Source organism: Pararge aegeria, chromosome 18, assembly GCF_905163445.1.
Source record: "Pararge aegeria chromosome 18, ilParAegt1.1, whole genome shotgun sequence".
NCBI classification, from domain to species: domain Eukaryota; kingdom Metazoa; phylum Arthropoda; class Insecta; order Lepidoptera; family Nymphalidae; genus Pararge; species Pararge aegeria.
Genome location: NC_053197.1, coordinates 14,638,712 through 14,700,688, shown reverse-complemented (window position 1 = coordinate 14,700,688; position 61,977 = coordinate 14,638,712). Strand labels below are relative to the sequence as shown.

Here is a 61,977-nt window from a genome sequence, read left to right as displayed (position 1 = left end):
AGAGATCATAATGTAGACTATAAGAAAATCTCTTTTCCGTATTATGTACTTTTTCTTGTGTACTGTACTGTAGTATATATATACTGTACAATAAGAAAATAATCCTACCGATTGTTTTTCATTAACAGTTCTAAAAAAAACACTTTTTAATCTCAAGGGAAATCAGGAGTTCTGCGAAGACCGAGCATCCTTAATGTTTTAATAACATTTTTTTTCCTAATTTTACCAAAAACTGTTGCAGCTACAGTGCTAAAACGTTATTTCACAATATGGCATAAGTTCATCAATAAAGTACACCTACGGGTGTTAATGAGTATTTCAACGAGTTATCTGGGGCAATGGTAGGTACACCAGTGCAATGGTACTAAGGTCACGGATTCAATTATTAGCACTTCAGAAGCCAAATGAACAATGTAAGACGTCCATGTGTTAAGATTACTATTTATTTTTGAAGTTACACTTCTTTTGGCGCGTTAGGGAAAAATGATGAGTCATTTTTTACGATGCGCGCGCACACCGTCACAAAAAACCGACACCCTGAAGTTAGCTATAAGGTTTGACAGTGTACACTTTCAATTGTCAAAGTCTGCGGTGATTTAATTGATTCATTGGTACAAAAATCTCAAATTGTAATGTTAAGTGAAATTTGGATGTCCTATAATAAGTCTATTAGTATTCCAATTTTAATTATGTTTATTATGTCATTTTTTTTCATTATGTAGAGATATTTTCTCGTGATATTTAAATAAACTGTTTTTAACGCATTGTGCGTTATAATTAAACTTTCAATGCATTAAATACCATTTTTCTATTGTTATTGTTGTCTTTTCTACAAACGTAGGACAAGGCGAAAGATAAAATTTTTGAAAAGATTTTTATCTTGTTGCGCTAAGGAATTATTACTTCTAAAGCGTGTACATAAGTACACACACTTTTTTTTTTATTCCATTACAAGTAAGGCCATGACTACAATCGCACCGGGTGGTACATGATGATAGTCTAAGATGCTAAAGGGTATAGCAGTTATATTAAACCCATATTTGGTTTATATGCCTTAGTACCGGAACGCTTATTCGATTGGCGGTGATTCTTTGTCGGTAAATTCAAATTCAAATTCAAAATTTCTTTATTCATGTAGCCCTATCACAGGCACTTATGAAGCGTTCATACATATTTTTTTACATAATTGTAAATAGATGGTGATAGCTTCGTTCGCCAACTTAAATCTAAAGCTACAAGGGTTCCAAACGCGCCCTGGTCTAAGAAGAGCCTAAAACAAACTTAGCCGGGTAACTAGCCTTCCCTCCCACCTCAACAGACCAGAGACGATAAATGGTGGGAATTGACAAATTACCCTGATGAACTGCTCTTATAATGAGTAGTATGTAGTCCAATAGATTTAAAATAAACGAGTAAAAAAAGCCAAAATAGTACCGACCTAACAGTCTCCGATCACTATGTCGGAGGAACAAAGGAAGGAAAAAAAAACTGACTAGAGAAAATTTAGAAATTAAAATCCAAAATCACCCCTGTAGGTTTCGAACCCGGTAGCTCCGACTTATAAGACCACAGCGCTCGCCACTGCGCCACAGAGGTCGTCTATAGTTTCTTAAAATTATAATTATTTTGCTACATCGATAACACAAAAAAGTATTTGTTAAAAGTGGTATACTTTTTTATTTGTTTTATTTTACTATTTTTTTTATTTTTTTGTGTGTGGAGAGTATCTAGTTTTATTTTATTGGTTGTTGTTCTAATGTTTCTGTTATGGCCTGTTTTGTGTCTGTAACACAATCATAAAAAAAAGGTGTTGACCTATTTTCTTCTTTTAATAATGCCATGTATATTAAAAGTGCCTTTTATAGGTATATTATATTGGTATATAGTTTTTAAATTTAATTTTTTAAATGATAGATTTAGAGCTAGTTAAAAATACTGTAATTCTAAAAAAGGTCCGATAGTTAAAAATCTATGCAACACAAGTGTTTTCGTATTGCTAATAATTACGCTCGCGAAGACCTCCGAGTGGGGTGTTGTTTTGGCTGCTTGTATATAACCTTAGCGGGCCCTCCTTGCAGCAGCAGTGCTATTGAAGGTGCAGTGTACAGTGCTGTGTTCCACATTACGATATGAAGGCTTTTGTAAGTGCTTTACATTACATCACGTTAGGTTAATTTAGACAATAAGTTATATAGGCATTTAATGTATAACACACAAGAACAATTTTATTACTGTTTTTAAAATTAGCAATCCGCCCTAACTTCGCACGGGTATAAATCAGAAATAAAAAGTAAAGTCTACAAAGGTTGCCTGTAAGAGATTGCTTGCAGCAATAAGGCCGCCTTTTCATTTCTATATTGTTGACTGTATGTTATACGTATAAGTTAAATATTTTTTTCTACTTACAAAATAACTTAATTAGACTTAATTATCCATTCAACATTCTGAGAATTATTTAAACGATGCAATGATGAAAAAAACCGTTGTAATCTGCGTGCTTTTGGATAGCAGATAGACAGACTGACGAAAAAAGCGAAAATGATTTCTTAAAATCGGACTGATAGTGTCTGAGATTAGCGCGTTAAGAAAAACAAACTGTGAGTTTTAAATATTGAAATATAGATGTATGCACGGAAAATAAAAAAAATAAAATAATATTCGGTGGATATAGAAATACATTAAAATATTAATATTTATTGTCACCTTAATATTGGAATATAGATATAGGCACGGAAAGTCGAAAATGGTTTTCTTTTCATAGGATATAGTATATACATAGTCAGCGTTAAATAAATAGCATTACAATATTAATATTCATAGTCCACGTGGGGTGTTTTACGTAGGCATTTAAATAGCAAACCTACAAGAACTAACAAAAGGATTTTCATGCAGATAATATAATTTTGTTCCGAGATACTTATTTTAGTATTAAAAAATATATAAAAGAAAATCGAAGCAAGGCACGGAGCAAATATAATACCAAATAATTTAAATTAAAATTAATTGAATTCTTAGAAACTGAGCCTCGCTGCGATGGTTTCGAAGACGTTTTAGATTTTTAGTTTTACATTACATATTACATACAGTTTATTTTAGGTTATATTTACAAAACACATGTGAAAGTGATATTAGTATTAGTACGAACACAATATATTTGCATCCAGCCAATAAGGCTGGTAAAATAAATAGTTCATTTTGGGCTTAGTTACGTATAAAATATTAAAGTAAAAATAAGTGTAGTAAACTTAATACTTCGGTCAATTTCCAATTTTTTTTATATAATTGTAGTTTTATTTTTTTATATCTAGGAAATGAGAAAAGCACTCAAAATACACACATACTTATATTATAAATGCGAAAGTCTATTCCTTCCTTTGTTATTTATGTCCGGCTTAACAATTGCAGATTAAAAAGTACGCCAGTAATCCTAGAGATGGAAAATCATGGATTTAAATCCAAAATTCAAATTCAAAATTACTTTCTTCATGTAGGCCTATTGCAGGCACTTATGATGCGTTCATACATATTTTTACATAATTGTAAGGGGATGGGGATAGTATGAATCCTGGAGACATAGTAAAATATCTAAACAAAAGGATTGCATTTTTTAAAAAGCCCCAAAAAAAACGCGAGCGAACTCTTGATTTATGTCTCATCAATTGAATCCATGGGTGCTAACTTTATAAATGCGAAAGTATTCCTGTTTGTTTCTTCGTATGCATATTAAAGTTCTCGATGGATTAAATCTTGATGAAATTAAGACCATTTAAGCTGCCATCTTCAAGATGCAAATGTTATAGGGGCCTTTGTAACCTGAACCGATCTTTTAGGATTGTTCTAGCTAATTTCGCGTAAACTAACAATTACTGCAGATTTAATAAAAAAATAAAACAAAGGAAGGATATTTACACAGAAAATAGCAGGCACAGACGTAACACTGTATCAATGAATGAATGAATGAATGAATGAATGAATATACTTTTATTGTACACAACACAGAAAACCAAAAAAATGCAAATACAAAAAAGAATAAAATAGAAGATGCAAACTTTACCTTTTTAATTAAAAATAAGATTTTTTTAATAGTATGACAAAAACTAATATTACGGTTTCTTACTTTAATATCAATATCCATTGTTTTTAGATTTATATAAATACATTGTTATTAATCAACAGCACAGATAAAATATATATTCAGTAACATGACGTCCTGAAAATAAGGATTATAATTCTGAAACAAAACTTATACGAATACAATACTATAATAATACTTCTTTAAGTATTGGTAGATAGAACGGAATCTTATTTCCATTGAAATCAAACGAAAGCAAAAAATAAATATGATACCGAACATACGCACATTAATCATTCATGAACCATAATATAATGTTCATAATCTATTTGAAATTCTGAACATGGCTGAAATTTCGTTTTCGTTCGCGCCCTTAGCGCATGTCAATCGAGCGGCGCGTAGTGATGAAGTCATCACACGTAACTAGTAAAAGTGATGTCGATTGTTCAATTCGTGATGAATTCGTACATGCCTGATCATATCGATACGGTTTTGGCAATGTTGATTAACACGGACGTTAACCTGACGGTTGCGTAAAAAGCGAGTCATGGATAACGGGGTTCTTTTTGTTCGTCTAGTAAATCTTAACCCTTGACTGCGATTACACCTTTTTAACCCCGGCGCAAAAATGATTCGAACTCGGCCTCCCGAAAGTGGAACCGAAGCCCTAAGCAATAGGCTATCACCGCTTGCACTACTGCTACTACTGTACTACCTGATGGTAAATAATAATGCAGTTTAACAGTAGCGTGCATAGGGGCTTTAAGCAGGGTAGGCTATACAAATTGTATGAAATGTTTAGGGTAGGCAGTGCATTTGTGCATCTATGAAGTGCACGCCACTGCTGTCTAAGATGGTAGCGGAATAATCTGTTAGAAGTATGGCAGTTATATTAAACCAAATCTCCTTATCAGTTTTACACGGCATAGTACCGGACTTTTCGACTCGAATTAAATTCCTTAATTTTTGGTCGAACTCCGAAGCTCCCAGTAATAAGACACTTTTAAGACTTTTGCTACTGCGTCAGGGAGGTCTGCGAAATACAAATATTATTTGAAGACTCCACGAAATTTGCATTTATTTGTCAAACTTACCGTTAATTTTATAAATATTAATTTCATGCATTCATCAATTTCAGATCACATTCCTGTTCTTGACTGCCTCGGTTCTGGCGGAGCCTGAGCCGAGTAAAGTCGTGCAGAAGCGCAGCGGTCTCGTCGGCCATTACGGAGGAGCTGTCCTGGGCCACGGCGTCGGCTTGGGTCACATAGGTGGTGGCTACAGCAGCGGAGGCTACATCGGCGGCGGATATGGATATGGCGGTCTAGGTAAACATTTAAATACATTAAGTGACATAGCTCGTCCGGGGGAGTACTGCCAGTATGCTTATTCTGCCGCTAAGCAATATTGATGAAATACTGTGTTCCGGTCTGGATGGCGTGGTTGCCGGTGTATTTTATTTAATCTTAAAACGTACCTTGCTGGTTGATGCACAGAGGTCGGTAAGTTACAGGGCGTGCTCCTTGAATGCCCTGCAAAGGGTTGTCTGTTTATAGGGGATGGGATACCTGCTGGATCCGTCAACAACTATAAAAAAAAAAAAAAAGTGTTTAAGCAAGCAGCAATATTATCTAGTACCATAATTTTCGCCGTTGAATTAACCATATAATTGCATATAAATCTGTTACCTCATTTAACCTCAAATGTAAACACAGCTGATGTGTTGGTTGTCACTGCGTATTTTTATTACAATTTTGTACTGTTATTTCTCTAAGAGTAAGAAAGTAGGTTCCAGGAAATTGGCGGCCTTATTGCTTAAAAGCTATGAAGACCAAGATTTGGCTGCGCTTTATTTACATTGTCACAATAACATGATCAAACCAGTTCACAAAAGGTAGAGTCGAATTAATGCTTAAGAGCACCACGGTTAAACAATATTAAATAAATCAGCATTACATTTTATTGCAGGGGGACTTGGCGGTGGCTTAGCTCTGTCTTCAGGCGCAGTAGGGATCGGCTCCGGAATTGGCGGAGTTGGCACAATCGTTGGCGCAGACGTCCACACCACTGTGACCAAGCATATCGGAGTGCCCGTACCAGCACCGTACCCTGTAGCTGTCGACAGACCTTTTCCAGTTCCAGTGAAGGCTAGTATTTTGAGTAAACTAAACATTTAAACATCTTGAACTCCTCTCAAACATGAATTCCTGGTACCTATTTAATTGAAATGAATAAAAGACATGTATACTTTAATCTCATTGGAGAAATGTGGTCTGTCAAAGTTCATAATCTCACACTCCTTAAAAAGAAGAGTATTGTGTTTTTTATATGTAGCAACGGGTTCACTTACACCTGGCAAAATAAGTTTGTGCGACTATGTGGATACAAACATCAAACTCTCACAAATGAACTGCGTCAAATTTTATACAAAAACTGGCAGAAATGTAATCAGAAATTTAAATTCCAGTAAATATGAAATAAGAAGTAATTAAAGTAGAGAGATGATGGATATGGAATCCGCAAAGTTCTTATATTATGAGAATTTAGAAATATAAGTATTCCAATAACAGATATATTTTGTCTTGAATTGCGGCAATTCCGAATGATGTAGGAGAGATCCAACAGCCGAAATGACAATTACCAAGATATCACACGACAGACCGATTCTGTATCTTAGTTGAGACCAAATTTAAGTAGCCACTGTGAAAACTTGCCACCAAATAACTCGAATATATATATTTATCGAAATTATATATTAAATCCATAGTTTGCATTCTTTTTCCTAAGTTTCCAACTGAGTTAATTTCAACTCGGTTGTTACATACAATCATCATAAACAATTCAACCAATTGACGTCCACTGCTGGAGTCTGTACATACGTCTTTTGTAGGGAGTTCCACAATCCACGGTCCTGGGCCGCTTGTCTCCATTATTATATTGACAGATTCAATTTAATAATGATTTGGGCGTTATTTGATGTCTAGTGACTAGCTAAATTTGTGCCAACTAAGATACATAACCCTGTTGAAAGCACAGTGTAGGTTCCACCGGAAAGTTCTTAATTATTTTTGATGGCCGATTGGCACAGTGTGCAGCGACCGTGCTTTCCAAGGCTGTGGGTTCGGTTCCCACAATTGGATGAATGTTTTTCAGTGTCTAGGTGCTTATCTTTATATTATAAGTAAATATGTATATTATTCATAAAGATATTCATCTTAGTTCCAAAAGCACAAGCTACGCTTACTTTGGGGCTAGATGGCGATGTGTATATTGTCGTAGGTTTTTTTTTTCATAAACCGAAGAGCACAGTCCCGTTTATTGTTATCAAAATAGCTAAACATGCATGGAGGATCTAAGTTTTGCCGACATTAAATGGCAAAAGATTATGGACACGACGGTCTTCAAAATTATTGTTTTCTTAGTTGCTGCGATTAATGATTGTTTGTTTAGTCGCGAGGAATTGACAAAAGACGAAAATAAGACGGATTACTTAAAACCAGTGTTGCGCCTTTCAGTGTGCAGCTAAACTGGGCCAGCTCCTTTGTCACACATTTTTATTTTATTTAAAACAAATTAATCATACAAATGAAACATTTTAATCAAATATGTGACAATAAAAACGATTTCTGTTTCTTTCTTTTCTTTCCTTCTAGTTTTATTTAATTGTCAGTGTCATCATATTTTTCCAGGTGGCTGTCCCGTACCCAGTAGACCGCCCCTACGCTGTTCCTGTCCCAAGACCGTACCCAGTGGCAGTCGAGAAACACGTCGCCGTACCAGTTGACAGACCAGTTCCGGTGCCAGTACCCCACGCCGTACCGTACCCAGTTGTCAAGCAGGTCAGTTCTATAACAATTTCGATAAAGTATCACGTTCGTATTTCGACTATTTATTATCCAAGTTCAATCATTCTTTATTCATGATAGCGTATCTCATGCACCTAGAAAGCGTTCATGGATTTATGTTTCCATTATTGTGAGGTGATGATGTCCACCAATACACACTGGGCTAGCGTGGCGGACTACGTCCTCAACCCTTCTCATTGTGGGAGGAGACCCGTGATCTGTATTGGTAATGAGTTAATGATAATAACCATATTCGTAAACTCAAAAGTAAAGCTAAGAGTGTTCCAAACGAGTCTGAGAAGGGTCGATCTCACAGTCAATAAGTCTATATACTCGTAGTTAGCCATAACTGAATAAAAACACTGCCAAGTTATAGGTGTTCTCTTACACGTAAATAACGTGCTTTTTATAGCGCTTGAGACGTTCTTATCGTTATCAAACTATAAAAAACCATTGAAAATTTATATTCAAGCAAAAACAGACTTTAATATATGACAATCAGGGCTCTCCGATCCTATGCAACGCTTGCGCCTAAACCTAGGAAATGCCTAAACGGGAATCCTAACGATTTAAGTGCCGCCTAGAGAAGTCTACCTTCACCAATTCTTAGATAATGAATAACGACGTTAGACGCCATCTAAAGGTAAGAAATCGATTTGGCGATGCGTAATATTTAGAGAACTTGTAAACTGACACTTCACAGATGAAAATAAAAAACAGTATTTAAGATTTCTGAACGTTGATAATTATCCCAAGTTATAATATATAATTGAGCCTACAAAAGGAATTTGCAAGAGATATAGATTTCTACTAGATGCTCAACGCATTAGGGAATTACTGCTGTTTTAACAAATGAAATCACTATTAAACTATTAGCCCGAAACTCATTACAAGAAAAAACAAGAAAATAGTAAGGAAATCACATAATTCGCTACAAAATACCCAGGTATAAACGTCCGTCGATTAAAATGAGGAACTTCCAACTATCTCCAACTTAAAATTGTATACGTTGTTTTGTTATACTTTTCTTATTTTTATGTACTTGTTGTGGTGTGCAATAAAAGTATTTTCATTCATTCATTCAATCTCCAACACTAATTTTCACTTTCAGGTCGGCGTACCCGTACCAGCACCATACCCAGTACCAGTAGCAAGACCAGTAGCCGTACCAGTGGCGCAACCAGTCCCAGTGGGCATCGTCAAATCTGTCTACAGCTCTGGATTATCATCAGGTCTCCTCGGCTCAGGTTACTACGGCTCCGGATACCTCGGCGGCGGTGGCATCCACGGTGGACATTTTGGTGGACACCTTGGAGGGCACTTGGGGGGACATCTGCACTCCAAAATCTGGTAAACGACTGAATAGGACAAGGTGTTTGAGGATACGAAAATATTTGATTCCGTATTAAGCCTCCACGCAAATCGTTTTTGTCCAGAAAACATTTGGTTGCATTTTCGATATTCTCGCTAAAACATATATTAGCAAAATGTAAATCTATAGATAAAATTTCTTACGATTTCACGTGCTATATCAGTTGAGGTAAATATTGTAAAAGTACCTGAATATGCTAGAATGTTTTGAAATTTAACTGTTTCAATTTAAACGTACTCTAGCAAATCTTTGACATTATTAATCGGCATATTTTTACTAAGTATTTCTTTGAGTTAAAAAAAGTCTTTAGGAATTGTTGAATTTTTTAGATTTGTTAATGAAATAGCTTTTTGCGTTTGGCTTGTTATGGTCACGTCATGATTGGTGTTTTGTGATTTAGTGTAAATTAGTTTTAGTGTGCGTGTGTTGATGTGTTTGAAGCCGATGTGTAAAGGGGTGATGTGCAATGAAGTAGAGGCCTATATTTTTATATATCACTCTTCCGAAAGATCATTTGAATGAAGGTAAGATGCAAAAACCGCCATTACGTAAAGAAAAAGAATACATTATTTAGCTGAGAAAACAAAAACTTCAGCGTACGTTTCGGAAAATATTTTGAAAACGCTAAAATCTAAGGAACTATTTAGTAGTAAATTACTAAATATTTGCCTAATTTTAAGGATTTACACTGTGTTGTATATTACGAAGGCAAAGTAATATTCAGTCCTTCCAAATTAGTTTTGTAAAACAAAACATTTTGTAAGAATATTTATTTGTATGTATTCTTATATCTATTAATTATATAAATAATTTTAATTTGAGTTATTACGATAACTTGCCATACTTTTCGTTTTTGATTGAGATTTTTTATATATTCATTTGATCTCCTCAAAGTTTAATACCAGTAAAGGATGGGCTTCAAATGTATGTACCTGTTTTTTTACTTTTGTATATAGGATTTCCTTTATTAGTTATAAGTTTTTATAAATCAAGTTTATTTCGTCAGCAGTCGACTAAAAACTATTTGATAGAGGGACTTTTATTTCTAATAAAATGTACTTTTGAAATATCTTCTATCTTTTTTTATACCTTATATTCTAATACATTTAAAGTTAATAAATCATCGTACGTATGTCTCTTAATAAACTAAAATAAAGGTACCTAGTGAAATTAAAAACATTGAGCTTCTAAAACACGTCTCTGATAGCGGAATTCACTTTATTATTTACTTTTCTAATAAACTGAAGCGGTGATAGGCTAGTGAGTAGGACTTCACTTTCGGGGGGCCGAGTTCGAATCCCAGCACGCACCTCTGACTATTCTAAGTTATGTACGTTTCAAGCAATCAAAATATCACTTGCTTCAACGGTAAAGGAAATCATCGTGAGGATACCTGCATGCCTGAGAGTTGTCCATACTATTCTCAAGGTGTGTGGAGTCCAACAACCCGCACTGGGCCAGCTTGGTGGACTACGGCCTCAACCACTATTCTGAACGTTTTTAACAATATATATACAGAATATATATATATATATATAAATTCTAAACATAGAATTTATGTATAATTCTATATATGTATAGAATTTATGTATGTAAGCAAATATATATGTATTTTTATATGCTCAACATTCAACCCTTGTTGAGCTGTGTTTTACGCCATTGGTTGCCTAGAAGAGATCGCTATCTAGCGATACGGCCGTCAAATTGTATACTTTGTGTTCATCTTTTAATTACAATTTTTTCGCTTTTTTTCGTTATGTACAGTAAAAGTGTTTTCATTCATTCATTCGTTCATTAATTCAACATAAATTACATTAGGTACTTATAAGCTTTATATAAACTGTAATTAAAACTATATCACTAGTTCACTGGTTATATAAACACATAAGAACGTGTTCCTTGATGGCGGAATATAGTGTTACAGTCACAAACTGGATAAATTGTTTCATACATACCTACATACATCCTCGTTCTGGAAAGTTGCTCTTATATGGCGCGGGAGTGGCTTGTCTTGCGATCTAGTATGTTATGTAGCATACCCATTAACGATAAACCTATTGACCTATATATTTATACGCATATAACAATTCAAGTATTGCTATATATAACGTGTAAAAGAACCGAAATAATACTTCACAGGCTTTAGAGTTATATTATGTACTGTCTGTGAGACTTATCCGTGAAACCGAAAACCTAATAGTCTTTTAGTAAACCACTGCCATAGGTTTTACTGAAAGAAATCGGATACAGCGTCTCCTATCACATTCAATAGGGTTGTCATAAGTAGACACTTAGAATGCTCTGAATTAATCACTTTTATACCCTTTATAACTGCAAGAGTATAAAAGTATAATTACTGTCAACTGACAGTAATTATTTTAAGTTCTAAACTTTTACCATAATATGAGAAAATTAGGAAAAGTTTGTGATCTAGCATTCCGCGGATGTGAAGTGAGACGTGCGCGGGGCGTTTTCCCTGTTTTAGACACAATATAATGCATGCAATAATGGCTGAATGAGGATTCTGTATGTTCTTAGTTCGGTGCCCGAGCTCTGATTTGACCTGCATTAAACATTGTACTTTTTTAACACGGTTTCCTAAACACATAACAGTATCACCGAACCCTTGATTCACAATTACGTAATAAGTACCTACTGGTATGCCGTTACCAGTAGTTAGGACCTACTTACCGTCTGCGTTCCGTGTTCGACGCCCCGGTCACGTTTGATAGGTTACACAATGTGTCTTTATTGTGAACAACTGTGATTAAGCGGACTAGGATATATAGGTAATCGGTTGCAAAGTATTATATGTCAATAGAATGACGTTTTGTCTTGCTATATTTGTTCTGATTATTAATTATATGACAGCCGATTGGCGCAGTTTGCGGCGACCCTGCTTTCTGAGTCCAAAGCCGTGGGTTCGAATCGCACTACTGGAAAATGTTAGTGTGATGAACATGAATGTTTTTCAGTGTCTGGATGATTATCTGTTTATTATAAGTATTTTTGTAATTTATTCATAAAAACATTCAGGAGTCATCTTAGTACCATAACACAATCACATGTTTTTCAGTGTCTGGATGATGATCTGTTTATTATAAGTATTTTTGTAATTTATTCATAAAAACATTCAGCAGTCATCTTAGTACCCATAACACAAGCTACGGGGCTAGATGGCGATGTATGGTCGTAGTATTGTATAGACGTGTTTACGTAAGTGGTGATAGCCATGTAGGATAGGTTAGACCTTCGGTCTAATATTTCAGATTTACGTGCGTTTTTAAAAATAAATCAAAACGCACATAACTCGAAAGAAAAATGTTGAGGAAACCTACATGCCTGAGAGTTCTCCAAAATGTTCTCAAAGGCTTGTAAACTCTGATGGACTAGGGTCTGAAACCTTCTCATTCTAAGAGGCCCTGTGTGAGACCCGTGCCTTGTTGTCGGCCGATAATAGATTGATATAGGTTTTTTTTATTAATAAATGACGGAACAATTGAATAAATCGAACCTGTGAAATGTGCTTAGACCATTCTGTCAGGAAGAAGTTAGCTGATCATCAAACGTCTTCATAAACAAAAGGTAAGAATCATCTACATCGTATCAGTTTTCAAACAGCAAACTGCATCAAAATCTATCCATTCGTTTGAGAGCTACAATTTCAGACAGACAGGGTCCCTCACCGGGAGACGGAGAGAGCTATGCTCGAAGCATCTCTCTCAAATCAGGAATGAGGTGATCCGAGAAGAGCCAGAATTACCGACATAGCTCAACGACCTCAATTGGCGGCGCAAATAGCTCCGCGAACCGATGGACGTTAGATTCCAAAGTACTGGTATTTCCACCTCGCACTTCAAAGTTAGAAGTCTCCCTACTTAGTAGGACTTATTGCAGCTTTTAGCATGACTTGAGAATTGTTGTAATCCGGTCTGAACGGCGAATTAATAGGCGTATGATAAACACCTACATTTCAGGATTATGCCATCCGCTTGGTATATTATACCTTATAATAATATTGAATGACTGAATACACTTTTATTATACACCACATAAACATATAGAAAAATTATATATAAAAATTTAACAAAAAGTATACAATTTGGTGGTCTTATCGCTACATAGCGATCTCTTCCAGGCAACCAAAGGCGTTTAACACCGCTCAAGAAGAGAGGTGCATATAAATAAACATATATATTTGCATACATACATATAATAAGCTTACATAACTTTCACAACTGAATTAATGCTAGTTTTTCGAACAGAAAAGTCCCGGGTTCTAAAAGCAATTTAAAAAAATGCTAACTATTCAATACTTTGATTACCATTGATTGTCTGAACTTTGGACAGAGCCTTTGTTATTACAGCTACTTAGAAAATCGAGTATGTCGACAGTCATTCTTACATTAAAGGTTTAAAGGTACGCTGATATAATGTGTGTACTAACATCATCGTAACTAACTACGTAGGCAAAAGACGCGCTCTTATCTTTTATCTAACATGATATCATTTCGGTATCACTGTTTAAAAGCTGACACAAACACAATTATACATGTTGTAATAGGAGCAGGGATTCCCGTGAGGCAATGCATTTTTTTCACTGAAATAAAAGAAAACGGTACTATATACTATTTTTTTTTTTTTTTTTACGTAGTTAAATTTAATAAATAAATAAAAACCGAAATAATAGTTCACAGGCTTTACAGGTACTTTAGGTTTTACGTACTGTCTCTGAGACTTATCTGTGAAACCGAGAAACTAATAGTTTTTTGGTTTTAACTGAAAAAATTAGATAAAGCACATGCAAAATTAAGATCTTGTGAATCCTGTAATTTTATTAGTTTCGCGTCCCGTAGCGTAAGTACTATGCGCGTGTCGGTCTTTGGACTTCAATAGGGCTGTCATAAGTAAACACTTAAAATATTTTTAATTTGACGGCCGATTGGCGCAGTGGGCAGCGACCCTGCTTTCTGAGTCCAAGGCCGTGGGTTCGATTCCCACAACTGGACATTATTTGTGTGATGAACATGAATGTTTTTCAGTGTCTGGGTGTTTATCTATATACTATAAGTAAATATGTATATTATTCATATAAATTATTCATCAGTTATCTTAGTACCCATAACACAAGCTAAGCTTACTTTGGGACTAGATGGCAATGTGTGTATTGTAAAAAAAAAAAAAAAAATTCGTTTGTATGGAAAAATAAGCTTCTTTTGATTTTATACTGGGTGATTCCTTATGAAATTTACGAATGCATCCTTCAATATTATTGCGTAATTCTGTCACACGTTGTTTAACGACTATACGCGCATTGTCATCGAGCCCCAAAGTAAGCGTAGCTTGTGTTATGGGTACTAAATATGAATGACGAATATTTTTATGAATAATATACATAAATACAATATACAGATAAACACCCAGATACTGACAAGCATTCATGTTCATCACACAAATATTTTGACAGCCTTGGACTCAAAAAGCAGAGTCGCTGCCCACGTCGCCAATCTGCTGCCTTAGAAGAAAAAAGTAGTAGATGGATGTAGCGTTATAGTATGTAGTTTACTATAATTATATGTATGAACAATATATATTATATATAATAATTATATGTGTAGTATTAGAATTTATACCATGTATGTAGTTTAGTTTGCAATATTTTTATGTAGCTTGAAATTTTTATTGCCGCACCAATCTGTTCCTTACAAAAACTACTATTTTGTTTGGGAGAGATCGCTGTATCGATAAGACCGCCTTTGCATACCTAAACTAGTTTTTTATTATTTTTTATTTGTAAATGTGTTTCTTTGTATTTCGTTTTTGTGTGTGCAATAAAGAATTTAATAAAAAATCAGAAGCAAAAGGCGACCTTATCACTAATAACTAATATAATAAATTATTAAAAGAGAAAAATAAAATAAGATATATATAAATAAAAAACATATAATAAAGTCATATATATGTTTTTTATCTTATTTTATTTTTCTCTTTTAATAATTTATTATATTAGTTATTAGTGATAAGGTCGCCTTTTGCTTCTGATTTTTTATAAGTTTATTTTTAATTTCTCCTTTACTACGCAATAAAGATGTTTAAATTAATAAATAAAATAAATAAAAAAGGTTATAGGTCTAAATATTATGTACAATGAAAGGTAGTCAAAGTATTATAAAAATTAAGTTTAATTTACTATACTCCGCGAAAAGCAGGAGAATCTGTGTGGTGTAATTTATAATTTCTTCAATCCTTATACTCCACACCAAACAGATCTTCGGCAATATACCCTCTACGCACGTTTCGCTCCGAAACCGCAGCATCATCAGGAGATATCCTCAGGAGGAGTGTAGCAAATTAAGCTTAATTTTGATAATATATCATGGATTTCCGCAAAGTAACGCCTGCTTCTATCCAATGGTAGACAAAGTGTAAATTATAGGTTACATTAAATATTTCATGTCAGTAACCCATTTAAGTAACCCGACGAAATTGATTTGGCTATTATCATAAATATCGGGGTCAATTGAAAACATGAGTGGAACTTGGGTCTTTAAGTTGAACCAATAAACTATTTTAATAGAACCCATAATGCATGGTGACTTATAATTTAATAACCCATAGCAGTTAGGTACAGCAGTTAATGCCCTGAATTCTAAAGTAAGGAATTTTAGAAATTTAAGATTGTTTACAAAATGTAATGAAAAATCAATACTCCATCAATTTTTTTGTTTGTTTGTCCGCCCTTTACACCCTAAGCAACCAAACGACTTGATGTTGGGCATAGAGATTTTTTTATTCCACTATACGATAACACATGCCTTCAATCTCACCTGGTGGTAAATGATGATGCAGTCTAAGATATGACTACCATACAACCTGTTAGGTAGTATGGTAGTCATACCCTAATAGGTTTCTAAGCGACATCGCACCGGAATACTAAATAGATTAGCGGCACGTCTTTGTCGGTAGAGTGGTAACAAGCCACGGCCAAAGCCTCCCACCAGACCGGACCAGACAAAATTCAGAAATTATAAATTCCCAAATTGCCCTGCCGAGAATCGAAACCGGGACCTCCTACTTAAATTAACAGCGCTCACCGCTTCGCCTGGGAGGTCGTCAAAAGGGCGGAAATTAACATGAGCTGCTTTTAATCTTGCGAGAGATGAAATCTGAGTTTATTGTGATGCTGGCGTGCTTCGAAAACTTCTAAAACATGGGGGGGTCTTGAATTCCACTACTAACTCCGCCCACGTCTAGATATCTAGATCTAGATTACAATCTAGTGTCTAAATTACCATTCCGTCACACGTTATCAGGCCACCAGTCGATAACTATGCATCTTTAATGTGTATCGATTGTCCTATAAAACGGTTTTAGTTTGAAGCTTGGTCGAGGAAAAATTTTATTATCTAAAGCTAACTACGTGGAATAAGTTATTGAATGTTGTGAAGTTTGAAACGTGGTCGAGGAAAAATTTTGTTATCTAACTACGTGGAATAAGTTATTGAATGTTGTGTTAGAAGTTTTGAAAATGCAATAAAATCCATGGCTTTTTGGAAATAGTAGAGCTTTTTGGAAAGAAGCGGTGATAGAGCATTGGGTAGCAGCTCGACTTCACTCCCGGGAGGCCAAGTTCGAATTCCACCTCTAACTTTTCTAAGTTGTGTGCGTTTTAAGTAACTAAAATAAATAAACAATAATAATTAATATACTACGACAATACACACATCGCCATCTATCCCCAAAGTAAACGTAGCTTGTGTTATGGGTACTAAGATGACTGATGAATATTTTTATAAATAATATACATAAATACAGATAAAAACACCCGGACACCGAAAAACATTCATGTTCATTCATTTATTCATTTTGTCATCAAGTGGTCATATTTATGTATCTAATAATTGACGGACAGTGGCTTGTATAGTTTATGACCAGGGTAGGCATAAAGCAGGAAGATGGGATAAAATGGAAAAATCCTCCTACTGTAAAAGTTATATTAAAAAAATTGGAGTAGGCAGTGCTTTTACGAATGTATGAAGTGCACGTCACTGTTGACGGACCAAGCAGATGCTGCAGCTCCACCACTCTTTCCACCAATCCACCAGTGCGGATTGGTTTTTAGAGAACATTAAATAAATATAAATAAATATACTACGACAATACAAACATCGCCATCTAGCCCCAAAGTAAGCGTAGCTTGTGTTATTGGTACTAAGATAGCTGATGAATATTTTTATGAATATAATACACATAAATACTTATAATATACAGATAAACACCCAGACACTGAAAAACATTCATGGTCATCACACAAACATTTTGCAGTTGTGGGAATCGAACCCACGACCTTAGTCTCAAAAAGCAGGGTCGCTGCCTACTGCGCCACTCGGCCGTCATATGCCGTCACATTATGGAGAACTCTCAGGTATGTAGGTTTAAAACGCACCTAACTTAGAATAATTAGTGGTGCGTGCTGGGATTCGAACTCGGCCCCCCGAAAGTGAAGTCGAAGTCCTACTGGGCTATCACGCTTCTTCAGCGTTTTTATAATTACCTATACGTACCGACGAACCTATAATATACGTACATCTGTCTAAAATCACTGTACTCCGCTCGTATTTAAGCGATCACAAACGCACAAAAACTCATCTAGATTATGCTCGTTTTGCTTAGTAGGTGAACCTCTCGCTTTTTGCACGCCTTACATGCACTGCCACCAGATTTGTATATCGCAAAAAGTAACTAGTCTAGTCCCTGGGAGAGAAGCCATACGCAACTCCCCCTGTCAAACTATAGGACCACTGCTGCAGCAGGACTGCTTTATTATTTTTATTATTATAACTCTTTATTTGTACACCACATTAAGAATTATACTAGATAAAAAGAACACCACATTAAGAATTATACTAGATAGATAGTGACTTTGACTGCCGTATGTTCATAGGAAGCGCATTCCACAATTCGATGGCTTGTACGGCAAACGAATGCTTTAATTAAAAGAATAATAAAAAATAAGATAAACTGCGGTGTTAAAAGGATGCTAACAGAAGGATACTAAGAATCAAGGTGTGTCTGAAAATTAATCTATATGAAAGAATATTCCCAATGAAATTTATACTATACTTAAAATATAATATACTTGTAAACATACAATTTGACGGCCGATTGTTGAGTGACGGCTGAGTCCAAGGCCGTGGGTTCAATTTCCACAACTGGAAAATGTTTGGGTGATGAACATTAATGTTTTTCAGTGTCTGGGTGTTTATCTGTATATTATAAGTATTTTATGCATTTTATTCATAAAAATATTCATCAGTCATCTTAGTATCCTTGACACAAGATACGGTTACTTTGGGGCCAAATGGCGATGCATGTATTGTCGTAGTATTATAAACTTCTTCCCGCCTGACGTTTATAATAATAACTAGCTGACCCCAGCGCCATCTGTCGGGCTGATTTGTAAATCTAAACCATCCAGGGTGCCACCCAAACGCATACCGAAAAAATCATTCAAATCGGTCCAGCCGTCTAGGAGGAGTTCAGTGACATACACACGCACACAAGAAATATATATATAAAGATAATAATAATAAAAAGTTATTATTTGCTTAAAAGTACAATGTTTTTTCTAAAATTACCCTGGACCCCCAAACTAGGATATCCCGTGTCTTGGGGGTCAGTATATCTTATATAACAGAGAGCTAAATATCTCCTCTTGAGCGCGTCGCTTGGCGGTATGCAGGTGTATCCGGCGAGGCCCTGATCGATCGAGATTAGATAGATGATATTAAGAACCCAACTTATTAGAAATTCAAATAATCTTACATCTATATCGCTGTATATTGCATCGAATGTGCATAGTATACACCTCGATAGCTCGAATACACTAAAATCTGAAAGGTCGTACGTTAAACTACCGGATCCAAAGCGTGACCGGATCCGGTCTTGAAGACGTCTACCGCCTTCGTACGTCCCCGGACGAGCCCTGTCACGAATACCTCTGCTTCGACGCAGAAGGTCTAGCTCCCCTCAAAATTTTAATAATAAAGTACCTTTTTACCGTACAAAAAAAAGGAAAAAAATAATCATCAGGGTCTTCTGATTTCCTACTCCTACTCTTGTAGAACGATACAAAATTTACCTTCGGATTCTAATGATATGGCAGCAGTTTTTCCTTGCCTAAAAACACATTTTCTAAATATGAAACCAAGGTACATTAGGTACATTATATAATATTATATACAATACAACAACGTTTAAAGGTATTAGATAGATATATTAGGATTTTGCACAAGATTTGCGAAACACACTTCAGCGTATAAGTAGCGAGCGGACGACATAAATTGAGTTAACGAGAGCGAACTGCAGTTGCCAAACTGCATTTATATGAAAATATATCCACATTTCTACGGATTTTACTTAATTAGGTGCAATTATAATTCTATCTATAACTATTTGAGATCAGGCCCCTTACTACGATCGTTTAAAGCAGTATAATTTAAATATTGTTGACGTTTTTTCACACAATGAAAATTGACCTTAATTTTCATTATTTCAATATTCATTTATTTCAAGTAGGCCTAATATAAGCACTTTTGAAACGTCAAGAATGTCTGTTTGTAGTGACTCTACCACCGGTTCGAAAGGCAGATTCTACCAAGAAGAAGCCGGCAAGAAACTCTGCAGTTGCTCTTTTCCAACGTTTTACAATTTAACATTTTTTTTCTATCTTGTGTGAGACGAAAGCGAAGCGGTTTCTTTCCAGGCAACCTTGTCATTAAGAAATTCATCAATAGTAACCTCCATGCATTAAATGTGTTTTTATACATTCTTTAAACTTATGTTTATGGTAAATCTAACATTTCTTTCGGTATCATGTTATAAAAGCATAAACTCAGCCCCACAAAGGTTTTCTGTGCTTTCCTAAGACGATATGCTGATATCACTAATTGATGACCGTTTCTAGTAAGTCGATTGATTATATGTATCCACTTTTTTTCATATATAGATTAATGTTTTGTTTTACAAAGATTAAATTGTTATAAATATCTTGCGAGACTACTTTAAGTATACCCATTTCTTTCATTTTTTCACGGATTCGTTTTGTTTAACATGTTTAACATCCAATATTTTTTTACAGTTATTTTTGGAAATCTCAGTCTGATATACTGTCAGTTGTACAGTTGTCAGTGACCCTGCTTTCTGAGTCCAAGGCCGTGGGTTCGATTCCCACAACTGGAAAATGTTTGTGTGATGAACATTAATGTTTTTCAGTGTCTAGGTGTTTATCTTTATATTATAAGTACATATGTATATTACTTATAGAAAATATTCATCAGTCATCTAAGTATCCATAACACAAGCTACGCTTACTTTGGGGCTAGATGGCGGTGTGTGTATTGTCGTACTATATGTATATATATTTTTTTCATTATTAAATACGAAATACAAAGCTTTAATCATATAGCCTGGCGAAGCATCGCCACGGCTTGTATCGCCTCGCCAACAATCAGGTTAAACTTCCGCCTATAGGTGTTTCAAATAAAAAAAACTATGTAAACGATTCCTTTCCTGTAATTTAACATGTGTAAAACCGCAGTACTCAGTTAAGTTAAAGTAATAATTGAGACATTAACTTTATGATAAAAACATGATTTTATTAATTGCAAATATGTTGTATATGATTTATACTTCGATCCTAAATGGCGTGAATATTCCGACTACATTTTATATTCGCTTCTTATATTACAGAATCTGTATACCTTTAATTATTGGCGGGTTTTTGTATCATAATCTATCTATCTATACATATAAAAGAGAAAGTGTGTGGGTATGTTCAGTATAGGCTCCGAAACGGCTGGACCGATTTCAATGAAACTTTCAGGGAATCTCTGGATTGACCTGGCGAGTAATCCTATAAAGTTTGGTGACGATCGGAGCACTCCTATTTTTTAACTGTCAAACTCTCAAATACAGCTTTTATCTACTATGATGATATTCTATTGTTGGGTGTACATGGGTGTAGATAATGATCTTCACCCGCTCGAGAAGAGAATAGAAGAGAATGAATACGGAGAGAAATAAATGATTTAATATATTATGAGACTTAAATTAAAAATTTAATGATGTAAGTTTATTGTTTAAATAAAATAAAGGAAAATCTAGCCCGGCGAAGCGGTCTGGGTACTCTAGTATTTTATAATAATTTATTGCGTTAAGTCACAGTCTCAGTTTACATTGATATTTTTGAGTAGATACTGTTTAGTCGTGGGTCAAATAAATGTTTTTTGTTTCTATCTTTCTAAGCATTGGGCTATCACGGCTTTCAAACCATTGACGGCCGATTGGCGCAGTGGGCAGCGACCTTGCTTTCTGAGTCCAAGGCCGTGGGTTCGATTCCCACAACTAGAAAATGTTTCTGTGATGAACATGAATGTTTTTCAGTGTCTGGGTATTTATAAAATTAAAAAAAAATCATTTATTTCAAGTAGGCCCAATATAAGCACTTTGAAACGTCAAAACTGTCCGTTTGTAGTGACTCTACCACCGGTTCGGAAGTCAGATTCTACCGAGAAGATGCAGGCAAGAAACACAGCAGTTGCTCTTTTCCAACATCAACAATTTACATATAACATTTTAACATTAATTTTTCTATCTTGTGAGAGCTAAAAGCGGAGCCGGATGCTTCCAAGCAACCTTGTCATTAAGAAATTCATCAATTTTATAGTAACCTCGCTTTAATAAATGTGTTTTAACAAATTCCTTAAACTTATGCATTGGTAGGTCCAAAATCTCCTTAGGAATCATATTATAAAAGCGTATACTCAATCCCACAAATAACTTCTTTACCTTTCGCAGACGATTTGCAGATGACACTAATTTATGACCATTTCTTGTAAGTCGACTGTTTATGTCCACATTTTGTTTATAAAAACTAATATGTTGTCTTACAAAAACTATATTATATATATGTATACTAGCAGTTGCCCGCGACTTCGTCTGCGTTTAATTTTGTTTTTTGATGTGGCATAAAATTTTAGTTATAGTTCTAAAAAAAATTTAAGTGTTCAATATCGCTAAGCCTTAAATGAGGGGTTAGCTGCTGTCCGCTGAGGAGTTCTGTCCTCTATCTCCAACCACATTCATCAGATCTACACAAAGCCGCCTTTGCAACCTAGCAGTAAGTACAAATACTGTTTTCCTTGTGTTTTTCCCATTGTGTTGTGTTGCAATAAAGTTTTTCTATTCTATTCTATTCCCAGGACGAGCTCTGTCATAAAAAGCTATACTGCTACTAAAAATCATGATAATAACTGGGATCAACTGATAACGTTAAGAAGACGCTTTAGCGATAAGACCGCCTTTGCACGCTCTATTTTTTTTTTTAAGTTTCTTCTGTATTTGTGTTTAATTTATATAAAATGTGTGTGTGCAATAAAGACTTAAAACAAACAAACAAGACGTTCTCACATCATCTAGCAGTACATCAGCCATCATCATCATCCGCAGCTTATTAACGTCCCACTGCTGGGCAAAGCCTCGTATCTTATAGAATAAACGGTGTTAAAGCATAGACCCACCACTCGGCTCCAAAACGGGTTGATGGGCTTTAACCACTATTAATAACCATAAGTACGAGGTAATAAACGGGGCTGACGCCTTTACGTGCTCTCCGTGGCACTGGCCTCGTTTCTCATAGGAAAGACCCCTCACCCTCAGATGAGGCGCCCTCAGGCCCTTCTTCGAGCCCTAGGGTTCAAACTCTTCCTCGCAGAGCCCCATTCCGAAGCTCGCCAACAAGCCCGCGTTACGCTGTTAAAATCATTAGGGTTAATCAGCTACACACAATCCGAAAAAAAAAAAAAAAAACCTGACTTTACGTGCTCTCTGAGACACGGGGACTGCAACACATACTTCCTAACTCCCGGCTCGTGCCGAAAATTATTTCATAGACAATAGCTTATACCATTGGCCCGACCCGGGATTCGAACCGCGGCCCTCGTGATCCGTAGTTGAATATGCTAACCACGAGAGCAACGAGGCATACATCTATTCCACATAAAACGCTGATCTTTATGTACAAAGAATTCATACACTTCACCTATGTTGCAGGTATTTTTCTAATAAATTTATGGCTTGACACAGAATGTTTGCCACATAATAGTTGTGAAAAATTCACGCTATGTGAATAATGGTAGAGAAATAAAACCGAGCGCAGGACACACCTTTTTTCAATGTATCCAATAAAAAGTTTCAATAGCGATCAATAGAGAATTGAAGCTATCTTACACACTGGTTAAGGTTTTACCTTCCCTTTCGGTAGAGCCGAGTTCGATTCCCAACACGTACCTCTAACTAACCTTGGTACGTTTGGCACCTTGTACCAGGTAACGGGGTGTTACCAAGTACAAGGTGCCAACTGAAAATCAGCGCTGTGTGCACCCAATGGCGCTTGCAGCACAATGCTGAGCTGGTATCTTTTTCTAGGTTGAGCCACACATAACATACGTGGTGTCGTGAATATTGTAATGTGTGGCGCAATAAAATAAAATAAATAAAAAATAAAAAAGCCAACTCCATGCAAATAATATTACAAACATAGTAAAAAAAAGAATGAAGCAAAAAAATAGTGTCTATAAAGTTTACAATACAAATTCGTTTTAACATTTTATTTCTTTTATTATTTTTAAGAATTAATTTATTATTGGTTTTGTTTTGTGTGGCGAAATATAAAAAATAAATCTTTCTTTCTTTCTAACTGCTTTGTCTGGTGGGAGGCTTTGGCCGTGGCTAGTTACTACCCTTCCGACAAAGACGTGCCACTGAGCGATTTAGTGTTCCGTTGCGAGGACGCGTAGAAACCGATTAGGGGTATGACTACCATACTGTTAACAGTTTAGCCCGCAACCATCTTAAACTGCATAATCACATACCACCAGGTGAGATTGCAGTCAACGGCTTACTTGTAGCGAAGTGAAGTTACGTGCGTTTTAAGCAATTATATTTTACTTGCTTTGGCGTTGAAGGAGCCTTTTTTTTTTTTATACAGAGAAAATACAGGGGAAACGGAGTAGTTATGTGGGACTTGCACCCACTAAAAACTCTGTGTGTCCCCGATAGCCCTATAAGTGAGAGCACGGGGTTCACTTGCGTATTCACCGCACTCGCGTTGAAGGAGCCTGAGGTTTCTACATAATGTTCTCAAGGACTACTGTCTAAAGTCTTCTCATTCTTTAAGTAGGAGGTCAAGGACAAGAAAAAATTCGCTAGCATTTCATAAAAAAACCGTTGAACTTATTGCGTTCACCCTTATCATTCACTTCAGCAAAAAGAAATTCAAACCGCCAAATCCATTATTCATTACAACGTGAATTTAAATTCATACCATTTCACGACAAGTTTCTCACATGATTTTTATTTTGCAATAGAAATTAATTTCTTACAAGAGTATTTACCTAATTAAAAAGTCTGTACTTGCTTTCAATGAAAATTGGTATCATTTTGACTCGATATAGAGTTTGTGATATTCATGAGATTGGATATTAAAGTGCCTATATTGAGTAAACGCTTCAACGTGAGACATGCAACAGCTTAAAGATTGATTACGCAACATATCCTGTATTTAAACAACTTAATATGGATTTATTAAAATTGTCATAGGTAACTTTTTCCAAACAAAACGAGCAAAAGTTGATGCAAATTTTACATAAGACAAAGCAAACATGCTAAGTCTCAAAAATGGTCGCCCATTTTGGGATCACACTGTACCTATAAATGTTGTGAAGACTGTAAGTTTTATTTTAATTTTTGTGTGGGTGTACCCGAATATCATATATAATCAAATTTTACATAAGTATAACTAAATAAACTTACATGTAACTGTTGGAATTTGCATCATCAGCATTATATTCATTTCTTCATCTAATAATCCCAAGCCTATTATTATAAATAAATAAATAAATATAATACGATATATACGAATGGATGGCGATATGTGTATCGTCGCACATATCGCCATCTAGCCCCAGAGTAAGCGTAGCTTGTGTTATGGGTACTAAGATACTGATGAATATTTTTATGAATAATATACATAAATACTCATTATATACAAATAAACACCCAGACACTGAAAAACATTCATGTTCATCACACAAACATTTTCCAGTTGTGGGAATCGAACCCACAGCCCTGACTCAGAAAGCACTCCACTGCGCCAATCGGCCTTCGTATTGAAACTGCTTTACGTAGGACGCTAATCCAATGCGGGCCGGCGACAGATTACTGACAACCTTAAAATTACTGGCCGGAACCCGGATTCGATACGTATACAATAAATATATAATAAATAATATACATTTTTTATTTCATTTTCTTTATTAGTTATTACACAATTCTTTCTTGTTTTAACTTAAATTATATAATATTTTTAAATTAGATTATTTTAAAGCATATCCATAGTTATAAAGCGTTGCTCTGTCAGTGCCTACTATGCTTCGTCACGTCTGGCTTCCCGGAAGTTCAGCGCTGGGGAGTTAGCAGACAAAGCAAACATGCTAAGTCTCAAAAATGGTCTCCCATTTTGGGATCACACTGTACCTATAAATCTTGTGAAGACTGTAAGTTTTATTTTAATTTTAGTGTGGGTGTACCCGAATATCATATATAATACTAGCTTTTGCCCGCGACTTCGCCTGCGTTTGATTTTGTTTTTTGATGTGGCGTTAAATATAGTAAAAAAAATTAAAGTATTCAGTATCGCTAAGCCTTAAATGAGGGGTTTGCTGCTGTCCGCTGAGAAGTTCTGTCCTCTATCTCCAACCACAGTTTGAGCAAAATTAAACACATGTTATAACCTCTATAGTACAAAAATAATTATTTAAATCGGTTATAATTTGTCGGAGTTGTGGTGTAAAATCGTCAAACACTCATCCCCTCTCCCAAAGAAACCGAGCTTAATGTCGGGATAAAAAGTATTCTATATTATTTCTAACACTTCCAAGAATATGTGTACAAAGTTTCGTGAGGATCGGTAAGTAGTTTTTGCGTGAAAGTGTAACAAACAAACTTACATTGACATTTATAATATTAGTAGGGATAGGGATAGGGATAAGGATGGCTCAAAAATATAATATCGCTCAAAAATCTAAGACAGTGGTTTGGAAAGATCACCAAATCGTTATTTAGAGCAGCGGTGTCCAAAGTAGACATAGCCCTAATGATTGCCAACCTTCGTAAGGAGACTGCACCCTAAGAAAGAAAGATACCCAAAAAAAAGTTTTTTCTTTGCTTCCTTTCTTCTTCTTCTTTCTATACCAACTACTTTTATTACGCAAAGAATTGGCCTGATTGTTGTTATTAATTTAGAAAATTATTTTTTAAAATACCTCTTACAGTTTTTTTTTTATCAAGCTTATGGTATAGATTCATAATTTTAGTATTATGATCAAAATCATTATATACCGGCCTACTATAGGGCATGGGTTTCCTCTCAGAGTAAGAAAGGTTTAGGGCGAAGTCCACCACTCTAAACAAGTGCGGATTGATAGACTTTGGACACCTTTGAAGACATCATGAAGAACTCCCAGGCATGCAAGCTGTGTCACGATGTTTAAGTTGACTGTTAAAACAAATGATATTCAATTGCTCAAATTATAAAATCACTAGCTTACCCACGCAACTTCGTCCGCACCAAATCGGTTCTAACCGGTTTTAGTATCTTGACGAACTCCCTGGCGCAACGGTAAGAGCTGTGAAAGTAGGAGGTTCTGGGTTCGATTCGCAGCAGGGGCAATTTTATCATCATCTTCAACCGATTGAAGACACTAGACTTTTGTAGAGAGTTCCAAATTCCACGATCTTAGGCCGCTTGTTTCCAGCGGCTCCCAGCGCCTCGTTTGATGTCGTCTGTCCACCTCGTTGGGGGACGACCAACACTGCGTTTACCTGTGCGGGGTCGCCATTCCAACACCTTGGAAAGTTGGAACCCCAACGTCCATCGGTTCTCCGAGCTATGTGCCCCGCCCATTTCCACTTCAGCTTTGCATCTCGCTGAGCTATGTCGGTAACTCTACTTCTTCTACGGATCTCCTCATTTTTGATCACGTAGAGATACTCCAACATTGCTCTTTCCATCGCCCGCTGAGTGATTCTGAGCCTTCTTATGAGGCTCGTATTGGAGGGGCAATTTGGGAATTTATAATTTCTGAATTTTCTCTGGTCTGGTCAGGTGGGAGGCGTGGCTAGTCCTGAAGTGAAGATGGTTAATCTTCACTTCAGTCCAAGATGGTTACGGGCTAACCTTTAAAGGGTACGGCAGTTATATCAAACCCATAGATACCCCTAATTCAAATTTAAAGGGTATATACACAACGTCGTTCCAGAACACTAAACTAGCCACGGCAGACGCCTCTCGCCAGACCAGAGTAAAATCAGAAATCATAAATTCCAAAATTTACCCAGCCCTGGGACCTCCCACTCAAATCCACAGCGCTCAGCACTGCGCCAGGGAGGTTGTCATCAAGATCGGTTCTGTGGTTGAGCCCCACCAACATACATAAGTACAGCGTAGTGGGTCTAAATTTCAATTCCGTCTTTTCGGTGAGAGACGAGATCCTGGCCCGACCGTGGGCAGTGGCGTGCATAGAGGGTATGCACAGGGTATGCAGATGATATAAAATGAAGAAAATCTCCAGTGCGAGTTATTAATACTTGAGGGTAGGCTTTTTATAACTCTTACAATGCCTATATTAAGTTTTTTACAAATCGTACCGGAGATTTTCGTCATTTTATACCATCTGCATACCCTGTGCATTCCCTCTATGCACGCCACTGGGCCGTGAGGCATTAAAAGGCTGATGAATGATTTTTTTTGTGTTTCTCTCTATTAGTCCTTTATTTTCCTAACTGTGTAGTGGTGTACAAATAAAGAGTTTAAAGAAATTATGATGATTGCTAAATATTCATAGTTATTATAAGTGCTAATATATTAATGACAAAATCACTTCGACCTAGTAAAATATGTATTCTTTATATGGACTATGCAGTATCCGCGCTGCTAGCCGTACAGATCTAAATGACACACGCACACATAATACTTCTATATGACGATTTACATCATAAGTCATAACTGGCAAAAGTCGCATGGTGTCGCATGGCTCTGAAAGGTTTTTTTCATTCCACTACAAGTTCGCCCATGACTGCAGTCTCACCTCGTGGTAAGAGATGTGTAATCTAAGATGGTACCAAGCTAACCGGTTCGCGACATCGTACCCTTACCCCAAATCGCTCGGTGGAACATTGCTGGAATACTTTCTGAATTTTCTCTGGTCTGGTTGGAGGCTTCTACCGCGGTTACTTATTGTAGCTTCTACCTTAACGCTCTATCATAATTGTATTTTGTTAATTTTGTGTGGTGTATTCATTCATTCTAAATTCTAAATTCAAAAATGTTGTATTCATGTAACCCTTACCACAGGCACTTATGAAGCGTTTATACGTATATTTAACATGTTAAATGTTAGTGATGGTGTTAACAGCATTCGTTAACTGAAAACTAAAGCTAGGAGGGTTCCAAACGCGCCCTGGTCTAAGAAGAGCCCACAGCAAACTTAGCCAGTTTTTTTGATCACCATCGCACAGTCGAGTTAATGTTTAGCTATGAACTTAGAGTAATTCATATCCAAGCTTTTTTATCATACATGTAATCCCTATCCCTACTAATATTATAAATGTCAATGTAAGTTTGTTTGTTACGCTTTCACGCAAAAACTACTTAACCGATCCTCATGAAAATTTGTACACATATTCTTGAAAGTGTTAGAAGATACTTTTTATCCCGACATTAAGCTCGGTTCCTTTGGGAGAAAGGATGAAAGTGTTTGACGATTTTACACCATAACTCCGACAAATTATAACCGATTTAAATAATTATTTTTTTACAATAGAGGTTATAATATGTGTTAAATTTTTCCCAAACTTTATGTAGATCTGAATTTGGTTGGAGATAAAGAACTCCTCAGCGGAACTACAACTAAGTTGAATGTCACATCCAAAAACAAAATCAAACGTAGGTGAAGTCGCGGACAACAGCTAGTCCTTTATAAAGTGTTTCCACACTACCGCCAAAGACGTGCCACCAAGAAATTAAGAGCTTCGGTACTATTTCTCTTTCATCTTAGACTGTACCATGATTCTTCTTACAACTAGGTGTGATTGTAGACCTCTACACACCCCTACGGGTACAGGTCCCTACCTTAGATGAGAGTGAAGAAGTCTCACTTAACTTGAAGGGGAATAAATAAAGATAGGGGACTAAATACAATTTCCTCTTTTCGTGTAGGTAGTGTGTGCAGGCTCAGTCACGTTTCAAAACGAAGTCGACCTAGGATGACTGACCCAGCCCTGCGAGTCTCGCACTGAAATTCCAAATCCGTATATAAGGTGCGGTAGCGCAGTATCTGACAGACTACATTTTTACCTCGGTAGCAACGGTCAACATGCGTTCCTTAGTAAGTACTAATTACGCTTACATATAGTTTTTTCTACTTAAAAAAACGCTTTAAAGTCCTATTAAAGTAAAAAAAAAAAAAAAACTGTTTTTGTAGTAGCAAAAGATTGTTTGCTTGTAAACTTGATTGCACACACACTTAATAATACAGATAAAGAAAAAAATTACAATAAAAATACTGAACATTTTGTGTGAAAAGGCGGTCTTATCGCCAAAGCAATCTCTCCCACTCTCCCAGACAACCTTTGGCGTGAGAAGAGTTATACCTATTCCCCCTTTCGTAAAGGTTAAGCTAGTAGGTTTCAGTCAAAATGTCTCTGAAAGTTTGAATCTCTTCTAGAAGGAGGTACTACTAGAAGAATTCCAATTGCTTCCTTCCATGTTCCAAGCTCACTAGGAGTTTCAGGGTCATTTTTTATTGATGTCCTTTACAAAAGACGCTTTTTTTACGTGGGTTACACATGGATACCACCGCACCTGAGTTACGTCGGACTCTTACCAACTCAACGAAAGCTCAATCCGGTAGACCAGACATCCGATCTCTAATGGCTTTATTAATTAACTGACGTCAAGAAAACGTTATCTAGTTCTGTCATCACCATACATTGTCCGATGCTTAGGAAACTGCTCTTAGGTTCATGTCGGTTTTTTAATATGAACTGAAGTAAGACTTCAGTTCATATTTAGTAGTTATGTAAAATACACTTAAAGGATTTCAATAATTTTGTTAAATGGATGACGGTGAAATTCTCTTTTCATTTGGTGAAGTCAAGTTTCAGACACCAGCAGAAAATTACATCCAGACAAAAGTTAAATTAGGTATTTTTACTTTCAGGTTTTGTTCGCCCTCATCTCGGTGGCTGCGGCCAGACCCGGAGGCCTTCTGGGCGGCCTTGGTGGATGGGATGCTGGAGTAAGTAGCATCAGATCAAACACCATTCTCAGATTTTGACCACCTCTCTGGCACTGTACTTTATGGCGCAACACAGTGGTTGATTCCTATTAAGTACGATTATGGGAATCAAGCTTTTCCAAATTTCCTCTTCTCAAGAGGTTTTTGCTGAGGCCTGAGGGAAGTCACCAGATCCATATTATTATATGTACAGAGGATTTAATTTTTGTGAGGGAGGTCCCGCGTCAAATTCCTGGCGGGGCAATTATGAACTTTATAACATGGGATCTTTACATCAATGGGATCTATTCCAGGAACAGCATTGTTCCGTGAATTGTTGAGCTACTCTGAGAATATTGAATGACCTTTACTTCAATATTCGCAAAGTATCCCCATATTAATATCATGTCTTTTATAATTTTTAATGTCACCTTCGTCTTATAGTTACCCATAAATTATGTCGTTTTATCTAGATAGTGTAAGTAGCCCTGTCGTACTAACCACCCTACGGACAGACTTGCCGCCAAGCTATTTAGTGTTCAGGTACGATGTCGCGTTGAAACTGATGAGGGAAATTGGTTTAATATAACTGCCGTATCATAAAGCCGTTCCATCCATCCTTTTTCAACCATCTTTTTTTTGTTGTTTGACAGCTAAATGGCGCAGTGGGCCATTTAGCTATCAAACAATAAAAAAGTGGTTTCGATTCCCGCAACTGGAAAATGTTTATTTGTATATTATAAGTTTTTATGTATATTATATTCATGAAAACATTCATCAGCTGTCTTAGTAACCATATCATAAGTTACGCTTACTTTGGGGCTAGATGGAATTCACACATGTATTGTCATAGTATACTTATTTATTTTATTTATCTTAGACTGCATCATGGCTTACTTACTACTTATTAATGTTATCCTTACGTTATAGCTCAGCCTTGGGCATGCCCCGATCGCGTACGCACAGCCTGCCCTCACCGTCGCGCATGCCGCTCCAGTGTACCAAGCCGCCCCAGTGGTACACGCAGCCCCAGTGGCCATCGCGGCTAAAGCGGCTACTAGCTACTCATCCTTCCAGCGCGTGAGTACAATAATTCCTATAACTTGAAACTAAGCTTATCACAGCCACACAGCCTGCTGGCACTGTTACACATAACGCTCCAGTAATCCAAGCCATCCCGTGATTCAGGCCACTTGTGTAGCCATCGACGCCAAAACTGTCACTCATCTATGCTGTGACTTATAATAAACCCAAAAAGCACAAAAGTACAAAAGTAAATAATTAAACATTAATAATTAAAAATTAAGAATATATAAATACGTATTCTGTCTATACACTGAAGGTGTATCAATTACTTTTATTTGCATCTTTATGTATTGATATCCAATGAGCCTTGGACCACTTAGGAAAATGTTCTGTAGTAACAATTCACGGACTAAGCAGATGGCCTACCTTATGGTAAAAGTGGATAATTCTTTGGCGTACCAAGATAAAAATCGTTTCAACAATTTTACCTTTCGCCTTATTTTACGTTTGTAGAAAAAACTACACTTACAATAGAAAAAAGGTATTTAATACATTGAAAGTTTTATTACAACGCATGATTTAGTTAGGTGAATAAAGTTTATTTAAATGTCACAAAATAAATATTTCTACGTAACTAAAGAAATGGACATAATAAATATAATTAAATTTGGAATACTAATAGAAGCATTATCGGACAACCAAGTTTCACTAAACATTAAAATTTTTGTACAATTGAATCAATCAAATCATCGGAATGAGACCGCAGACTTTGACAATTGAAAGTGTACACTTTCAACCTTATAGCTAACTTCAGGGTGTCGTTTTTTTGTGACGGTGTGCACGCGCATCATAAAAATTTACAGTCATAATTTTTCCCTAACGCGCCAAAAGATGTATAACTTCAGTAAATAAATAAACGTATATCCACAGGTGATCCATCCAGCAGTAGCACATCAAGTCGTCGCCCAACCCGTGGTCCACGCCGCCCCAGCAGTGGTCGCCCAGCCCGTAGTCCACGCAGCCCCCCTGACTCTGTCGCATGCCCCCATCGCCTCCTACGGCCATGGTTGGGGCCAAGGCTGGTAGGCCAATTAATGTATGTTAAATGTAAATAAATGTTTATGTCAGTCCGTTGGTTCACGCGTTGAGATCATGCCCAGAATGTCGGGGTGGTGCAAATAAAATAAATATTTATATCAGTATTTTTATATGAGTGTTTTTTTTTTACTAGTATACATTTATTATGTTTAGTTAAAGTATTTAAAAACAGAATCAAAAGCGTTGTGCCCATTTTTATTAAACCGAGGAATCGCCTTTATTAGGTGATTCTACATGCGGTATTTCGGTACGACGCCGCGTAGAAACCGATTCTGTATGCGTTTAATATAATTGCTATACCCCTAACCTATTATCCCGTTTCTATATTAGACTGCATCGTCACTTTACCACCAGGTGATATCGCAGTGAAGGGCTAACTTGTAGTAACTAACAAGACTTCTAAAGATTTAGTTGTTCTATTTATTTAAGCCTGCCCTTAATATAGCTGTTAACTAGTAACATATTTCATCATATCGACCCATTACCGGCCCACTACAGGGCACGAGTCTCAAGTTAGGTCCGTACTCCGTAATCCACCACGCTAGCCCAGTGCGGATTGGTGGACCCCAGTGCGGATTGGAAATAAGTAACATCTTTACATAGTATAAAACAAAGATCTGGACGCTTAGATCTTTTAAACTTCACAACGGATTTTTATTTCAGTTCAATAATAAATAGAGTAATTCGAGAGGAAGGTTTTTATGCAGTAAACATGCATATTAAAGTAAAAAAAAAATGTCATGTGATGTCTTTACTAATATATTTTTAGTTTACATCGGAAGAGCTGGCTTAACTTTACAAGATAGATTAAATTTATGCACTTCGGAATTGTATTATGAATAACTCCAAACTGCCCCACTTTAGTCCAAACATTGCACCTGTGCGAAGCCGGGTCAGGTCGCTAAATATAAATTCTGTTAAATATAAATTCTTTTAGTTTTCGTTTTGTTTATTCCCGTCTCATTGTGGGAGATATGACGATGATGAACTAAAAATTAATCACATAACCTCGTACGTGTACTTGTGTTATAATACAATTTCACTTACCAGTACTTCAACCTCATTATATCCACGTGCTTCTCATTTATTAAACAAAATCGTCCTACTTTTCTACTAAATAAAATTTTCATAGGCCTCAATAATCGACTGCCAGCAATAATTGACGCGTTTTCAATGGAAACGACATTTGTTATACAGTGTCAACAAAGTACAACGCAAGCGGGACGTTTCCCATAAATAAGTAATACATACCTATACAAGCGACTAATCGATTTTTGGAGAAGTATTGAATAGCTAATGAAGTTTAGAGAAGTATTGAATAGCTATTGATGCTAAGCGTCTTAAACTTTTCGTAATAAAATGAGATAAAATTTTACATATAAATCTCCTAGTCAAACTAAATTAACGGATCTTCAAATAGTGCTATCCTTTTCCAAATAGATGAACGTGAAATGGCAGCACTACTTTTTGAAGTTATACTTCTTTTGGCGCGTTAGGGAAAAATAATGTGAGTAAATTTTTACGATGCCCGCGCACACCGTCACAAAAAACCAACACCCGAAGTTAGCTATGAGGTTTGACAGTGACAATTTATTTAATTTATAAGTAATGGAACAAGGAGATGGCCCATCTACATGTGTCCATTAACATGAGGCGTTGGTGTTAAGCCCCATTCAGCTGTAATTAGACTGGCAACCTTCGGACCGAAAAATAGCAATGCTTCTTGGCGACTGAAAAAGTTAAAAATAAATCACATTAAAAGTTACTTATATTTGTGATATTGAGTTATATGCTGTAATTGATCTTGATAATTGTTGCACTAATATTTGTTATTTTCTTATTCGAAATTCCTACAAATATACGTGTGAATTATATTAATAATAATTAAAATGTTGAAACACAAACTAGTTATAAAATAATCAATCAACGATACTTTTTGAGGGTACATCTGTGAGGTAGTTTTTTATTGAGGGTGAGAGGTTGTTATACGAAGAGGCGGTCGGACGTAGCATTAGACGATATTTTGTGAGCACAATTGGTAGAATATAAGATGTGCTAAATCAGTGTTGTGGAAAATTATTTAAAGTTCCTGTTTTCTTGTTGCTAGGCCTTCACTATGTAAAAAATGTTTCGATTTCATCAGATCACTGCACAAAGGAGCTAAACTGTATGATTACAAAACTAGGTCATAGCATTATCAGTAGCATTATCTGTTATTTGTTACATGCAATGACAAACACAGGAATCGCATGCGACTAGCATGAATACAAAATAAATCTGAGTAGGTAGCTTGTTGAATCGATAAAGTGGCACATCACTAGCTATCGCGTGCAGAGTCGCTTATCAGACTGTCCTGTGAACTCACTCTGTTTGGCAGGGACCATGAAATTAATTTAACAAGGACAAGTCTCAAATAAGACAGCACTTTAAATCCCGTTTATATTATACAACTAAAACTAAAGAATTTGCTTATATGTTTAACGATCAGCCAAAATTACTTTGAAAATACAATAAGTTATCAAACTAGAAATAGTAAAACTTAAGAATTGGCTTATAAACATGCTTTAAATAAATTAATGCTGTTGAAGATAGTAGTAGGCTAGCAGATATTGCAGATTATATTTAAGGCATATCCGTACTAAGTTTCTACGCGACATTGCAATTATTATCACTCCATTACCGCCTGGTTACAGGGCGCGAATCTCCTCTCAATAAGACCATAATCAGTTAGTGCGTTTCGGTAGACACGTGACATCGTACTAGAAACCTAAACGTTAAGCGGAAAGTCCATAGGATGGTACTAGTCACGCTATTTAACACCCAATAGCAGAATACTAAGGCAAAGCTCGGTGAACAAAGACGCTGGGGTCCAAGATGCTGGAATACTACCTCGCAGTGGTTAAACCAGCGCTGGTCGACCCCTACCGAAGTTGACCCCTGAAAACAATAAGCCGTGGATTCTGAAACTACAAAAATCTTATGCCCGACAGTAGAGGTCAGTCGATTGAGGTCATGATGATGAAGGAAAATCTGTTTTATTGTAAACTCATGGTCATCCTTCAAAAACCAAGCACTTCAGCGAACCGCAGCGGGTTTTCAGTGACTTGAATGCCTTGAAACTAAACACACTGAGCTCGGTATTTCCATTAAACACGAATATGGAGTTTTTACTCGCTGAGAATATATTTAAACCAAAGGCGTTACTTAAATGAATATGATTTTTTATTCTGATAAAAGATTATGCCAATTATTACGAAGCTTTGACAGAAAATACATAAATATTTAAACGTTTTTTTACGTATTAAATAAAGTGTAAATAAAGTTTAGAAATAGTTTTTTTTATAAATTAATCCATTCAAAATGAATGCGTGGTCGGGTGAAGAACGTGATATAATGGGACCAACTGTTACACGTAAGTTGTATTTTTGAAATATTCTGTTTTTTTTTAATAATATTAGTCCAATTTATTATTTCCATTGTAATATTATTTATTTATTTATTAATTTCCTTCAGGCAACTAAGCCCATTTATAAAACACATCAAATGCACTGTTTAAATAACAATGAATGAATGAATGAATGAATAAATGAATACGCTTTTATTGTACACAACATAAACATATAGAAAAATTGTAAATAAAAATTAAACGAAAAGTATACAATTTGGCGGCCTTATCGCTACATAGCGATCTCTTCCAGGCAACCAAAGGCGTAAAGCATAGCTCAAGAAGAGAGGTAGGTAGGTAACAACCATTCATAAATATGTAAATTATAAGTGATCCTTAGAAGGAATTTTCGGTCTAGCTTCCCCAAAACACTATAGCCTATGGCACAAGGCCAGAATTCCGCACTAAGGAACACGTCCTTGCAACTCCGTCCAAGCTGTAATTTTGAGTACGCAAGAGCTAAAATAAGTATTCCTGTACGACTTCAGCTTATCCAGAGTCAGCTGCACTTCTACCATACCTCTTGCAGATGCCTTCGTTGTACCCACCGTTTCTTGTAGGATTCCAAGATGTACCGTATACTACATTGCATCATTTCCAAATTTAGAATTCAAATTAAAAATGTTTTATTCCTGTAGGGCTTATCACGGGCACTTATGAAGCGTTCACACATTTAACATGTTACCACTAATGTTAGGTGATGGTGATAACTGCAGTTACTAAAAATTAAAGCTAGGAGAGTTCCAAACGCGCCCTGGCCCTTTTTTAATTGTTTTTTACTCTTATGTTTATTACCGCTATTGTATTAAAATTGCATGTTTTTTAAATTGATTCTATGTGCTAATTGCAACCAAAGGTTTGTATATTTATTTGCACGCCAGCTAATGGCAATATACTGTGACTTCGTTATTTATATTTAAATGGCATCTATGTAAACGTGATTATGCAAATAAAGATCTATCTATCTTTCTGAGTTCATTCATTTGACTATTATTGTCCATAGCTGGGTTCAAACGTCTGTGTAGAGGGATTTAGGACCTAGGCCTCGGACACTTCACGTTGCTCCAATGCGACAACGAGAGCTTCTTCTATTATTGCTCTAAAACATTCTCTACTATAAGAGAGAACGATTGGCGCAGTGGGCAGCGACCCTGCTTTCTGAGTCGAAGGCTGTGGGTTCGATTCTCACAACTGGAAAATGTTTGTGTGAAGAACATGATATTTTTTCTGTGTCTGGTAGTTTATAAGTATTTAAGCATATTATTCATTAAAATATTCCAGTCTTCTTAGCACCCATAACACAGGCTACGCTTACTTTGGGGCTAGATGGCGATGTGTGTATTGCCCTAGTATATATATCCCTAAGAATATTTTAAATGAATGTAAGTAAGTGTGTAAGTTTGTTTGTTACGCTTTCACGCAAAAACTACTTACCGATCCTCATGAAGCTTTGTAGGTACACATATTCTTGGAAGTGTTAGAAGTAATATAGGTTACTTTTTATCCCGACATTAAGCTCGGTTCCTTTGGGAGAGGGGCACTCATCCCATGACGAATTAACACCATAACTCCGACAAATTATAACCGATTTAAATAATTATTTTTGTACTATAGAGTTTGTTTAATATGTGTTTAATTTTGCCCAAAATGTGGTTGGAGATAGAGGACAGAACTCCTCAACGGTCAGCAGCAAACCCCTCATTTAAGGCTTAGCGATACTGAATACATTTTTTTTTTTTAGATCTACTACTAAATTTAATGCCACATCAAAAAACAAAATCAAACGCAGACGAAGTCGCGGGCAACAGCTAGTATATATATTTTCTTATACCATTGTCATGGTCGCTAAGTTAGCGATTTTTATAGTTTCGTACTATGGGCTTCATAAGGAGGTCAGAGTATCTCAGCAAGCAATGCAGAGCAATGCTTGTAGTATCTTGATATGACAAAATCCTTGGAAGAACCAGAGTTACACACACACAGCTATGCTAGTTTAGAAGCTAAAGTACTCGCCGTTATGGGTGCACGTAGCACGTAGGCGGTAATACCGATATTTCATAGACTCAGTGAAATAAATCATAGTTTTCAAACTAAAGTTTGCATAAATCGATTAAATGTAACGAAAGGTCAGTAAACTGTAGCTACCAGCTAATTTATTAGTACCAGAACGTAGTTTGCTACGAAATGATAACAATCTAAACTCCTCTGAACCAACATTCATTGTACAGTTCCCACAAAGGCTTTGTTCTTTAATAAGGTATTTTAGGCAATGTACTGAAGGAGTTTGTTGACCGACCAAAGCGAGTTTGCTGAACTTACTTATAGGAAATTGCACTTTACCCTTTCGTCTGTCTGTCAGAAACTAATAACTTCTGAAATAGAAAACATAGTTACTTCAAATTCACAAATATATATCGTAGTCAGAAACGTAGATAAAAAGTTTTCTTCTTAAGAATACCATTTCATGGCGTCTCACATTTCTGTGATTCAGGAACAATGTTGTGAAGTTCAACCGAATATATCTCGTTTTAAAAAAAACTAAAAGATCTCTAAAATAATTAGACAAAAAAAAAAAAAAAGAAAATAAAGAAATAAAAATAGAAATTGCACTTTACCCTTTCGTCTGTCTGTCAGAAACTAATAACTTCTGAAATAGAAAACATAGTTACTTCAAATTCACAAATATATATCGTAGTCAGAAACGTAGATAAAAAGTTTTCATCTTAAGAATACCATTTCATGGCGTCCCACATTTCTGTGATTCAGGAACAATAGTAATACTAATTTCATAATACTTTATTTTTTTTTAAATAAAGCTAAATTTTTTAACACTTTGCAAAAAGCAGGAGAATCTGTTTGGGGGAAATTCAAAAATCGAGACTTTATAAATGACACCGTACAGATTCCCCTGATTTTCTATATAGGACTATAGCAAATCAAGCTTTATGTTCATTGTATATCATGGAATTTCGCAAAGTAACGCCTGCGTCTACCCAATATTTAAAAGCTATTAAAAATAAATATCAAGTAACCACTATTATGGAGTATACAAATGATACATCATTTGTATTTGCTGTTTAAGTTAATCCGTCCGATTTTTTACAAAACCCGCAGGAAACGTTTTTATTGCCAGGTTAAAAAGTAGCTTATGCCAGTACAAGGTTGCAATTATCTATACACAAAATTTAACCTAGATCGGCTTAGCTGCGAAGCTGTGCAGCAAATGCTATTTTATAAAATTCGCAAGAATCTATTCCTGTCCAGAAAGATATGTGCTAAATTTTATCAAGATGAGTGCAAAGTATCCAAACAGATAATAAACAATGCACCAAACAAGCGGACCCACTTTCGCATATTTTCTAGGATTAAAAAAAAACATTTGAAAAGGGAACAATTTGAAAAGACGGAGAGTACAATATCTCCGTGTTTTCAACTCACTCTAGGCCAAAACTCAAGTTTATTGGTTGCTAAGTTAGGACACGAGAGTAGGACAAACAAACACACATTTATAATATTAGTAAGGATTAGTATGGATCTGTATAATATCACTTTTTTCCAAGGAGCTCCAAGTGCGAAATCTGCTACTCCACCACTGAAGAATGGTAATGATTTGAGAGGAGCTGGGTATTTGATAGCAGTTGGCTCCAGAACAGCTAGGTCAGTAATAAATTATTAAATAAAAACCAGGCCTCGTTTCTTATCTTCATCATAATTATCAACCCACTACCGGCCCACTAGTGATAGGGCACGGATCTCCTCTCAGTGAGAAGGGTTTACGCTGTTGTCCACTACGATGGCTCGGAGGAAAATAGCAATCTGCTGAGTTTCTTGCCGGCTCTTCTCAGTGGAATCTGCTTTCCGAACCGGTGGTAGATTCACTACAAACAGACTGACTTGACGTTTCAAACGAAATAAATTAATTTTGATGGACACCACAAGCCTTTGAAATCTATAAAGTATAAAGTAAAAAAAAAATAATAAATCTATATATCTATAAAGTAGAGTCTATAGAATCTATAGTTATAGAATCTAGAACTCTCAAGCATGTTGTTTTCCTCACGCTGTTAATCAAATTTATTTAAAATCTACTATTATAATCGTAACATTATGGATGGTGCTAAAAAAATTACTAAATTCTGTGTTAATTCAGATCCAAAATGCGTCCATCTTGTTACAGAATTATTATTTCACCGTTGCTTACTTAGCGCAATTTTGGTACTGTTCCAAAACATTATTAAATTTTAAATCATTAAATTTCATTTTCTCTTCTAGGTTTCGAAGAAAACACAGGAACAAATGTTTGTTAATATTCTTATTTATATTAATTCTACTATTATTATGTTTAGCAGTAGCAATGACTGTGTTATGTGAGTACAATTTATAGTATAATTGATTAATTTAAATAGTTTTTCTCGAACAATCAAAATCATAGAAATTATTATACATGGACAGGATAAATTCCTTATTTTAGGTTCAGAATAACTAACATGACATGACTCATCGAAATACCCTGTCCATGTTATAACAATTATTATATTTATTTACTTGTCCTTAATTTAATTACTTTAAATTGTATCGTAATTATGCATAAAATTTACACAAACTAAATTTTTAGCGCTTTATAAGAGTATATTAGCAAATCCAATAATGTGTTATAGTAAAAAAATAGGGACTAGATATATGAGCTCTAAAAGTTGCTTGTTATTTTTTTTCTTTATTCTTTCCTATAGGAAAAAGGCAAAGGTATATCACCGTACAGCCATAGTTGCTTATTATTTAGCTCTTTATGTGTAGACCACTAATTAAATTAACTAGAATTAAAGAACAAAATTAAATACAAAGCCGGAAGGTAATATAAAAAATGCGGCCTTATCACTCAGTAGCGATCTGGGCCAGGCAACCTTAGGATTAGGACAACATGAGCTAGCAAGGACGGGTGGTGCTTATTACTCAATCAGAGCTTAGAAGCTAAGGTCGCTTCAATTGCCTAGCCCAGAGTACTGAGGATATAAGTATGGATTTGTATAATATAGCTTATATGGCTTCTGGCGGCTTCTTACGACTAAAACATTTAAGCGCCTATGTTAAATGTTTTAGTCATAAAAAGCCGCTTGGCATATAGAGTGGACCCCAAGACACAATAAAAGAAGCGTGTGCAAAAGTAGACCACATTACGTGTCATCATCGTTAGACGTTGATAGCTAAGTACTAGGATGCAAGCATCATATCTATTTGAACACTACAGGGCACGTTCTCATTCTCCTCCTCCAATATGAAGGGGTTAAGGCCGTAGTCAACCACGCTGGCCCAGTGCGGATTCGTGGACTCCACAAACCTTTGAGAACATTATGTACAACTCTCAGGCGTGCAGGTTTCCTTACGATGTTTTCTTTCACCGTTGAAGCATGTAATATTTTAGCATTTAATATGTGGGTGTGGGTTTCTTCATCTACCAGACCTGGTAATTTCATTTTTAATTTAAATTCAATAACAAGCGATAAACATCATAAATCTCTTCTCTGATACTCTTTATCACTACATCGTGAATACTAACTGCACTTTACTTTCATGATTTGGATATCTCAATACTGTTCCATCGTTTTTTTTATAGATGTAAAACAAAAACGCAACAAACCTATACGAATATGCCATACCAAAGAATGCTTAAGATCAGCAGCCAACTTAGCACTATCAATGGACACGACCACAAATCCATGCCACGACTTCTATCAGGTAGCATTCATTTTTAATATTTACTTTTTCATAAACTTTAGCTGATTCATTGCAATCATCTTAAAAGGAGGTCCTACTGATATTTATCTTTAAGTTCTTTCTAATTCCCATCTTTTAACACTCTACTTTTATGTACCTAACTCACATTCCTTTGACATTCTATTTTTAGGCTATCTTCTTAGTGTTCTCCAATTTTCTGAGTGTTTTCCGTTTTATTGTAATTTGTAATGAACACAACTGATCCATCGATGTGTTGTGTACATTAAAGTCGAGGAGTTTTTTTATTCAAATACGAGTTTACTAAGTATGATAAAGCCGCTAAATTGTAAACGCACTTTCAAATAGGAATATTTAAGGCACTATTGTAGATGATTATGATATATTTTTCGCCATTCATAAAAATATGCTCCGTTATTATATCATCGATCATATTTGATTTTTATAAGTATGTCTGCGGGAACTGGGCAGACGAACATCCTCGACCAGACGCGTACCGCTCCTACGACTGGTTTAGAGAGAAGCAAAACAAAGTGTACGCAGTAGTTCGAGATTTCTTGTCCAAGAACATCACCGATCAGCCACGTCCAGTGCAGCAGGCCAAGGATCTATACACCGCTTGTATGGACACTGGTGATCATCTTTTTCATTTCAAAATAAACATTCAAATAATCACTCTTTATTTTACTTATTTGGTATGATCATATTCTTAAAGTGGTCATTATGATTTTTAGATACAAATAATTCTTATAATTCATTTACTAACATCGAATTGAATACCTTGCTTTACTAAAATATTTAGATTATTGTTTAGACCGTACAAAAAATACAGACACTCGAAGAATTTAAAATATGTAATTACAGTTCTATCATTTTATTCTTATAATAATTGCCCATAATTAACTTAAATTCGTACTTTATGCTTATTCCATTTCTTCCAACAATTGACTTATTATAAATATTTAATCGATATGTTAATACTTTCGTGTCTAACCCTTACGGTGGCCACAACATGTCTTCTGGGTTCACTCTCTTTTATTAGCCGTGAACTTACTACCAAGTTCTTTTTTTTGTATTTTCTTTTCGTTACTAGTATTTGTAATCTCACTGTTTCATGCATATCCTATTTCATCCAATACAGCTTTCCCTTCTTTGGTTCTCCTCGTTTTCTTGCATAATGGTAGCATTACTTTTTTCCCTTACTTTCAATTTAATTTTCAATTTGAATATTTATTTCACTTTCATGCACATTTCAGATACCTTGGATAAACTTAGCCTAAAGCCTATATTTAAAGTACTAAAATCTCTGGGTTTACCACCATACCCTACGTTCATTAACGCAACGGAAGGTTTTGATTATTCAACGTACTCCTTTGACTGGTTAGAAGCAGTTATAAATGTAAAGACACAATTGGGAATGGATATCTTGATTGGTTTCGACATATTCACTGATCCGAGAAACTCATCAGTGTATCGGCTGGTTATGGGATCACCAGAAACGACTAATCCTTTTCCAAGGTAATTGATTCGTGAAAAATAAACTTATAAAATTTTAACTAATATTTTGTATGCTTTCTGCAACAATGTACAATGAAGCGTCATGAATCTTGGTCTAGAATGTTTAAGATAAGAGTCTCAAAAGGTTTCCAAACTGTAACAAAATTTGCTTTTGCTCATTTTCCACTGTATTTACTATATATACGATTTACATACACTGTATATACGATTATTTCAGCATGCACAACGAAAAAAAGCAACATATTGGACAAAAGAGTTTTTTGAAACGAAAAATAGATTATTATAAAAAAAATATACGAATACTAACTAATAAAAAACAAAGTGATTCCAAATTCGATTCTTTAGAAGATAAAGATGACGAAGAAAAAGCTGCACACATATACAAACTGTTTTATGCAGAAATTATAAAACTTTTTATATTAGAAAGTGCTCCAAAGAATTTTAATTTAACTGAGCTAGAACTGGATCAAAATATTTTTCTTGCTGCGGACGAATATTATACAATGAGCGAGGATATGTATGAGGTAAAAAATAATTGGCTCTAATGTTATTAAGTAAATATTGTTACTCAATATTTTAACTAAATATGTATAGTACACAAATTAAAAGTTTACATCAAAGGTTATTTTTCAGCTAGAAGCTGCAAATGATACTAGCATAGATGACGATCAATATCTTGATGTACCAGATTACACAGTAGAAGAAGTCCAAGCTCATACTAATATGATTGTCCTCAGTAACAATGGTACTCCTGCTCCTATATGGAAAAGATATTTAGAAGGTGTATTCAAAATAAGTAATGTGGATCTAGATTTTGAAAAAGATACGATTCTCATATCTGATCCTGATTTAAAATACATGTCTTTAATGGCTGCGTATTTATCTAAGGCTGCACCTGTAACTATTGAACTCTTTATTTGGATAAAGGTGTGAAAAAAACAATTACTTTCAATTGTATTGCAAAATCTGATATTCGGCTAAGTATTTTTTTGTATGATAGTAGCTTACAATTAATTCACTGAGCTATAGATTTCTTTACAAAAAGTTATTCCTTTTGCATTATGTATAATATAAAAGCTAACCTTTTTTATAGTAAATTATAAAAATGACAATGTTAATTTGAGGCCATGTGCGCAAAATTGATTAACCATAATAAAAGAACAATAGCGTCAGTGAAATTTGTTTTAGCCCACTTACACTAATATTGACTTTGATTGTTAAATCACGAAAGAAACGCTTAAATATACAGCAATATCTAAAAATCTTAAAAGATATGTCGTTTTCATCGTTTTAGTCTTTAACATTATCCATAGGCAAATCTTTGTCAGATTAAAATGCATAACCAAAACATGAGAATATCACCAATTTCGCGCTCAGGGCCTCATTTAATGATTAAATCAATAAAGGTTGTAGAAGTTATGGCAGTTCATACGACAACGGAGTTACGACTACTATTTCAAAGATCTTATGACGCTCTAAGACAGCACGACCTAACAGTGCCACCACGTAGTCTATATTGTGCGAGTGCGGTCAATGATTTACTCGGCATGGCAGTATCGTATGGAATTGCAAATCCTGATTTTCTAACTAATACAAAACCAAAGGTAACAGTATATTTATTAATAAACTACTAAAAATCTTTGTCCTTTACTGTAGAGATAAATTACAAACACGTTGATTCTTTAAATGTAAGTAAGTTATCTAATGTTGCAGATCCAAGTAATGTTAACTGAAATGAAAAAATCCCTAGCACAGCTGGTCGGAAAAACAAAATGGATGGATGACGAAACAAAATTGGCGACTTATCAAAAAATCATTCAAATGAAAACGTTAGTAGGTTTCCCTGATTGGCTTCTAGAAACGGGAAAATTAGAGGAGTTTTACGAAGGGATCGAAGTTGATACAAAGAAACATTTGCAAAATTTGATAAATATAATACAAGTGAAGATTAGAAATGCTCTCAACAGTTTTCGCACTGGTAATAATTTCACCTGGGCTACCGACCCGACTGAGGTCAACGCTTACCACACATTTCAAGAAAATACGATAAGTAAGTTGCATTTCAAAAGTTGTAAGTGAATGGAAATTAACAATTTGTAAGTTGTAGCAATCTACTGCAGCTTTTTGACTGTCAAAATGTAAAATGTGTAGTAAAATTACAGGGAAACTACAAAATAACTAGTTTTATTTATCTTTGTACTTTAAAAGTTGATTGGAATGTTGGACGCAGCTGTGCCTTTAGTGATGTTGCAATATCCTTTCTACGATTTAGGACTCGAGTATGTATATCTTTTAATTTCCCTATATCTTTGTTATCAATAACATAATATTATGCTTATCTCAAATTCTTAAATCTTCAATTATTCATTTTCAACAGATCCCTTAACTATGGTTCACTGGGCACAGTTCTTGGCCATGAAATAACTCACGGATTCGACAATTTTGGTAATGGATCTGATTTTTTTTCGCTTCTTTATTGTAATATATTGTACTAAATTAACCCAGCCACGCTTCGCTATTCAGTTTGCTTAGTCTGTTTTTAATACCTGCTCCCGTAGATTTCTCATAGTAGATATCTCATATATTAAATAAATTCAGCCACCATCAAATATATTTATATAAAATTAGAACTGTTTTATAAAATTTCAAATATTTCTACTTAATTTGGAGTTTTGCTGGCAAATCTTGTACTAAGGCTGTACAAGATTTGCTCTCTTGCAATCAAGGAGTTGTTTCGTATATCAAACTATATCGTTAAGGTAAAATGGACCTAATTTCACTAGCATTAGAGACGTAAATCATGTACTTCTGATTTTTCTATTACAAACGCAAAAAACCGAGATCAAGAATTGTAGGCAATCGTAAGCTTTATTGCAATGCAAATAAGATGAATTTTACTCAAGTATTTCCAGACTCCTCGATATCTTGTACTAAGCTTGCTGTGGTGCTCATCCCGTTATACAAAAACCTATAAATTAAATCGGAAAACCAAAAGTAGAGCTGTCCCTATCACACTGTATGCCCTGAAAAAGGATAGCACTAATTTTGTACATTTCAATTTAGTTTAGTTTTGAGATTTATGTACAAGTGAACTGACTTCGGTAAGACACGGAAGACAAATTTCGATTAATATTGTTTTTTTATTCCTAGGTCGCCAGTTCGACCAAGACGGTAATCTCCTACCCTGGTGGACGAATGGCACAATATCATCGTTCGTTAACTTGACTCAGTGCTTTATCGATCAATACTCGTCATACTTTGTTCCTGAACTAAATAAACACGTAGGTGTTATTATAATCGCTCACGAGACAGATTTCGTGTCAACCAAAAATTACTTAACTTATCACTTCATAATATTCATCCATTAAAGGCCCACTACAGGACATAGGTCTGCTCCCACAATGAGCACAATGGCCTTAACCCCTGTTAAGGCCATAGTCCACCACGCTGGCCCAGTACGGATTAAATTAAAGTATTCAATATCGCTAAGCCTTAAATGAGGTGTATGCTGCTGTCCGCTGAGGAGTTCTGTCCTCTATCTCCAACCACATTCATCAGATCTACAAAAGGTTTAGGCAAAATTAAACACATATTATAACCTCTATAGTACAAAAGTGTGTGGAGTGCACCAATCCGCACTGGGTCAGCCCCTTCTCATTGTGGGAACAGACCCGTGCCCTGTAGTGGACTGGCAATGGGTTGATATGATGATGATGATAAAAATGTGTTGCAGGTTGATGGTAAAAAAACTCTGGGAGAAAACATAGCAGACAACGGTGGTGTTCGAGAAGCTTTCGGCGCCTTAAAGGAGCATCTTTATAAGTACGGTGAAGAACCCAAACTACCCGGATTCGAGCACCTTAGTTCCGAACAGCTATTCTTTTTGTCATATGGAAATGTAAGAGCATTAAGAAATACTAGCTTTTGCCCGCGGCTTCGCTCACGTTAAGTTCAATTTTTCATTTGGTAAATTTTAACTACAAAGGTTTAAAACAATGTCTTGCTGCTAATAGAAAAATATGAACGTAAATTACTTAAAAAATCAGAAACTTTCATACAAACTTTTGTCCTCTATTTGATGCCTTTGGAGTTTGAATTTTTAAAATATGTGACACACATATTTCTTTATTTTTAATCGAACACCTAAAATCAAAGTTTCATGGAATTAACTTATAAAATAAATTGATAAGTTAAGAATTTTACAAACTTTCATTTCTATTTTCACAAAAATCCTTTCTTAGCGGAATATTTGTAATAACTATCTGTGTGCAATATTTCAGCCCGATTCGTCAAGTGGATAGAGCTATGCGTTGATAAATCAGTCAGTCACCTTTGATTATTCTTTTTACCTTCACTATTAACTAAATCATTATTCATTATTAACTAAACCTATTAACACTATATTACGAAATATTGCTTTTTATTATTGATTTAATGTTATAAAAGGGTAATTCCATCTTGTTATTGGATAGAATTTGCGGAACTCGAAGCTTAATTTGCTATACCTACTCCTCGAAAAGCAGAAGAAAATGAACGGTGCTCTTTATAGTTTCTTCAATTTTTATAATCCACACCAAAAAGATGAGATTTAGACTCTACAATTCGAAGCGAAACGTTCGTAGAGTACATTGCCGAAGTTCTGAAGTATGAGATGGAGTATAAATATTGAAGAAATTATAAATTACATTGTACAGATTCTCCTGCTTTTCGCGGATTATAGCAAATTATGCTTCATGTTCATTGTAAGTCATCATGTTGCCTGACTCTTAACAGCTGTCAACGGATTGCGACCCAGTAATCTCCATATCAAAATGGCGATAAGGAAAACTGTCGCCAAACCATGTGATTTGACCGAAAACGACTGGTTGGCATGCTGTTGAAAAATTACGAAATGTGGCAGGAAAATTTAAAAGATTGCTATGCAACGATAGGGCCGTCATATTACAACCTCTCGCTTACTTGCTTTACTTATATACTAGCTGCGCCCAGTGGTGTTACCCGCGGTGAATGAGTCGTTTAGTTGCTTTGATAGAACGTGAAATTTCTGTAGAGGATGTTCCTGTAAATCACCCTTTATTTTTTGTTGGAAAAGCTTTATGGCTACCTCTGTCCTTTTGGGTTGGACAGAGGGATTATGTGTTATTTACCCAAACTAAAAACCACCACGGCGTGTCCTTTTCGTTGGCTTTAGTAGACGTCCGGGGAATCCTGTAAATCACCCTGGGGAATTTGATATTTTTCTATGTTAATCTCAATTCTTTCAACTAACTATATGCCAAAAAAAATTAAGTAGATTAGTTGCTAAGATAGGGCGCGAAAGAAGGACAAAAAAACAAACTTTCGCATCTGTAATTTCGCAAATTAGTATTGGTTTTTGTTTTCTCATTACTAGAATACTAATAATATCGTGTTCTCTTTGAATCACTTTAGTTATGGTGTGGAGTGCAAACCAAGGAATCGCTGAAGTCAGAGCTATCGGATGAACACTCTCCCCAACATTTCAGAGCCCAGGGCGCTTTACAAAACAATGAAGACTTCGCCAGGGTGTGGAGATGCCCCCCGGGATCCCCCATGAATCCTCGGCAGAGATGTGTTATATTTTAAAAATTATAGAGGAAGAAAGAAATCATTATTTTATAGATTTATCTTTTCGTTGATCTAAATTACTAAAAAAGAATTTCTCATAATTCTTAGATGAAATTAAACATGTTTCGTAAAAATTGTTGTAAGGTAAGACGTAATAAAAAATAATGTTAACTTATTCATTTATTGAAAACAAAGGACAGACAATAAAATAATATCATCAATATCATAAATAAATTCATCGAGAATAGTAGTTCCTATTTTAGTAATATTTTTATACATTGGTGGTTTGGAAATCAAAGATATAAATAATATATTTATTCTTTCGATAAAATATAATAATGACTTAGAGGTCTTTTATTCATTAAAGACACTATAAAAGAACCAATATACATAGTATATAAGTATTGGGTAAGTTAATATGTTGTAATAGAGTAAAAGGCATGTGTATATACAGCTTATGATTTATAAAGAATACATTTTCTTTATCTGAGAGTAAAAAATTATAATTAATTTGAACAAAAAATCGACAAATAAAATTTTCAATAAAATTTTATTACGTGAGCTAATCTATATCATTGACTTGTACATTTTGGGTTTCCTACCATACAAATTAAAATTAATGGCTAGTGATGATCTTCGAGTATCCACCGGACAGGCCAGATGAGATGCCGTGGCCGGATACGATTCCGGATGAATATCCACCTCCTATGAGGCCGTGGGACAGACCGTGGGACAGACCGCCGCCGTACGATAATCCATTTCCGTAAGACAAACCACTTCCGTAAGACAATCCATTGCCGTAAGACAATCCACTGCCGTAAGACACTCCACCGCCGTATGACAATCCACTGCCGTAAGACAATCCACCTCCATAAGCTGATACACCAGTTGAGATAGCCGGTACAGCTGATACAGCGACTTGTTTCTCAACAACCACTGGGTGAGGAACAGCCACTGGTCGGTCAACTACTACTGGGTGAGGCACTGGCACTGGCCTGTCTACATGCACTGGTACTGGAACATTCACAGGCCGATCGATGTACACTGGGTGAGGTACAGGCACTTGACGGTCGACGTACACCGGACGGTCAACTGGCACTTGCTTCTCAACTGTGACCGGGTAAGGCACTGGGACGGACACCGGGACCTTGACCGGAATGGGCACTCTCTTCTCGTAGTACACAGGTACTTGCCTCGTCACTTCAACCGGTACTTTCTGGATGACTGGGTACGGTCTGTCGACAGGGACTGGCACGGGTACTCTGACTGGCACTGGCACTTGACGGTCGACTGGCACTGGTACAGGTACTTGCACGGGTACCTGGACGTCCCTGGTGATTGTTCTGGTGATGAATCTTGGGACCTCTTGGCGGAGGATTACGGGGTTCGGTTGCACTGAGACCGAGGTCTGAACCGCAGCTGGTGCTACAGCAACCGCTGGAGCGGCAGCGACAGCTACTGCAGGTGCGGCGGCTATGCCTACCGCTGGTCCACCTCCCACGGCGATCCCAGCACCTCCTCCTATAAACCCACCTCCGATACCTCCACCACCAATAGCTATTCCTGGTCCAGAGGAGATTCCGATTCCTGAGCCGTATCCAATCCCGACCCCGCTCGATAGACCTCCACCAATGTAGCCGTGGCCTGAAGAGATGATTGAAGAGCCAATGCCTGATCCGTAGCCGAGACCAATGCCTCCGCCGTATCCGTGGCCAGAGGAAAAGATCCCACGTTTCGCTGGCTTTCCTGCGGGCGCGTCTTTGATTCCGTTCTCGAGGAGTTTCGATACTTTCGCTTTGCCGACCTCCTTAGCTGATAAACTACTTGCTACAAGCAGCACCTGTAACGACAGAAATAAACGCAATTATTATTCGTTCCTCTTTGTTATTTACTAAATCTGTATATATAAAAGATAAATTGTGTGGGTATGTTCCGTATAGGCTCCGAAACCGGACCGATTGTCCAGCCGTTTCGTTCAATGAAATTTTCAGGGAATCCCCGGGTTGACCTGGCGAGTAATCCTGTAAAATTCGGTGACGATCGGAGCACTCCAATTTTTGAACTGTCAAACTGTCAAATACAGCTTTTATTTACTTTGATGGTATTCTACGGTCAGGTGTACATGGGTGTAGATAATGATCTTCACCCGCTCGAGAAGAGAATAGAAGAGAATGAATACGGAGAGAAATAAATGATTTAATATATTATGAGACTTAAATTTAAAATTTAATGATGCAAGTTTATTGTTCAAATAAAATAAAGCAAAATATATGGGTACGCTAGTACTGTATAAAGTTAATATTATTGAGTTTTTTTTTATTACGAATATGAACTTGTTTTCTAAGGCTGAATGTTTCTAAGCTATCTACCATAGTAGGTACGTAACGTTATGCAGTATTATAGATCTTGTCTGCGCGGTGGTAGGTCAAGGCGAGGTCCGACTAAGCTTTATGATAACACGCTACAGTAACGGTACACCTTACCGAGGCAACATACTCATATTTTTTTCATAATATCTCGTGGTCACGGAGAATACGTATATTTGGACCATAATATCTCGTGGTCACGGAGAATACGTATATTTGGACCATAATATCTCGTGGTCACGGAGAATACGTATATTTGGACCATAATATCTCGTGGTCACGGAGAATACGTATATTTGGACCATAATATCTCGTGGTCACGGAGAATACGTATATTTGGACCATAATATCTCGTGGTCACGGAGAATACGTATATTTGGACCATAATATCTCGTGGTCACGGAGAATACGTATATTTGGACCATAATATCTCGTGGTCACGGAGAATACGTATATTTGGACCATAATATCTCGTGGTCACGGAGAATACGTATATTTGGACCAAAGACCAATATTTCCCTAATATTTCCTCTCTATTTATCATCGTCCTCAGCTTGTCATCATCATCATATCAACCTATTCCTGGCCCACTAACACACAGAGCACGGATCTTTTCCCACTATCGGAAGGGTTAAAGGCTGTAGTCCACCACGCCGGCCCAGTGCGGAGAGGTGGACTCCATACACCTTTGAGAATTCTAAGGCATGCAGGTTTCCTCACGATATTTTCCTTCACCGTTTGGTGAGATTAAAATCATCGAATTTACTAGTTCCGAACTGACACTGAATTCTTTGACCTCCGACCTCCGGCCTCAAAAATCCATTTTTGTACACGAGATCCTTCAAAACTGTTTCTCAGCGCTAACAAATTTTTTTTTTTTTAAATTCGACTACAATTTACCCCTTGTCTGCAATCTCACCTGGCGGTAAGTGATGATGCAGTCTAAGATGGTAGCGGGCTAACCTGTTAGGGAGTATGGTATACCCCTAATCGGTTTCTTCGCGAGATCGCACCGGAACACTAAATCGCTTAGCGGCACGTCTTTTTCGATAGGGTGGTAACTAGCCACGGCCGAAGCCTGAGCAGACCAGAGAAAATTCAGAAATTTTAATTCTTATATTGCCCGTGCTCGAACTGAATCGAACCCTCCTACTTAAATACACAGCGCTCACCATTGCGATATGGAGGTCGTAAAACTATTTCAACTTGCGCTTATTATTCTATTAAAAAATATCTTAATTATTTTGATTGCATTTCATGTAAGACTATAATTTAGATTCCAGCAGTCATACGCGGAAGCCCAGGCCGATTGCTCCAGCGTGTGTTCCAGATCTGTCAACAATATATTGCCTGGATTCCGGCTACAAAGTTGCGCAAGTTATGTTCGAAGGGATATGTTACGAGAGCGCTTTTCCCTTTACGGTACGACAAATTCATATCATAATCTCTTTAATTTGGAATTGTAATTCTTGCGGTATTTATAGTTAAAAGTCGGGCGTTCCGCATACTGTCGCGATATGAGGATTTTTTGAGACCCACGATTATTGTTTATTGTTATTAGGTACACAAAACAGGTACAGTAGGTATAATAACTAAAGGTAGATCTAAATAGTAAGAAAATCCAAAAGTGCACGCCTCATAATCTCATTCATTACAATAAAATTGAGATTACTTGTAAATAATAATTAAACTACATCTAATTAAACCGTGAAAAGTAATAGGCTTCTATTCCTCAAAATACTGAAGCCTATAAAAAAAAAACAACTCGTTATCGTGACCACAAGATACGGGATCCGCACATACAGACACACGGGCGTCCAAGACAGAACTTCTTTAAACAATTTTTTAATAAGTTTAAATAATAAAAAGAGATTTTAAAATATGAGTGTTAAAAATAGTGTTTTTTCTCAACATTTGTCTATTTGTATTCACTTATAAAAGCAATAAAGAACAAAAGTAACATTTTAAGTTGGAGAATCACTCGGTGTGCGTAAACTGACAGTAATACCCACCTCAACGCTTCGCTTATGAGGCGTGCAATATAAGACATAACAAGTTTTGTTCTAAGCTACAACCCAAAGGGTGTACGCAAATTGGAGTTAAATTAAACAAAAGTAAAGATAAAATAAAAGTTCAAACAAAAAATAATATATGTATATTATTTTCCAAATATATTCTGTCAGGAACTGTCAAACTTTCTTTTTTTATATTGAAACGAATTTTTTTATTAAGACAAAGAAAAATACATACTGTGTAACTGGTGAATTTCCCAAAAAATCTTTTAGAGAAATAATATCATTAAAATATTTCAATGTTTTTTTTGTTATGCTCTTATAAAAAATCCATCAAGCCATTTTCAAACTCTCCGTTTTTTTTTCCTTTTTTAATTTATATGTATTTAGATATTATACCAAAATTGTTAATATATTCTATTTGTAAAACGAAATTCGAATTAAAATGTAATGAAATTACATAATAAGACAAGTAAAAAAAAGATCATAGTTTGACTACCAACCTCTTAGTTGCACTACCAAATTCGGAAATAGTTACTGCTTCATTTAATCATGAACCATTTGAATTTCGTCTAGAATTCCCGCTATTTCCGCCAACAACGCTTCGATACTTGCTTCATCTATGATGTATGGCAGTTTGCGTAAAGTAAACACTTGAATATTGTTATCATAGAAAGTAGGAATTAGTGTAAGAACATTTTTTTTTGCATGCCATCTAAGGGGGATTGTCTGTCCTTACATTTTATCTACCAACATTGTAAAACCAATCAGAAAATAAACGAATTTAATTGAATTAAATAATTGAATGCTACAGAATGAGATTGATAGAACTTTTACTATTATGTCTAGGTACATAGTTCTTTTCAGCAAAAAAATATGTTTTATTCTTCTCCATATTTCCGACTAAATACTTTCTCGATGGAAAAAGTATAGAAAGTTTCTGACGTAAACTTGTACCTAGTACATTTTCTTAGTTATGTATAAAATTTTTGCGATAAAGTAAAAAAAAAACAATATTAGTTGACATTATTGAGGTATTTTGGTTGTTACATTTTTTATATTTCTAATTATTACTATTCTATATATTATTTATTAAACTATTTCCTCCAAGTGTAGAATAAACTTTTAAATGATGTAGTCGAAGCCTCCGCATAATAAAGCATCACATATTACAAAAAAAAGCAGTCTCCCGCGCCTGGTTGGCGAGCAAAGGGTTTTGAATATTTTAGTATGCAGGCGAGCCTACCTACTGCCTACCACAACTACCTATATTTTGAAATGAAACTTTATCTTACACGATTCTTGTTTGCATTGATTCTAGCTACAGATTCGTAAGATCAGTTTATCCCAGTCAGTGGTTATGCCTAACTTTTCAGAGCTTTGCTCTTTTTTAGTTTAATCAATAAATATCGCTTGATTTAACGATAAAGAAAAACATTGCAATGTCACAAATGTTTTAAAGCGCACTTGAAAATTGTGTAATAATTTGCAAGTGCGCGGTAGAAATGATCTTGTATTTGGAATAGTAGAAAAATACCAGACATAAAGACGGTAAGGGTGGAATTTATTTCTACGGTAAGGTGCGGTTAGAGAACCGGGAAGGAAGTATTAATACAAACAACTCTTTGCATTATAAAGTCGATAGAACACACAAAGGGAGTTAACATCTCTTCGGTGCCCTAGTTACCCCAAGCTGCAAGTCAATTTAGGATTTTCCCGAGTCGAACAAGTCGAACAGCCCGCTTTTGTAAATCATAGATGAACATGACGAAGTCGCGAGAGTTGTTTATTAATTTGAATAAATGAACAGCTATCATAAGAAACCGCAGTTTGCTTATCAAACCTTAGAATATTCCTAACCCGAAGAAAATCAGAAGAGGTAACAAACCATTTAGTCCAAGTGCATTCACCTTCGCTTATTCAATATTATTATATCTTAACTACGATCGATTCGCTCTATTAAAGCACATAATACTATGAATCAATGCATTGATCAATTACATTGAGTGATGCTACATTCCTTACATAAAGAGTTCAGACGGTTAAATCTATGAACAAGTTTATGTTAAAGTAACAGTCGATTAGAAAGACGTTCCAACTTGATTTGTTACTTATATGTTCAACTAGTCTGAACTCTTATATGAGCCCAGTTATCCCAGGTTTCAAGTTTTTTATTTTATTTCTTAGTACTTAGTAATCGTGAAGAGCTTACTATAGAAATGATTTTATGAAGTAAGGTCTTAAAAAACGGTGATAGCGCACTGTAGGAGTTCGACTTCATATTCGTGGGCCGAGTTCGAATCCCAGCACGCATCTCTAACTTTTCTAAGTTATTTGCGATTTAAGTAATTAATATGTCACTTGTTTCAACGGTGAACTGTGATTCAACAAACAAATTCCAACGTTAAATAAATGGACTGTTACAATATAAATATTAGAAGCAAAAATAAACTCGTTGTGCAGTTTACTAGGCTACACAAAATTGCAAATTCATTCAAGGGCAATTATATATTATTTTATAACAAATTACCAAATTAAATCTTTGAGATGTCTCTCAATAAGTTCAAAGTTTGTTTAAAAAGTAAGCTTACAGAAAAATCCTATTATAATATTAAAGTTTACTTAAACGATAAAAAAGCTTGGGTGTGAATTGCTCTAGCTTCAAAATAACAAAAAAAAAAATACCCGGCTAAGTTTGTTGTGGGCTCTTCTTAGACCAGGGCGCATTTAGAACCCTCGTAGCTTTAGGTACAAGTTTTCGAACGAAGTTATCACCATCCCCTTACAATAATGTAAACATATATGTATGAACGTTTCATAAGTGCTTGTGATAGGCCCACATGAATAAAGAAATTTTGATTTTTGAATTTTTGAGGGGTAAACGTTGGAATTTGTTTGTTGTTCGGAAGATTATATAGAAGAGAATTGAAAGACAAGGAAAATTGACTGATAATCCGTCCCTGAAAGGGTGAAATTCGAGTTGTTTGACTCGTTTGTTAAAAAACATTTTTATGGTCATTCAAATCGGAATTTAAATAAGAAAACTCTACAAGCGCATTCTTGCGATTCAACCCTAAAGATGGCAAATGGATAGTTTGAATGAGAAAGTTTGATAGATAACGCTTTAAAGGTGCAATTATTAATTTACTTAGGTTCCTATTGATATTATTTATCATTTGGCAAATATGATACAGTATAGTAACGTTTATGAAGTTACGAATTTATAAGTATTAGGTATGAGTAGTGTGGAGCAAGGCAAGTTTGCCATGGCCTAGTTTAATTAACACATCTATATATATAAAACAGAAAGTGTGTGGGTATGTTCCGTATAAGCTCCGAAAGGGCTGGACCGATTTCAATGAAACTTTCAGGGAATCTCCGGATTGACCTGGAGAGTAATCCTGTAAGTTTGGTGACGATCGGAGCACTCCTATTTTCGAACTGTCAAATACAGGTTTTATTTACTATGATGATATTCTATTGTTGGGTGTACATGGGTGTAGATAATGATCTTTACCCGCTCGAGAAGAGAACAGAAGAGAATGAATACGGAGAGAAATAAATGATTTAATATATTATGACACTTAAATTAAAAATTGTATGAAGTAAGTTTATTGTTTAAATAAAATAAAGCAAAATCTAGCCCGACGAAGCGGGCTGGGTACGGTAGTATATTACATATTAACTTAACTGTTTACTTTTTTTCCTCTACTAACTAAACTTTCATCAAAAGCCTATAGCAGTCGACTGCTGGACTCACAGCCTCTCCCAATGGGAGAGTTTGCCTGTAATCACCACGCTGGGTTGGGCTACGTTTGTGATCGCAGTACATGGTAGTAGTAGCAGAGAGGACGCTGCTGCCCCCTCTCCAATATACTTATTTAATATCCCTATATTTCCTTCCTTACTTGTGACAATACAATACAGATAATAAGGATATCGGTAATTAATAAATATACTCCCATAATACACACATCGCCATCTAGCCCCAAAGTAAGCGTAGCTTGTGTTATGGGTACTAAGATGACTGATGAATATTTTTGTGAATAATATACATAAATACTTAGAATATACATATTATATTATTACACATAGATAGATTGATGTTTGAGTTTATAATGTGTTATGTTGTAATAAGAGATACTAAAACGATTATACTTTGTAAGATATGAATATGGGGTTTCTTTTTTACATGTAAGGACTTGGATAGGGTTCGTTTAGAATTAGTACCTAAGCAAAATCATCAATCGAAAGATATCCCGAAGACGTCGTAGTCCCAAATGACTTCGATTCCTAAAGGCTACATCTGTCAGAGCTTTACTTTTTTTCTCTATCTCCTAGCACCGTGCTTTGATTATACACTTATTATATATAGCTATTTACTATTTCAATTCTTTTTGAAGGCACTACTAGAATATATATTTCATTAGTCAATCAAAGGAAACTTTGATTGACCATTAGAATTCATAAAAGACGTGGAATCTGCCTGCCGAACCGGTGGTAGAGTCACTACAAACAGACTGACTTGACTTTTCAATAGTGCTTATTAATTAGGCCTAGTTGAAATAAATGGCACTATGATACGGATATATTATTCGCAATGAAAAAATAAGGAATACTTTCAAACATTTCCAGTTTAACTCCACTGTACCTTTGCTAAAATAAGTTATATCAAAAACTACGTACCATGAAAAAGTGTATCGCTGCCATTTTGAAAACTGAAAACTCCTTTTCCCCGCTTTTCCAAATCACATTACTTTTCCAACCTGCAGTCGACCGTACGACTTAATATTTGGTGTCAGTCTAGTAGTAAAAACCATGCGTACAGCTATATATACTCGTACTTCAAGAATCAGTGCAGTTCAAACATATGCACCAAAAACTACTTTTCATCGTTAAAGGGTGGGCAATCCTGCCTAATTATCAAACAAATATCAACCTTATTGCACAGAAAGTAAGAGCTAAATGACGTGTCCAATTTTAGCTACACAGGCGAGGAGATCTTAGGTCTTAATTAGTCATACATAATCTAGTTTTCGTTACTAAGGAAGGCAATTTAAAACTGGACATCACTCTATCTGAGAGATCTAATTATTCCGTTTAAGCAAAGAATCGAGAAATTTAAGTATAACTAAGAATACGATAATAAAATAAATTTAAACATTGCAATGATAATGATTTAAGCCAATCCTTCGGTTTTCAATATCATCGATGAAGATGATCATCACATCAACCCATTACCGGCACAAAACAGGGCGCGGATCTCCTCCCACAATGAGAAGGGGTTAAGGCCGTAGTCCACCACGCTGGCCCAGTGGATTGGTGGACCCTTCGGTTTACCCGCATTAGATTAATGTAAACTATACACTTTATTATTCAACAATGATTATAGTATAGTAGAAAATAATTATATGTGAATTCCCCATTATTAGCACGAAATAAAAGGTCCTAATGTAAAAAAAGGAATTTATAATTTAACTTAGGCTTTTATTTTTTTGAAGTTTCTTAAAGAGATCCTTTAAATACTCTTTCAATAGTTTTTTTTTAGATTTACATCTACTGCAGGGCTAGCACAGGCAGGAGATGAAAATTATATCCCCTGCCAAGGGATATAAATAACGAGTCCACCTGCTAAAGCACGGGAACAGAGAATACAAGAAGTTCATCCCTTTAATATTTACACATATTATATGTATTAAAATCGTTGTTTTATAAATATAGCCTAAAATAAACTATTTAAAACTAAATAAAATCTAAAACGTCCTCGAAACCACCGAAGCGAGGCACAGTTCCTAAGATGCTGCCAGCATTGCCCCTTTGGATGGCCAAACTAATTCGTTGGCCAAGGTTAAGCTCTAGGATCACCGGTAAACTCGATAACCCTTTTCGATAATTCTTTGAAAAGAGCTCTTGCCTCCGGACCCCATGGTCCCAAAGTCTCTACTCCAAAAGGCACAAAAATGAAGCTGCTATCCAGGTTTTCATATTTACGCCTCTTGGCCTGCTCGGCTGCTGGTAGCAGACGCACTGGGGGCATTGACGAGGTGGCCTGGATGTGTGATGCAGCTAGGGTATCAACACTAATAATTCGTGTATTTAGATGTGACTTAGTTTTAAAAGTAATTTGTGTACCTATGTATGACTTCGGTAAGTATTTTTCTAACTAGAATGCATGTTTTGTATTTATACAGCTTGGCTAAGGGAAAAAATTCTTCGCAGCAACGTACCAAAACATTTAACCGCTGTTTGATAAGGTGAAGTCGCGGCATCCCATCAGTCAATTAGATAATCCATCGTCCGTCATCAGGCAGTGGAACGTTACGTCTCGTACGACAGCCGGCAATTACCTACTACAGGTTATGACAATACCCAATACCCAAGCTTCGTGACCGAATGAGATTTATTTAAATTTTACGCACGATATCATTGACTAATTATTATTACAAAATCAGTTATTCCCATGTAGCATGTAGGTACGTTTATGGAAAAGCGATGATAGCCTGATGGATTCCTGGCACGCACCTCTAACATTTCGAAGATATGTGCGTTTTTAATTTATATCACTTGCTTTAACGTTGATGGGAAAACATCGGGAGGAAACCTGCATGCCTGAGTTTTCTATAACGTTCTCAAAGTTGTGTGGAGTCCACAAATCCGCACTGGGCCAGCGTGGGACTACGGCAGCTCATTGTGAGAGGAGCAGACCCATGCCCTATAGTGGGCCGGTAATGGGCTGATATGAAGAATTTTAAGACTATCGCCAGAGAGTCTTTATTATTTTTTATTGACCAAACGATCTAGCGTTAGGTACAATGCAGAATAAGGTGTAGGTTTAATGTAAGTTCCCTAACAGGTTAGCCTGCTACCATCTTTGAATGCATCATCGCTTACCACCAGGTGTGACAGTCGACTTACAAGAAATGGTCATAAATTAGTGACATCTGCATATCGTCTGCGAAAGGTGCAGAGGTCATTTGTGGGATTGATTTGCTGTTATAATATGATTCCTAAGGTAATTTTGGACCTACCAATGCATAAGCTTAAAGAATGTGTTAAAACACATTTATTACAGCGAGGTTATTATATAATTGATGAATTTCTTAATGACAAGGTTGCTTGGAAGCATCCTGCTCCGCTTTCATCTCTCACAAGATAGAAAAATGAATTATAAAATGTAAAATGTAAATTGTTGATATTGAAAAAGAGCAACTGCTCTCTTCTTCTTGCCGGCTTCTTCTCGGTAGAATCTGCCTTACGAATCGGTGGTAGAGTCACTATACACAGACAGACTTGACGTTTCAAAAGTGCTTATATTAGGTCTACTTGAAATAAATGAATTTTGAATTTTGATTGCAGTCGAGGGCAATTTTTTTTTAATTTCAAGTAATGAAATTTAATAAAAATAAAATAAAAAAAAACATCTGCCCCATCTGTCCCACGTCTGGGACAGAGTTCACATTGGAGCAGCGTAAACGATCCCTTAAACCCTATTAAAAGCAAACTTGTGCCAAGCTGTAGACCGTTAATAGTCTACGAGTATCGATCATACTGTGTGTTACATAAACAGGTAACATCGTATGGACATATCACAGCGTACAGTACTAACGATCTATATTCCAACATGGAATGCCAGCTATGGAGAGAAAAAACTATGATTAGAAGTCATCGTTCCGAACATGCCACAGAAATTATACTCGTTTAAAATCCTACAATTAGCTGCAAGATTTATGGAGTAAGTTGCGATTTAGGGATGTAGTTTATACAATAAAGCTAAACGGCAAAGGTGACTGACTGACTGACTGACTGACTGACTGATCTATCAACGCATAGCTCTAACCACTTGACGGATCGTGTTGAAATTTTGCACACAGATATTCATTACAACGTAGGCATCCGCTAAGAAAGGATTTGTGAAAATTCCATCCTTAAATGGGGGTATTCGTATTTCGTATTCGTAAAATTATCATCCCCCATTTAAACTTAATTTATATAAAATCCTTCATTTATCAATTAATTTTTCAAGTTACATCCATGAAACTTTGATTTTAGGTTTCCGATTAAAAATAAAGAAATACGTGTTTCACAAATTTTAAAAATTCCAACTCTAAAGGCATCTTCTCTTTTCTCTCTCTGGGCTTGTCTCCGTACTTGGTCGGCCGGAACCTCCCGTTGTACGTAGTCCAAAGGCATCCAAAATAGGGAATGAAAATTTATATAAAATTATCTGATTTTTAAGTAATTTACTTTCATATTTTTCTATTAGCAGCAAGACTTGTTCTTTTAACTCTTTGTACTTAGATAAAATTCACCAAATCACGGGCAAAGCTAGTAAAGTATATTAGAGAAGCAAATGTAGGATAAATTTGGTTCTCTAATAAGGTAAGTGCACTAAACCTATATTGTATTTAATAATTTAAATCAACTGCTTCGCTGGTCTTGGTATTTTGCAGGTAGTTCCAATATCCACGGTCCTTGGCAGCGGCTCACAGCAACTCGTCTGTCGTCTATC

At 35.8% G+C, this 61,977-nt stretch overlaps 4 protein-coding genes and 1 pseudogene across 8 annotated transcripts; 3 read left to right on the top strand and 2 right to left on the bottom strand.

Moving 5' to 3' along the window:
- The first annotated feature begins 2,096 nt into the window (after positions 1–2,096).
- Positions 2,097–9,271, top strand: LOC120631786 (adult-specific cuticular protein ACP-20-like). Its single transcript, XM_039901465.1, has 5 exons — positions 2,097–2,141; positions 5,211–5,400; positions 6,041–6,219; positions 7,762–7,911; positions 9,029–9,271. The coding sequence occupies exons 1-5, from the start codon at positions 2,130–2,132 to the stop codon at positions 9,269–9,271; spliced, it is 774 nt and encodes a 257-aa protein (XP_039757399.1). The 5' UTR covers positions 2,097–2,129.
- Positions 9,272–29,784: 20,513 nt separating this feature from the next.
- LOC120631785 (cuticle protein 70, isoforms A and B-like) lies at positions 29,785–32,799 on the top strand. The gene is made up of 4 exons (XM_039901464.1): positions 29,785–29,796; positions 30,631–30,708; positions 31,618–31,767; positions 32,644–32,799. Exons 1-4 carry the CDS (start codon positions 29,785–29,787, stop codon positions 32,797–32,799), a joined length of 396 nt encoding a protein of 131 aa, XP_039757398.1.
- A 3,329-nt stretch (positions 32,800–36,128) lies between these two features.
- On the top strand, positions 36,129–49,275 carry LOC120631470 (neprilysin-1-like). 5 transcript variants are annotated; one of them, XM_039901075.1, is made up of 14 exons: positions 36,129–36,223; positions 39,817–39,913; positions 40,529–40,623; positions 41,868–41,989; positions 42,436–42,607; positions 43,243–43,504; positions 43,722–44,028; positions 44,138–44,431; positions 44,911–45,108; positions 45,218–45,333; positions 45,882–45,949; positions 46,655–46,785; positions 47,238–47,402; positions 48,935–49,275. In XM_039901075.1, the coding sequence occupies exons 1-14, from the start codon at positions 36,172–36,174 to the stop codon at positions 49,106–49,108; spliced, it is 2,253 nt and encodes a 750-aa protein (XP_039757009.1). In that variant the 5' UTR covers positions 36,129–36,171; the 3' UTR covers positions 49,109–49,275. The 5 variants fall into 5 exon arrangements, with proteins under 5 accessions (XP_039757009.1, XP_039757008.1, XP_039757010.1 ...); XM_039901074.1 differs by having other exon boundaries at positions 42,436–42,619; XM_039901078.1 differs by lacking the exon at positions 36,129–36,223 and adding an exon at positions 36,541–36,549 and having other exon boundaries at positions 42,436–42,619.
- Positions 49,276–49,706: 431 nt separating this feature from the next.
- On the bottom strand, positions 49,707–58,178 carry LOC120631610 (tetra-peptide repeat homeobox protein 1-like). The gene is made up of 2 exons (XM_039901256.1): positions 58,155–58,178; positions 49,707–50,930 (listed from the first exon to the last, which is right to left on the bottom strand). The coding sequence occupies exons 1-2, from the start codon at positions 58,176–58,178 to the stop codon at positions 49,707–49,709; spliced, it is 1,248 nt and encodes a 415-aa protein (XP_039757190.1).
- Positions 55,591–55,710, bottom strand: LOC120631819 (annotated as a pseudogene).
- Positions 58,179–61,977: the final 3,799 nt, after the last annotated feature.

What these genes read in the sequence shown, in the direction of transcription:
- LOC120631786 (XM_039901465.1), top strand. An exon ending in ATATGGATATGGCGGTCTAG is followed by an intron (nt 5,401 to 6,040) that starts GTAAACATTTAA and finishes ATTTTATTGCAG; the next exon opens with GGGGACTTGGCGGTGGCTTA. An exon ending in CTTTTCCAGTTCCAGTGAAG is followed by an intron (nt 6,220 to 7,761) that starts GCTAGTATTTTG and finishes ATATTTTTCCAG; the next exon opens with GTGGCTGTCCCGTACCCAGT.
- LOC120631785 (XM_039901464.1), top strand. An exon ending in TTGGTGGATGGGATGCTGGA is followed by an intron (nt 30,709 to 31,617) that starts GTAAGTAGCATC and finishes CTTACGTTATAG; the next exon opens with CTCAGCCTTGGGCATGCCCC. An exon ending in GCTACTCATCCTTCCAGCGC is followed by an intron (nt 31,768 to 32,643) that starts GTGAGTACAATA and finishes GTATATCCACAG; the next exon opens with GTGATCCATCCAGCAGTAGC.
- LOC120631470 (XM_039901074.1), top strand. Translation starts at nt 36,172, where the DNA reads ATGAATGCGTGGTCGGGTGAAGAACGTGATATAATGGGACCAACTGTT. An exon ending in AATGGGACCAACTGTTACAC is followed by an intron (nt 36,224 to 39,816) that starts GTAAGTTGTATT and finishes CTTTTTTCCAAG; the next exon opens with GAGCTCCAAGTGCGAAATCT. An exon ending in TTCCTGAACTAAATAAACAC is followed by an intron (nt 46,786 to 47,237) that starts GTAGGTGTTATT and finishes AATGTGTTGCAG; the next exon opens with GTTGATGGTAAAAAAACTCT.
- LOC120631610 (XM_039901256.1), bottom strand. Translation starts at nt 58,178, where the DNA reads ATGGCAGCGATACACTTTTTCATG. An exon ending in CAGCGATACACTTTTTCATG is followed by an intron (nt 50,931 to 58,154) that starts GTACGTAGTTTT and finishes CTGTCGTTACAG; the next exon opens with GTGCTGCTTGTAGCAAGTAG.